This window comes from Mizuhopecten yessoensis, unplaced genomic scaffold, assembly GCF_002113885.1.
Source record: "Mizuhopecten yessoensis strain PY_sf001 unplaced genomic scaffold, ASM211388v2 scaffold855, whole genome shotgun sequence".
Lineage (NCBI taxonomy): Eukaryota > Metazoa > Mollusca > Bivalvia > Pectinida > Pectinidae > Mizuhopecten > Mizuhopecten yessoensis.
In genome coordinates, this window is record NW_018403755.1 from 774,445 (window position 1) to 846,533 (window position 72,089).

A 72,089-nucleotide genomic window follows, 5' to 3' on the forward strand; every position below is an offset into this window, starting at 1 on the left:
TACACATACACGGGAGACATGGTACGTGCCAAATAATATAAATATGTGTGTGGACTTTCTTGTCACGGATTACTGCAAAAGACTATTTTGTATGAACACGAATCAGTAACATGTTTAATTTATTTAACGCAGCACAATTAATAATATCACGAATGGACAGTAGTTCAGTATTATCGGGATGGGGCAGACTACTTAAATACTATCAGGATAGAACTGAAATCGTAAATATTTTCAGGAATGAGCAAAGTAATCAAATAGTATCAGGATTGGAAAGAAATCTTACATATTATCAGGACGGGACAGTAGTTTAATATTATCAGGATTGGAAAGAAGTGTAATACTATTAGGTTATGTTAGGGTAATTTAATAGTATCATGATTGGACAGAAAATCTTAAATATTATCAGGACGGGACAGTAGTTTAATAGTATATTGATTGGTTACATTTGTAAAGAGTATCAGGATGCGAGGAGTATTTTCATAGTATCAGGATAGGAGAGTAGGTTAATAGTATCAGGATTGGTAACTAGTTAAATAGCATCATGATTGGAAACTAGTTAAATAGTATCATGATTGGTAACTAGTTAAACAGTATCATGATTGGAAACTAGTTAAATAGTATCATTATTGTTAACTAGTTAAAAAGTATCATGATTGGAAACTAGTTAAATAGTATCATGATTGGTAACTAGTTAAATAGTATCATGATTGGTTACATTTATAAAAAGTATCAGGATGCACGGAGTATTTTCAAAGTATCAGGATTGGAGAGTAGGTTGATAGTATCGGGATTGCAGAGTAGGTTAATAGTATCAGGATTGGAGAGTAGGTAAATAGTATCAGGATTGCAGAGTAGGTTAATAGTATCAGGATTGGAGAGTAGGTTAATAGTATCAGGATTGGAGAGTGGATTAATAGTATCAGGATTGCAGAGTAGGTTAATAGTATCAGGATTTGAGAGTAGGTTAATAGTATCAGGATTGCGGAGTAGGTGAATGTATCAGGATTTGAGAGTAGGTTAATAGTATCAGGATTGCAGAGTAGGTTAATAGTATCAAGATTGGAGAGTAGGTAAATAGTATCAGGATTGGAGAGTAAGTTAATAGTATCAGGATTGGAGAGTAGGTTAATGGTATCAGGATTGCAGAGTAGGTTAATAGTATCAAGATTGGAGAGTAGGTAAATAGTATCAGGATTGGAGAGTAAGTTAATAGTATCAGGATTGGAGAGTAGGTTAATAGTATCAGGATTGGAAATTAGGTTAATAGTATCAGGATTGGAGAGTAGGTTAATAGTATCAGGATTGCAGAGTATGTTAATAGTATCAGGATTGCAGAGTAGGTTAATTGTATCAGGATTGCAGAGTAGGTTAATAGTATCAGGATTGGAAATTAGGTTAATAGTATCAGGATTGGAGAGTAGGTTAATAGTATCAGGATTGCAGAGTAGGTTAATAGTATCAGGATTGCAGAGTAGGTTAATAGTATCAGGATTGGAGAGTAGGTTAATAGTATCAGGATTGGAGAGTAGGTTAATGGTATCAGGATTGGAGAGTAGGTAAATAGTATCGGGATTGGTATCTAGTTAAATAGTATCATGATTGGAGAGTAGGTTAATGGTATCAGGATTGGAGAGTAGGTTAATAGTATCAGGATTGGAGGGTAGGTTAATGGTATCAGGATTGGAGAGTAGGTTAATGGTATCAGGGTTATAGAGTAGGTTAATGGTATCAGGATAGGAGAGTAGGTTATTAGTGTCAGGACCGGTAACTAGTTAACTAGTATCTTGATTGGAGAGTAGGTTAATAGTATCAGGCTTGCAGAGTATGTTAATAGTATCAGGATTGCAGAGTAGGTTAATAGTATCAGAATTGGAGAGTAGGTTAATAGTATCAGGATTGCAGAGTCGGTTAATAGTATCAGGATTGGATAGTAGGTTAATAGTATCAGGATTGTAGAGTGGGTTAATAGTATCAGGATTGCAGAGTAGGTTAATAGTATCAGGATTGCAGAGTAGGTTAATATTATCAGAATTGGAGAGTAGGTTAATAGTATCATGATTGGAGAGTAGGTTAATGGTATCAGGATTGGAGAGTAATTTAATAGTATCAGGATTGCAGAGTAGGTTAATAGTATCAGGATTGGAGAGTAGGTTAATATTATATGGGTTGGAGAGTTGGTTAGTGGTATCAGGATTGGAGAGTAGGTTAATGGTATCAGGATTGGAGAGTAGGTTAATTGTATCAGGATTGGAAAGTTGGTTAATAGTATCAGGATTGGTAACTAGTTAAATAGTATCATGATTGGAGAGTAGGTTAATAGTATCAGGATTGCAGAGTAGGTTAATAGTATCAGGATTGGAGAGTAAGTTAATGGTATAAGGATTGGAGAGTAGGTTAATGGTATCAGGATTGGAGAGTAGGTTAATGGTATCATGATTGGAGAGTAGGTAAATAGTATCAGGATTGGAGAGTAGGTTAATGGTATCAGGATTGGAGAGTAGGTTAATAGTATCGGGATTGGTAACTAGTTAAATAGTATCATGATTGGAGAGTAGGTTAATAGTATCAGGATTGGAGAGTAGGTTAATGGTATAAGGATTGGAGAGTAGGTTAATGGTATCAGGGTTGGAGAGTAGGTTAATGGTATCAGGATAGGAGAGTAGGTTATTAGTATCAGGACCGGTAACTAGTTAACTAGTATCTTGATTGGAGAGTAGGTTAATAGTATCAGGATTGGAGGGTAGGTTAATAGTATCAGGATTGGAGAGTAGGTGAATAGTATAGGAATTGGTAACTAGTTAGGTAGTATCATGATTGGAAATTAGGTTAATAGTATCAGGATTGGAGAGTAGGTTAATAGTATCAGGATTGCAGAGTAGGTTAATAGTATCAGGATTGCAGAGTAGGTTAATATTATCAGAATTGGAGAGTAGGTTAATAGTATCATGATTGGAGAGTAGGTTAATGGTATCAGGATTGGAGAGTAGGTTAATAGTATCAGGATTGCAGAGTAGGTTAATAGTATCAGGATTGGAGAGTAGGTTAATATTATATGGGTTGGAGAGTTGGTTAGTGGTATCAGGATTGGAGAGTAGGTTAATGGTATCAGGATTGGAGAGTAGGTTAATAGTATCGGGATTGGAGAGTAGGTTAATAGTATCGGGATTGGAGAGTAGGTTAATAGTATCGGGATTGGTAACTAGTTAAATAGTATCATGATTGGAGAGTAGGTTAATAGTATCAGGATTGGAGAGTAGGTTAATGGTATAAGGATTGGAGAGTAGGTTAATGGTATCAGGGTTGGAAAGTAGATTAATGGTATCAGGATAGGAGAGTAGGTTATTAGTATCAGGACCGGTAACTAGTTAAATAGTATCTTGATTGGAGAGTAGGTTAATAGTAGCAGGATTGGAGAGTAGGTGAATAGTATAGGGATTGGTAACTAGTTAGATAGTATCATGATTGGAGAGTAGGTAAATAGTATCAGGATTGGAGAGTAGGTTAATTGTATCAGGATTGGAGAGTAGGTTAATAGTATCAGGATTGGTAACTAGTTAAATAGTATCATGATTGGAGAGTAGGTTAATAGTATCAGGATTGGAGAGTAGGTTAATAGTATCAGGATTGGAGAGTAGGTTAATGGTATCAGGATTGGAGAGTAGGTTAATGGTATCATGATTGGAGAGTAGGTAAATAGTATCAGGATTGGAGAGTAGGTTAATGGTATCAGGATTGGAGAGTAGGTTAATAGTATCGGGATTGGTAACTAGTTAAATAGTATCATGATTGGAGAGTAGGTTAATAGTATCAGGATTGGAGAGTAGGTTAATGGTATCAGGATTGGAGAGTAGGTTAATAGTATCGGGATTGGTAACTAGTTAAATAGTATCATGATTGGAGAGTAGGTTAATAGTATCAGGATTGGAGAGTAGGTTAATGGTATCAGGATTGGAGAGTAGGTTAATAGTATCGGGATTGGTAACTAGTTAAATAGTATCATGATTGGAGAGTAGGTTAATAGTATCAGGATTGGAGAGTAGGTTAATTGTATCAGGATTGGAGAGTAGGTTAATAGTATCAGGATTGGTAACTAGTTAAATAGTATCATGATTGGAGAGTAGGTTAATAGTATCAGGATTGGAGAGTAGGTTAATAGTATCAGGATTGGAGAGTAGGTTAATGGTATCAGGATTGGAGAGTAGGTTAATAGTATCATGATTGGAGAGTAGGTAAATAGTATCAGGATTGGAGAGTAGGTTAATTGTATCAGGATTGGAGAGTAGGTTAATAGTATCAGGATTGGTAACTAGTTAAATAGTATCATGATTGGAGAGTAGGTTAATAGTATCAGGATTGGAGAGTAGGTTAATAGTATCAGGATTGGAGAGTAGGTTAATGGTATCAGGATTGGAGAGTAGGTTAATGGTATCATGATTGGAGAGTAGGTAAATAGTATCAGGATTGGAGAGTAGGTTAATGGTATCAGGATTGGAGAGTAGGTTAATAGTATCGGGATTGGTAACTAGTTAAATAGTATCATGATTGGAGAGTAGGTTAATAGTATCAGGATTGGAGAGTAGGTTAATAGTATCAGGATTGGAGAGTAGGTTAATAGTATCAGGATTGGAGAGTAGGTTAATGGTATCAGGATTGGAGAGTAGGTTAATGGTATCATGATTGGAGAGTAGGTAAATAGTATCAGGATTGGAGAGTAGGTTAATGGTATCAGGATTGGAGAGTAGGTTAATAGTATCGGGATTGGTAACTAGTTAAATAGTATCATGATTGGAGAGTAGGTTAATAGTATCAGGATTGGAGAGTAGGTAAATAGTATCAGGATTGGAGAGTAGGTTAATGGTATCAGGATTGGAGAGTAGGTTAATAGTATCGGGATTGGTAACTAGTTAAATAGTATCATGATTGGAGAGTAGGTTAATAGTATCAGGATTGGAGAGTAGGTTAATAGTATCAGGATTGGAGAGTAGGTTAATGGTATCAGGATTGGAGAGTAGGTTAATAGTATCATGATTGGAGAGTAGGTAAATAGTATCAGGATTGGAGAGTAGGTTAATGGTATCAGGATTGGAGAGTAGGTTAATAGTATCGGGATTGGTAACTAGTTAAATAGTATCATGATTGGAGAGTAGGTTAATAGTATCAGGATTGGAGAGTAGGTTAATGGTATCAGGATTGGAGAGTAGGTTAATAGTATCATGATTGGAGAGTAGGTAAATAGTATCAGGATTGGAGAGTAGGTTAATTGTATCAGGATTGGAGAGTAGGTTAATAGTATCAGGATTGGTAACTAGTTAAATAGTATCATGATTGGAGAGTAGGTTAATAGTATCAGGATTGGAGAGTAGGTTAATAGTATCAGGATTGGAGAGTAGGTTAATGGTATCAGGATTGGAGAGTAGGTTAATGGTATCATGATTGGAGAGTAGGTAAATAGTATCAGGATTGGAGAGTAGGTTAATGGTATCAGGATTGGAGAGTAGGTTAATAGTATCGGGATTGGTAACTAGTTAAATAGTATCATGATTGGAGAGTAGGTTAATAGTATCAGGATTGGAGAGTAGGTTAATTGTATCAGGATTGGAGAGTAGGTTAATAGTATCAGGATTGGTAACTAGTTAAATAGTATCATGATTGGAGAGTAGGTTAATAGTATCAGGATTGGAGAGTAGGTTAATAGTATCAGGATTGGAGAGTAGGTTAATGGTATCAGGATTGGAGAGTAGGTTAATGGTATCATGATTGGAGAGTAGGTAAATAGTATCAGGATTGGAGAGTAGGTTAATGGTATCAGGATTGGAGAGTAGGTTAATAGTATCGGGATTGGTAACTAGTTAAATAGTATCATGATTGGAGAGTAGGTTAATAGTATCAGGATTGGAGAGTAGGTTAATGGTATCAGGATTGGAGAGTAGGTTAATAGTATCAGGATTGGTAACTAGTTAAATAGTATCATGATTGGAGAGTAGGTTAATAGTATCAGGATTGGAGAGTAGGTTAATAGTATCAGGATTGGAGAGTAGGTTAATGGTATCAGGATTGGAGAGTAGGTTAATGGTATCATGATTGGAGAGTAGGTAAATAGTATCAGGATTGGAGAGTAGGTTAATGGTATCAGGATTGGAGAGTAGGTTAATAGTATCGGGATTGGTAACTAGTTAAATAGTATCATGATTGGAGAGTAGGTTAATAGTATCAGGATTGGAGAGTAGGTTAATAGTATCAGGATTGGAGAGTAGGTTAATGGTATCAGGATTGGAGAGTAGGTTAATGGTATCATGATTGGAGAGTAGGTAAATAGTATCAGGATTGGAGAGTAGGTTAATGGTATCAGGATTGGAGAGTAGGTTAATAGTATCGGGATTGGTAACTAGTTAAATAGTATCATGATTGGAGAGTAGGTTAATAGTATCAGGATTGGAGAGTAGGTTAATAGTATCAGGATTGGAGAGTAGGTTAATGGTATCAGGATTGGAGAGTAGGTTAATGGTATCATGATTGGAGAGTAGGTAAATAGTATCAGGATTGGAGAGTAGGTTAATGGTATCAGGATTGGAGAGTAGGTTAATAGTATCGGGATTGGTAACTAGTTAAATAGTATCATGATTGGAGAGTAGGTTAATAGTATCAGGATTGGAGAGTAGGTTAATAGTATCAGGATTGGAGAGTAGGTTAATGGTATCAGGATTGGAGAGTAGGTTAATGGTATCAGGATTGGAGAGTAGGTTAATGGTATCAGGATTGGAGAGTAGGTTAATAGTATCGGGATTGGTAACTAGTTAAATAGTATCATGATTGGAGAGTAGGTTAATAGTATCAGGATTGGAGAGTATGTTAATTGTATCAGGATTGGAGAGTAGGTTAATAGTATCAGGATTGGTAACTAGTTAAATAGTATCATGATTGGAGAGTAGGTTAATAGTATCAGGAGTGGAGAGTAGGTTAATAGTATCAGGATTAGAGAGTAGGTTAATAGTATCGGGATTGGTAACTAGTTAAATAGTATCATGATTGGAGAGTAGGTTAATGGTATCAGGATTGGAGAGTAGGTTAATTGTATCAGGATTGGAGAGTAGGTTAATGGTATCGGGATTGGAGAGTAGGTTAATGGTATCAGGATTGGATAGTAGGTTAATAGTATCGGGATTGGTAACTAGTTAAATAGTATCATGATTGGAGAGTAGGTTAATAGTATCAGGATTGGAGAGTAGGTTAATAGTATAAAGATTGGAGAGTAGGTTAATGGTATCAGGATAGGAGAGTAGGTTATTAGTCTCAGGACCGGTAACTAGTTAAATAGTATCTTGATTGGAGAGTAGGTTAATAGTAGCAGGATTGGAGAGTAGGTTAATAGTATCAGGATTGGAGAGTAGGTGATTAGAATAGGGATTGGTAACTAGTTAGATAGTATCATGATTGGAGAGTAGGTTAATAGTATCAGGATTGGAGAGTAGGTTAATAGTATAGGGATTGGTAACTAGTTAGATAGTATCATGATTGGAGAGTTGGTTAATAGTATCAGGATTGGAGACTTATGTGACTTAACCTATACGGAATAAGTTGACAATTTTTGATAGATTTGTCATCAGAATAAAGTTTAGGTTGATATTTTAAACAGAAGAATACGGAAAATGTATCAAGTGATTAACACTAGTATAGCAAAATGTTAATAAAAGGAAAATTACAGTTTACTAGAGTTAAATGTGTGACAATATTTAATCTTAGATGTACTGGCTCAATGCTAATTCACAGCTAACAACCAGGTGTGCTGAAACTGTAAAATACAGTTTTATGTAGTAGGATCAATAGTGTTCATCTCGTTAAAGTTTTATGTTTAAAACTGCCAGCAGAGTAGGGAGAGAGCTGAAGTGTTCGCTGTTCACTCACACATAACGCTAGCCCACTACCTAGATAATATAAACGGGATAGGGTTGATACGAAACAACAACTATACACTGACATACTGATCATCTGACCTACAGGGATAGGAGCCAATCAGAACACGAGGAAGGCTGTATATGTTTGAGGATGTACAGACAAAACGTAGACAATACATAAACCTCAATGTCTATTATGACATACCTGTCGGGATGAAAACAATGACTTCGTACAATAAAGAGGGCAATGTGAAAGGCAATAATCAACAATTAGTTTGTGTGTGATAGTCTTTATCTAAAAGGGTAACAATGATAGCCTTTATGTAAAATAGTAACAACCAACCATTAATACTTAAACCGCGGTCACCTCTTACGGTCACGCATGAAGTTGACTGTATTGGGGGATGACCGTATACGTACAATTTAGTTGACTGTAGCTATAAAGTACATGTACACCGTACAGTAGGTATAATATTAAACGTGGTTAGACGTAGTTGCCTAACCCTAACTTCTAAATTCAACATCATTTAACACTACTTAACCCTCGTTGACCCTAGATAACCGTACTTAACAATACTGTGAACATATTTTAACCTACTTAACAGACAGTACTATGAACGTTCTGGGTTGGGTTGGGTTGGGTTGGGTTGGGGGGGGGGGGGGGGTGGGGGGGGGGGGGTGTCAAAATCCCATTGGGGTTGCCATGTGGGGGAAAATCGAGGAAAATGGTGAAAATACATGATTTTTTAAAAAAAACTCAGGATCCGCCACTGCGTACTTCAATCGTAGTCCAACCCTAGTAGTTGACCCTCCTTGACCGTAGTTTTAACCGTAGTGCCATGTTACGACGGTCAAGTACGGTAAACACTACAGTCAACTAGGGTCAATTAAGGTCAACTAAGGTTAACTAGGGTCAACTACGTTCAATCTATTGTCACAGTAGGGTCTTGGCATCAACACTCACAGTAGATATATTTTGAACATGTTGACAGTTTTTGGCCAAATCATGGGTTTCTCTTAGTTCAAACTATGTTCATAACTACGTTGAACTACGTCTAGCTACGTGTAATACGTTTACCTAAGGTCACCTACGATCTACTACGGTCAACTAGGGGCATCCCCCACTACGGTCTACTACAGTCAACTAGGGGCATTCCCCACTACGGTCTACTACAGTCAACTAGGGGCATCCCCCACTACGGTCTACTAAAGTCAACTAGGGGCATCCCCCACTACGATCAACTACGTGCGTGACCGCAAGATGTGACCGCGGCTTAACAGTGTTTACGCATCTTTGAATAATAGTTTTATCTCCTCGCTAATAAAAAAACAAAAACTGAACTTGAATTTTGAAATTAAAAAACAATAAACGAAATCCATATGATCGATTACTATCATCAATGAACTTTTAATGTAAATTGGTATGAAAATAACCACATTGTCATTAACATAATATCAATTTATCAGTTATAGCTAATGGTAGCTCGGCTACCTGGAAAGTACAGGTAAGGACGTGACGCATTACACGTCCCAATTAGTGTGTTGTCGATGACATATGCAAATATCTCTATGGGGCCTCTGGGTTATTTAATCAACACTATATATATAATTATTAAATAATATATAGCTCAGTCTAATTTAAACAGACAACTTTGAAGTGTTATATAAAGACTGATCAAAAAGGGAAAATTCTGATCGGTTGAACTAAGTAACTTCTGAGTATCACAGCGAATGCTTTAGTTTGTTACTAGTATTTCCCCTTGGACAAAGTTACCATACTTTGTATACAGGTAAACCCAACAAGAATGCAAATTAAAGGATTCTAAGAAAACTTGTATATCAACAAATCTTATGACGTCAGCCAACGCAGTATAAAAGGATCGCTTGATTGAAACACAAGTATAGTTCTGTCTACTGCAGTTAGACAAAATGCAACTTTACATGACAAGAAGGTAAGTCGTTTACACTGCTAAAAAACATATATCGGGTTTTATTTTGTGATAACAAAAAAATGATTGAATGGCAAGTGTCTTTCCCGGATGTATTTGTTATACATAAAAAAGTGTTTGCTTTGCGAGCCAATTTTCACCGATGAAGGGCATGTCCTGCAGCAAAAATAGAATGTCTTGAGAACTATTTTTGTCCGGTAATATATATGCACATCTTTCGGTGGACCTCAATTACAGTTTAAGAAGTATACATGACTTTGTTAAAGTCGGCAATAATTGAAATGTTGTTATATATATGTCTGTTTTCCGTTTTGATGATGTCATTGTTAACGTATGACGCGGGACGGAATTGGTAGGTTGTAGCAATTTAATCCGTTATTTAAACATTTGGTGATAATTGATGTTTAAACGGAATACAGTGTACCATCAATCGAACGGAAAAATACGAGTTAATATTTGTGTAAATGATTTAGAACTGTTTTGACAAATACAGCATTACCGTTACTGGGTCATGACTCACAAACAGTTTAAAACAGTATTTCGGTCTGTGTTTTATTCACCAGTCGTTGTACCCAACATGAATATTAATATATCTTTATTGTCTTATTAACTATGAAATCAAACGTTTGCCCTGTTTCCTATAAATAACTAACTTTTATATTGTGAATCATAATGAATCTTGAGGGTTCGTTCACGGTTGACATTTGTGGTTTTCCTACAGCCGCCCCTACTCCACTTCCTCCCCCACTGGCCCCCACTGGCCCCTTCAGCCCCCACTAGCCCATACAGCCCCACTAGTTCCTACAGCNGAAGTACCATCAGGTTTTCTGCCACATACTGTTATAGGTGCAATCATACGCGTGCGTCTCGTGCCTCTATCTTAGATATACAATATGGTAGACTCAGCTGATCATTGCCTTTGTTCCCGAGGTATGCTGTAAAATAATAGTCACAAGGACGCATTAATCCCAATAATTGAAATTGTCATCACATCGTACTAATGTATCAATATTTATTAATTTTATAGATAGTATTTGCTTTTGTAAACCTTTGTTGTATTTATTTTGTTTAAGTTCCGTTCTGTATTCTGTATTTACCGCGTCACTTTCAAAGTTAAAAAATAAAAATGTGCACTTTTAATCTCAACACAATTCTCACCTAATCCTTCACAATGCAATCACACATACCTAAACACATTAATAGTATAGTGTGAAAAAATAATATTTTCAATAACCACAGGTCCTTCTTTAGTTAGCAGTTTAATTTTTAGCTGGGGTTTTGTAACTCCTTTCGTATTCTCTAGATTGATCTAAATTCTCCGGCGACATACACACACTACAGCAGTTGTTTTTAAATCAACTTAGATTAACTCATCCTTCGGTATATTCTTGTGATATAAAACGACAGACAATGCCCTGGCTAGACACAAAGTACCTGGCGATCTCAATATAATTATGAATGCAAAGCTATGAGAGCTTTTCAAGAAAGGTCCGAAGGACTACAACTATAAATAGGAAAGTAAGTTTCTAGGGACTCATTGATTCTTTGTTAGACTATGTAAGATAATGGGCAAAGCGAAAGCATGCTGAAATGGATTCACTTTCGGATCTTAGTTCCACTGTCAGAAAAGGTAAAAATGCACTGAAAACTTTTTTCCTCCGTGATATTCCTTTTGATAAAAAAAAAATCATGCTAGGAATTATACCTGACAGAACTTTTATGTTTATCGAAGATGCGTAAAGCACTAAGTTATATGAATTTCGAAAATTAAAGAAGTACCGGTTTATTTCAACAAAGAATATTAAAGCGTGTTATCCATTTAAAAAACACCCACATTTATACTATGTGATGGCGATTATGGGATAATTACGTCATTGTGTGAAGCTCTTCGTTACTAGTTTGTTATCATACCGGTATATTTTTGTCTTGTGTGGCAAAATTCAGATGAAAAGTTTGCTGTTTTTGGATCGATGATGTGGCCTAATGTTCTATTGTTGTTAGGGTTATTATATATATTTTTCGTGTTTTTACCTTTTTGATTTCTATTCTAGAACGCTATACGCACTCCTGTCCTTGCTGCTGGGGTTTTCAGGAGCGAGTGCGGCGTTGGCTTCACTCAATACTAACGCCTTTCTTACCGGGACCATTGATGTTCCGTCTGCAGCAAGAGTGAGTAAACCGGTCATACCCGTGCTAGCCAGAGCGGGTAAACCGGTTCCACCTGTGCTAGCCAGAGGTTTACCAACCATTCAAAAAACCTTTTCAAGCATTGGTTCCGGTGTTTTAAATAACCCAGCAGCTGCATCAGTTATTCAACTGTCAGTGAACCAAGCTCTCGACACACTTGCAACAGCAAAGCGGAGCGAAGTCAAACAACGAGGTAATCTGTTATTATCTTATATTGTTCTGCTTGACCATTAATTAATTAATTTGGTGATACATCTTGAATGGATGAAATATGAATAACCATTTTTTTGGCCCTGAATAAAAAATATAGACGGTGTGTCCTCCTAATAGCACTGAATAGCAAATATAGAGGGTGTGTCCTCCCAACAGCCCTGACTAACAAATATAAAGGGTTTGTCCTCCTAACAGTCATGAATAACAAATATAGAGGGTGTGTCCTCCTAATAGACCTGAATAACAAATAAAGAGGGTGTGTCCTCCTAATAGACCTGAATAACAAATATAAAGGGTTTGTACTCCTAACAGTCATGAATAACAAATATAGTAGAGGATGTGTCCTCCTAATAGTCCTGTATAACAAATATGAACAGTGTATGTATTTATCGTTCTGTATAAAGAAACGTCTGTTTAACACACCACATTCTATATATCTTTATAATGGCGTTAACATTTACCCATTGTAACACCATGCTGTGTTTACAGTATTTGATACGGTGGACAGCGCCACACCTGGGTTCGGTCCACATCTTCAGACCAGTCCGCAGGCCACGGCACTGGCCGAGTTTGCTGACCTCATGTTAGAGACGGCCAAGGACACGACAAGCAGGTGAGTAGAAACGGCCAAAGACACGACAAGCAGGTGATCAGTAGAGACGGCCAAAGACATGACAAGCAGGTGAGTAGAAACGGCCAAGGACACGACAAGCAGGTGAGTAGAGACGGCCAAGGACACGACAAGCAGGTGATCAGTAGAGACGGCCAAAGACACGACAAGCAGGTGAGTAGAAACGGCCAAGGACACGACAAGCAGGGGAGTAGAGACGGCCAAGGACACGACAAGCAGGGGAGTAGAGACGGCCAAGGACACGACAAGCAGGTGAGAAGAGACGGCCAAGGACACGACAAGCAGGTGAGTAGAGACAGCCAAGGCCCCGACAAGCAGGTGAGTAGAGACGGCCAAGGACACGACAAGCAGGGGAGTAGAGACGGCCAAGGACACGACAAGCATGTGAGTAGAGACGGCCAAGGACCCGACAAGCAGGCGAGTAGAGACGGCCAAGGACACGACAAGCATGTGAGTAGAGACGGCCAAGGATACGACAAGCAGGTGAGTAGAGACGGCCAAGGACACGACAAGCAGGTGAGAAGAGACGGCCAAGGACACGACAAGCAGGTGATCAGTAGAGGCGGCCAAAGACACGACAAGCAGGGGAGTAGAGACGGCCAAGGACACGACAAGCAGGTGAGTAGAGACGGCCAAGGACACGACAAGCATGTGAGTAGAGACGTCCAAGGACACGACAAGCAGGTGAGTAGAGACGGTCAAGGACACGGCAAGGTAAGTAGAGATGGTCAAGGACACGACAAGCAGGTGATTCTCTTAAGATACTTATCGTTTTACTTTGGTCAAATAAAACTGGGTATCTCTATAACTGACGAGTGACAATTGCAAACAGAACTAGAAGTTGTTGGCTAACAATTTGACGGGCTTGTTAGGACTGTTTTGGGTTTGGTCACAAACCTTTATATCATGGTCTTTTGCTTCAATCAGTTAATTCATATCTATGAACATGCGTAAGAGCATAGCTGCGACATTGAGGAACAAAATGTGCTGTGTAAATAGTCAATAAAATTCAGTTATACAAAGTATCAGACACGAACTATTCCTTAGTAGTCTACGGAAGCTGATAGCGTAGTGGGGGATTCACAGTGTGCGAAATGACGTCAGAGAAACAGTGAATTAATACACGAAGATAGTCCGTACTTCGCAGAAATCATATAGTTCTTCAGCTATGACTATACTTACTTCAAGATTATGCATTAAACGTTACAGAAAATGTGAAGACATCAAATTCATTAAGATGAACTTTCCTGTCGACGTCGAAATACTTTTTTAAACAACTTGAAATATGAAAAAAATCATTAAAAAAAAAAAAAATGGTAACCTTTGACCCGACAGGAAGGACCTAAATTTGATATTTTTCTAATAATATGTAATAAAACAATAATAGCCACGAATTACATTTTCAAATAATATAATTGCATACATGCTGTATAATGAACGGTTTATGAGTTATGTTCGTTTTAAGATTTTGACATATTACGTCATAGCGGCCATATTAGATTTTTGACCTACTTGAAAATGTTGCAATGACACCTTCCAATCATGACCTATAATATACATGAACGACTTTGAACATACCTGCTACCAATCAAAAGATTAAGAGGCCACAAAATTATGGCAGAACAATATTAGTACCGAGAAAAAGCAGCCAAACAAAAAAATAGCTTTTTTCACTTTGGTGAAAAGCCCTAATAAACACACAATATACTATTACAGTGTAATGTATTACACCAAAATTATGTTTAGCTTATTGATTTAGGTACAGTAAAATATATTATACCATCATTACAATAAGGATATTGATTTATCAGGACATACATGTTCACAAACGATATTCTCTACGTTATCCTGACTTATCTGTTCACTTAACGATATTCTCTACGTTATCATGACTTAACTGTTCACGTAACGATATTCTCTACGTTATCCTGACTTAACTGTTCACTTAACGATATTCTCTACGTTATCCTGACTTAACTGTTCACTTAACGATATTCTCTACGTTATCCTGACTTAACTGTTCACTTAACGATATTCTCTACGTTATCCTGACTTAACTGTTCACTTAACGATATTCTCTACGTTATCCTGACTTAACTGTTCACTTAACGATATTCTCTACGTTATCCTGACTTAACTGTTCACTTAACGATATTCTCTACGTTATCCTGACTTAACTGTTCACTTAACGATATTCTCTACGTTATCCTGACTTAACTGTTCACTTAACGATATTCTCTACGTTATCCTGACTTAACTGTTCACTTAACGATATTCTCTACGTTATCCTGACTTAATTGTTCACTTAATGATATTCTCTACGTTATCATGACTTAAATGATTCCGATATAAGATTGTATAATGTACACCGTAGCCGCGTCATTACTGCACGTAGTCTCACACGTGGGACACATCCGCAAACAAATGTTGCTCATTCGTCATACTTCATCCACTATAATTTGATTTTTTTAGACTGAGCAACCAGGCAAGGCCACAGATTCAGCAGGCTCTCAGTAAAGTCGGCACTACTTTCCTAGTCCCAGCCAGACGGAAGTGTCCCTTCGTTAGGCCGTCATGTAACTCGAGCTATGAGTACCGGTCAATCGACGGGTCGTGCAACAACGTGAATAATCCTCTATGGGGCAGGGCCTTCACAGCGTTTGAACGATTTCTCCCTCCCGCATACGATGACGGTAATATATACTAGAAATGTTACTTCTCTTCGATTAATCTGCATACTTATGCTAAGTTTATTGATTTAGGTACAGTGTAATGGATTAGACCAACATTATGTTAAGTTAGTTGATTAAGGTACAGTGTAATGTATTACACCAGCATTGTGTTTAGTTTATTGATTTAGGTACAGTGTAATGGATTAGACCAACATTATGTTAAGTTAGTTGATTAAGGTACAGTGTAATGTATTACACCAGCATTGTGTTTAGTTTATTGATTTAGGTACAGTGTAATGCATAATACCAACATTGTGTTTAATATATTGATTTAGGTACAGCATAAGTGTATTGTACCATCATCTGTATTTTCAGGAGTCAATTCGCCAAGAACCCGGGGTCTGTTCTCTCCACTTCCCTCCGCACGCAACATAAGTTTGGAGGTACATACTAATCTAAAGGTCAAGGCCAAGCTGCTAAGTCACCTTGCCATGGAATTCGGACAATTCGTCAGTCACGATATTCAGATGAACGCTCTCGCTAAAGGTAAGTATTCTACATTGAACGAACGTTAAATGTAAAGAATATATTATACCGCGCCTACGTTTCATAGAGAGACACTCTCGCTTAATGGGAGTGATGGGACAGCGGTACAATTTGTTTTCCTGAATGCCATCTATGTACATTGTTATCCCCTCGCAACGAAAGTTCGAGGGGTTAAAGGATTCCGCCCGTACGTACGTACATACTAAGTACGTATATGTCACTCTTTGTCATCACTCTAGCGACTTCATTTCTCAACGGAATCTCATAAAACTTCATGCAAGTATTTGGTATGACAATATATGGACACAATTGGCGTTTCGGGTAACTGCGTTGAAGGTCAAGGTCACTATTACCATTTTTAGAAAAAAAATATCGTCATCGCTCTAGTCAATTCATTCTTCAACGGAATGTCATGAAACTTCAAACAATTGTTTGCTATGACAATGCCGTTAAGAGCTGCAGTCGCTACAGCAGTTACTGTTACAACATTGAATTTTCTGTTCATTTCCTCATACATATGGCACACACTGTGTGAATGTGATGCCTTGTTTAAAAAGAGTATTATAGTTTACGGTTGTTTATTTTAGGGTATGGCGGCAGAAACCTCGATTGCTGTCGATTTAAAAAAAGGTATGATATCTAACTGTATATCGACGGTTAAATGGGATTTATGGTGTTATAACAAGTAAATACACATACAATGACCTGTACATTAGTGGTGATAAGTTCTGACGTATGAGCAATTACGTGGGGACGGGCTGTTGTATGAGATGACGTTATGCTAGAGATGGTCTGAGAGTCTGCACTGGTAATTATGTGGTAGGACGCCGTGCTTGTGACCGAAGGGTTACGGGTTCGAGTCACGTCACAGCACTGTTTTGCAATTTTGAACAACATCCGTTACTCCGCTTGTTCCAGTCTACTCAGCTGTAAATGAGTGCGTGGTTGGGCAGAGCTAGAATGGTTGAATGCAAACTGTGAGCGCCGAAATGTCAGCACCGGCTGTTTGCTCCCCATGGGGATGAGAAAGATATCTGTTGGTTGCAAAGGCCCTATAACCACGAATAATAATTTGTGAACCGCTTCGAGACGACCTACGAACTAGGTTGTGATAAAGAGGTTTATAAGAACCTCCAATTGTTGTTATTATTAGTGCATTTTATTCATGTTCTTTCCTGAAGTGTGATATGTGATGACACATCTAAGGTACAAAGGAACCTCCCAAAATGTTGAGGATTCAAAATATTTTACGAGAGTAAATAAAAACTTTGATTTAACATCAAAGTCTTACGAAATCAGATGAATAATATTTTCTAAATACCATATTTATATAGAAAACTATTTTTGATTCGAACATGTTTATTTACAGGAGGAACTGTTTCCATATCCCTGTAGCTGACAATGACGAATTCTTTGATAGAGACTGTTTGAATTTTGTTCGAGCACTTCCAGCGCCACCCCTCGACTGTAGTCTAGGTACGTGTTCAACACAGAATCTGTTAAAAATAAAGATTTTCAACTTTCCAGTCAGTTAAGGGGGGGTGGAGGTAGGGGGGGGGGGATTGGGTAATCAATGCAGAAGTTACACAACACATGTAGTGTAAATACTTCATATATTCGCTTTGTATAATGTTCATATTTTATTTAGACTTTTGTGTTTACTTTCAACTATGATTTATGATTACATTTAGTTGAGCTTGGTCCATGACAGATCAATGTATATATATTCAATTCAATTTCATAAACGAAAAAAACACTTTAATACCCGACACTAATTTTCATACTCATCACAATTGATAGTTAAACATAAAATAAATACGATTTATGAATACAGTTAAATGTAAAAATTGAAAGAATAAATCTGGAGGCTAGTTAATGCCTCCTTTAAGCAAGGGCTTATATTGGTAATTATATTTATTTGAGGGGATAAAAGGTTAAATAAAAAATAAACGTTAAAACAAAAAAAAGTATTCGAACAAGTATTTGATTTTGAAACGTAATTTCCTAATCAGAAATAGCTATATTTAAATATATTGAGTTACCTCCCTGTTTGATAAACAGAACAGTCAGTGATCTTAGTGACAATAATTGAGTTACTTCCCTGTCTGATTAACAGAACAGTTAGTGATCTTAGTGACAATGATTGAGTTACTTCCCTGACTGATAAACAGAACAGTCAGTGATGTTAGTGACTATGATTGAGTTACTTCCCTTGTTTATATACAGATCAGTCAGTGATCTTAGTGACAATGATTGAGTTGCTTCCCTGTTTGATAAACAGAACAGTCAGTTATCTTAGTGACAATGATTGAGTTACTTCCCTTGTTTATATACAGAGCAGTCAGTGATCTTAGTCACAATCATTGAGTTACTTCCCAGTTTGATAGACAGAACAGTCAGTGATCTTGGTGACAATGGTCGAGTTACTTCCCTGTCTGATAAACAGAACAGTCAGTGAACTTAGTCACAATGATTGAGTGACTTCCCTGTCTGATAAACAGAACAGTCAGTGATGTTAGTGACTATGATTGAGTTACTTCCCTTGTTTATATACAGAGCAGTCAGTGATCTTAGTCACAATCATTTAGTTACTTCCCAGTTTGATAGACAGAACAGTCAGTTATCTTAGTGACAATGATTGAGTTACTTCCCTGACTGATAAACAGAACAGTCAGTGATGTTAGTGACTATGATTGAGTTACTTGAAACGTAATTTCCTAATCAGAAATAGCTATATTTAAATATATTAAGTTACCTCCCTGTTTGATAAACAGAACAGTCAGTTATCTTAGTGACAATGGTTGAGTTACTTCCCTGTCTGATTAACAGAACAGACAGTGATCTTAGTGACAATGATTCAGAACAGTCAGTGATCTTAGTCACAATGATTGAGTTACTTCCCTGTTTGAGAAACAGAACAGTCAGTGATCTTAGTGACAATGATTGGGTTACTTCCCTGTTTGATAAACAGAACAGTCAATGATCTTAGTGACAATGATTGAGTTACTTCCCTGTTTGATAAACAGAACAGTCAATGATCTTAGTGACAATGATTGAGTTACTTCCCTTTCTGATAAACAGAACATTCAGTGATCTTAGTGACAATGATTGAGTTACTTCCCTTGTTTATATACAGAACAGTCAGTGATCTTAGTCACAATCATTGAGTTACTTCCCAGTTTGATAGACAGAACAGTCAGTGATCTTAGTGACAATGGTTGAGTTACTTCCCTGTCTGATTAACAGAACAGTCAGTGATCTTAGTGACAATGATTGAGTTACTTCCCTGTTGGATAAACAGAACCGTCAGTGATCTTAGTGACAATGATTGAGTTACTTCCCTTTCTGATAAACAGAACATTCAGTGATCTTAGTGACAATAATTGAGTTACTTCCCTGTCTGATTAACAGAACAGTCAGTGATCTTAGTGACAATGATTGAGTTACTTCCCTGTCTGATAAACAGAACAGTCAGTGATCTTAGTGACAATGATTGAGTTACTTCCCTGTTTGATAAACAGAACAGTCAGTGATCTTAGTGACAATGATTGAGTTACTTCCCTGTCTGATAAACAGAACAGTCAGTGATCTTAGTGACAATGATTGAGTTACTTCCCTTGTTTATATACAGAACAGTCAGTGATCTTAGTGACAATGATTGAGTTACTTCCCTGTTTGATAAACAGAACAGTCAGTGATCTTAGTGACAATGATTGAGTTACTTCCCTGTTTGATAAACAGAACAGTCAGTGATCTTAGTGACAATGATTGAGTTACTTCCCTGTTTGATAAACAGAACAGTCAGTGATCTTAGTGACAATGATTGAGTTACTTCCCTGTTTGATAAACAGAACAGTCAGTGATCTTAGTGACAATGATTGAGTTACTTCCCTGTTTGATAAACAGAACAGTCAGTGATCTTAGTGACAATGATTGAGTTACTTCCCTGTTTGATAAACAGAACAGTCAGTGATCTTAGTGACAATGATTGAGTTACTTCCCTGTTTGATAAACAGAACAGTCAGTGATCTTAGTGACAATGATTGAGTTACTTCCCTGTTTGATAAACAGAACAGTCAGTGATCTTAGTGACAATGATTGAGTTACTTCCCTGTTTGATAAACAGAACAGTCAGTGATCTTAGTGACAATGATTGAGTTACTTCCCTGTTTGATAAACAGAACAGTCAGTGATCTTAGTGACAATGATTGAGTTACTTCCCTGTTTGATAAACAGAACAGTCAGTGATCTTAGTGACAATGATTGAGTTACTTCCCTGTTTGATAAACAGAACAGTCAGTGATCTTAGTGACAATGATTGAGTTACTTCCCTGTTTGATAAACAGAACAGTCAGTGATCTTAGTGACAATGATTGAGTTACTTCCCTGTTTGATAAACAGAACAGTCAGTGATCTTAGTGACAATGATTGAGTTACTTCCCTGTTTGATAAACAGAACAGTCAGTGATCTTAGTGACAATGATTGAGTTACTTCCCTGTTTGATAAACAGAACAGTCAGTGATCTTAGTGACAATGATTGAGTTACTTCCCTGTTTGATAAACAGAACAGTCAGTGATCTTAGTGACAATGATTGAGTTACTTCCCTGTTTGATAAACAGAACAGTCAGTGATCTTAGTGACAATGATTGAGTTACTTCCCTGTTTGATAAACAGAACAGTCAGTGATCTTAGTGACAATGATTGAGTTACTTCCCTGTTTGATAAACAGAACAGTCAGTGATCTTAGTGACAATGATTGAGTTACTTCCCTGTTTGATAAACAGAACAGTCAGTGATCTTAGTGACAATGATTGAGTTACTTCCCTGTTTGATATACAGAACAGTCAGTGATCTTAGTGACAATGATTGAGTTACTTCCCTGTTTGATAAACAGAACAGTCAGTGATCTTAGTGACAATGATTGAGTTACTTCCCTGTTTGATAAACAGAACAGTCAGTGATCTTAGTGACAATGATTGAGTTACTTCCCTGTTTGATAAACAGAACAGTCAGTGATCTTAGTGACAATGATTGAGTTACTTCCCTGTTTGATAAACAGAACAGTCAGTGATCTTAGTGACAATGATTGAGTTACTTCCCTGTTTGATAAACAGAACAGTCAGTGATCTTAGTGACAATGATTGAGTTACTTCCCTGTTTGATAAACAGAACAGTCAGTGATCTTAGTGACAATGATTGAGTTACTTCCCTGTTTGATAAACAGAACAGTCAGTGATCTTAGTGACAATGATTGAGTTACTTCCCTGTTTGATAAACAGAACAGTCAGTGATCTTAGTGACAATGATTGAGTTACTTCCCTGTTTGATAAACAGAACAGTCAGTGATCTTAGTGACAATGATTGAGTTACTTCCCTGTTTGATAAACAGAACAGTCAGTGATCTTAGTGACAATGATTGAGTTACTTCCCTGTTTGATAAACAGAACAGTCAGTGATCTTAGTGACAATGATTGAGTTACTTCCCTGTTTGATAAACAGAACAGTCAGTGATCTTAGTGACAATGATTGAGTTACTTCCCTGTTTGATAAACAGAACAGTCAGTGATCTTAGTGACAATGATTGAGTTACTTCCCTGTTTGATAAACAGAACAGTCAGTGATCTTAGTGACAATGATTGAGTTACTTCCCTGTTTGATAAACAGAACAGTCAGTGATCTTAGTGACAATGATTGAGTTACTTCCCTGTTTGATAAACAGAACAGTCAGTGATCTTAGTGACAATGATTGAGTTACTTCCCTGTTTGATAAACAGAACAGTCAGTGATCTTAGTGACAATGATTGAGTTACTTCCCTGTTTGATAAACAGAACAGTCAGTGATCTTAGTGACAATGATTGAGTTACTTCCCTGTTTGATAAACAGAACAGTCAGTGATCTTAGTGACAATGATTGAGTTACTTCCCTGTTTGATAAACAGAACAGTCAGTGATCTTAGTGACAATGATTGAGTTACTTCCCTGTTTGATAAACAGAACAGTCAGTGATCTTAGTGACAATGATTGAGTTACTTCCCTGTTTGATAAACAGAACAGTCAGTGATCTTAGTGACAATGATTGAGTTACTTCCCTGTCTGATAAACAGAACAGTCAGTGATCTTAGTGACAATGATTGAGTTACTTCCCTGTTTGATAAACAGAACAGTCAGTGATCTTAGTGACAATGATTGAGTTACTTCCCTGTCTGATAAACAGAACAGTCAGTGATCTTAGTGACAATGATTGAGTTACTTCCCTGTTTGATAAACAGAACAGTCAGTGATCTTAGTGACAATGATTGAGTTACTTCCCTGTCTGATAAACAGAACAGTCAGTGATCTTAGTGACAATGATTGAGTTACTTCCCTGTTTGATAAACAGAACAGTCAGTGATCTTAGTGACAATGATTGAGTTACTTCCCTGTCTGATAAACAGAACAGTCAGTGATCTTAGTGACAATGATTGAGTTACTTCCCTGTTTGATAAACAGAACAGTCAGTGATCTTAGTGACAATGATTGAGTTACTTCCCTGTCTGATAAACAGAACAGTCAGTGATCTTAGTGACAATGATTGAGTTACTTCCCTGTTTGATAAACAGAACAGTCAGTGATCTTAGTGACAATGATTGAGTTACTTCCCTGTCTGATAAACAGAACAGTCAGTGATCTTAGTGACAATGATTGAGTTACTTCCCTGTTTGATAAACAGAACAGTCAGTGATCTTAGTGACAATGATTGAGTTACTTCCCTGTCTGATAAACAGAACAGTCAGTGATCTTAGTGACAATGATTGAGTTACTTCCCTGTCTGATAAACAGAACAGTCAGTGATCTTAGTGACAATGATTGAGTTACTTCCCTGTCTGATAAACAGAACAGTCAGTGATCTTAGTGACAATGATTGAGTTACTTCCCTGTCTGATAAACAGAACAGTCAGTGATCTTAGTGACAATGATTGAGTTACTTCCCTGTCTGATAAACAGAACAGTCAGTGATCTTAGTGACAATGATTGAGTTACTTCCCTGTTTGATAAACAGAACAGTCAGTGATCTTAGTGACAATGATTGAGTTACTTCCCTGTCTGATAAACAGAACAGTCAGTGATCTTAGTGACAATGATTGAGTTACTTCCCTGTTTGATAAACAGAACAGTCAGTGATCTTAGTGACAATGATTGAGTTACTTCCCTGTCTGATAAACAGAACAGTCAGTGATCTTAGTGACAATGATTGAGTTACTTCCCTGTCTGATATACAGAACAGTCAGTGATCTTAGTGACAATGATTGAGTTACTTCCCGGTCTGATTAACAGAACAGTCAGTGATCTTAGTGACAATGATTGAGTTACTTCCCTGTCTGATATACAGAACAGTCAGTGATCTTAGTGACAATGATTGAGTTACTTCCCTGCTTGATAAACAGAACAGTCAGTGATCTTAGTATATTAAGATGCACTAGTGAATGCGTCATGTTCATCAGGTCCAAAGTCCTTTCATTATGTTCAAAATCTATATAAGTCTTAGCATAAGTGTTCAACTACCTACTACATATATTGTACCTGGATACATTTATAATTTATAACCTTACATTTTCGTAATACTGTTTTATTGGAAGGTCTTCGTCAACAGTTAAACCAAGTGACCCACTTCTTAGACGGATCGGTAATATACGGCTCCGACCTAGCAACGCAGAAACTACTTCGTGACGGAGGTAAGTGTAACCGCGGATGTACACCAACTTGGACGTAAACAGGTATTCAGTGAGTCAGCAGTAATGAGGTGCCTGGATTATTTTCTCGTTGTTTTATGCAGGCATTTGGATTTTTTGACGTGCTATTGTTATATCGAATGTCAATGTAACGTATTTCTTATTATCAAAATCGAGAACATTAAGAAACAAAAATGCAAAAACAGCCTATTCTTATTATTTGCTTTGCAAACATGTGATACGACATATGATCTTTCGTGATTTGTATGCACTTTGTGGACAACAGAACTGTACCTCTCACTTAGCTGTCATTTAAGGTCTTGGTAAATACAACAGACGCAGACTAAAACCCCCGATTCTACAGTAATCCCAAATCAGTCGCCTTTTACGACATTATTGGCATCTATAAGGCCTATTCTTTCCCCAAGCCTGCAGGGGGCTCTATAAGTTGCAGGAGTTTAGTACAACCACCATTTTTAAGGCTTAGCTTTTTGCAAAAACATTTTAATTATTTGAATTCAACGTTCTTCGCTATCACCGAAACCATTTAAATTCGTTTTTTTTTACCTTTGAACTGTAGTACATGTCCCATTAAATACATACCAAATAGTAGAATTATTTCCTATTGTAAATTGTATTTACATTGCTATTCTTTGTTTTAAGCGTTCCTGCAATCTCAGGGCAACAATGACCTGCTGCCATTAAACCCCAATGCTGTTTGTGCTCAGGCTTCTAGAACTAAGTGTTTCAGAGCAGGTAAGAATTTACACTATTAGATTAAACAGGCGAACGACACGTTGTTGGTATTTAATAAAGTAACTTAAAGCCATACGTATTTAAGGATTCAAAATTACTTCGACCACATAATAAATGTGTTTCATCGCATTAACAAAGTCGACAAGTTGACTTGCTATTTCATTAAACTGTTTAATGGATTCAGTACAACAACGCGTACCATTTATTTAGATCAAGTTACGGTTTCTCCCTTGTAACAATCGCAAATCTCCATACATAACATTCGAGATGTTCGCTATGTTATATTACAAAACATCAAATTGGTTCGGGATTGGGCTATTGTACTCCGATTAGGCGGGGATGTTCAATAATAGGATCGTAAATATTCATTTATATATATATATATATATATATTTGTTAATTAACAGGAGACGTTCGAGTGAACCAACAGCCAGCCTTGATTTCACTCCAGACAGTGTGGATGAGGCACCACAACAACGTAGCTAGAACAATGAAGAACGCCAACCCTGACATGAATGACGACGATGTCTTCCAAAAAACTAAGAAAATCGTTAGCGCCCAACTTCAGCACATCACCTACAATGAATGGCTTCAGGAAATCCTCGGGACCAACGTAATGAACCAGTTTGATCTGAAACCTAAGCCGGCCGGGCAGTACCACACTGGTTACAACGCAGCCGTCAAACCAATGATCAGGAATGCCTTCTCGGCAGCTGCCTTTAGGTTCGGCCACAGTTTGATAGCCGATGATATAACAGAGAAAAAGTCGTCCGGCACCACCCTCAATCACAGACTCCACACTACATTCCTCAAGCCAGAACTCGCCTACAACGGAGGTGTCAACTCCATAATGACAGGAATGTACAACTCGCCATCACTAAAGACAGACAATCATGTCACGCACGAGGTAACCAGACATCTGTTCCAGACGGCTCCGAAAAATGGAATGGATCTGGCAGCTACTAATATTCAGAGAGGACGTGACCACGGTATATTTGATTATAACACGTGGCGAGTGGCGTGTAATCTAGACCTTGCTTCGAACTTTGAAGCATTGGATCTACATTCAGTCACAATGAGAAATCTTCTGAAGAAAGTATACGAGTAAGTTCAACGGAAGATGTCGAGATTGATTTGGTCTGAGCATAGTCCTGCTATCGTCCCTGATATTAGGTCATATCTCACCGATAAAATCGCTTTCAAGCGTCCAGAGGAAATGTATCATTAACATAGAGCATTTTGTTATTTAATGGTATTCGACATCAGAAAATAAGTATTTCAAAATTGAACGTCAAATCACACACAATTATTGTTCTAATCTATTCTCCATTTACCATTGCGTATGACTTTTTCAGATGTTAAACCCGTTCACGATATTAAATATATTGGCTGTCATTTGATATCATTATGCATGAGTCCCACCCTATAAACAGAATAATGTATTTATGTGACAGGTCTTTCTATGCTGAAATCTGTATATTGCGCTACGTGAGTAGGTTTAGGACAAACGTTTTACAACGTACACAAAACCCTCTACCCACAATTCTACGTAATGTTGTGTGAACTCAAAACAGGTTATTAAATATTGCTATTACAGTTATAATTATAAAAAGATAGAAATGAAAAGGTTTTGATTTAAAGACAAGACGTTCAACACTAAACGTATTTTGGGGTTTTGTTTTTGGCCTTTATCCATTGGAAAAATTCGTCATTACGTTCCAAAGTACAAACACTACGGTTTATACTATAGCAGTTGTTTTTGTTTTGCGTTAATCAAACTACATTAATAGACCAAATGACAATGAACGTTGATCATTGTTCTTTCAGACATTCCTACCAATGTGCCGATGCTTCATTCAAGCAAAATATGTGGACTCCTTATTTTTGTTAGTAGTTTTATGTGGAAAATCTGATTCTCTATTAAGTGATTTTGTATTGTCATTTCAGTACTGTGTTTGACATTGACTTGTTCACGGGAGGCGTGTCAGAGGAAGTCGTTCCAGGGGGAAATATTGGCACTACATTTGCGTGTCTTGTGGGCATACAGTTCCAAGCTCTGAAAAAGGGGGATAGATTCTTTTATGAAAGTGATACAAACGTCAAATTCCCGATTGAACTGTTAGATGAAATAAAGAAGACAACTATGGCGAAAATCTTATGTGACACCACAGGAGTGACATCCATTCCCCGAAATGTATTCCGAAAGCAATCATCAAGGTAAGGATATCGAAAGAGTTCTCTTTGTTTTCTCTAGCAAGGCATTCATAGGTTATATATACGACGTTGCTGTTTAGGTCAATGTTTTTCAGGATTTTGTTTCTGGCAAAATGTGGTCAAATATTTATCAGGAAGGCAAACCATTTCGCGCGTTGTTTTTATCGCATAATTCATTTTCATGTCGCGAATATAACAAAAGCAAATCCATCGAGAATATGAGTTCTATTCAATATATAAAGATTTGTTCACAACTATTGCTTATTTTGTTCCAATGCTCGGACATACCAATGTCCGTATTAAAGTAAATGTCGTTCTGTGGATACGTTGAACATTTCACAACATTTTATTAACCCTTTGTCAGTATAATGCGACCAGGCGGAGTTCTACGGTGCGTGTTTTTGGTATGGTATTTCAATAATGTAACGTCAGTGCCTCTCACACACATACTTCCTGTCTCTGACATGTTACTTTACTTCCTTTCTCTGACATGTTACCATGCTTCCTGTCTCTGACATGTTACCCTATTTCCCGTCTTTGACGTGTTACTTTACTTCCTTTCTCCGACATGTTACCCTATTTCCTGTCTCTGACGTGTTTCTTTACTTCCTTTCTCTGACATGTTACCCTATTTCCTGTCTCTGACGTGTTACTTTACTTCCTTTCTCTGACATGTTACCCTGCTTCCTGTCTCTGACATGTTACCCTATTTCCCGTCTCTGACGTGTTACTTTACTTCCTTTCTCCGACATGTTACCCTATTTCCTGTCTCTGACGTGTTTCTTAACTTCCTTTCTTTGACATGTTACCCTATTTCCTGTCTCTGACGTGTTACTTTACTTCCTTTCTCTGACATGTTACCCTGCTTCCTATCTCTGATATGTTAATTTACTTCCTTTTGCTGACTTGCAAGTCTTCTTACTCTGATTTGTTACCTTAATTCCTATCCTTATTATTACCTTGCTTCCTTTTTGCTTCCTTTTAAACCCCTTCATACTCACTTGTTACTATAACTAATTTTTTTTTCAGCAATCCTGCGATAAACTGTGGATCTTTTCCAAACCCGGACCTGGCCTTATGTATACCTATCGATGGTCAATTGAGCTCCTGGTCAGCTTGGTCTGTGGCAAAAGGATGTATCCCTGTGAGCACAAGGACGAGACAATGTAATAATCCAGCCCCGAGTCCATGTGGACAGCCATGCACTGGATCTCAAAGAGATGTGAAGATTGGCGGAACTGGAGGTGGAATATTTGATCTCACCGGTAACAATTGTGGCTCAAGGCAGCCAGGCCCGATCAAACGCTTCCCTATACCAACTTTAACTCCATTTCCAGGTTTTCCACGAATTCCAAAGTTACCAAACATTCCAAGACTGGATTTCCGCCGAAACGCTATGCAATGAAGAAATTATGAAAAGAACTTACCGATATTTCAGTCCCAATAAGAAGAACCCAATGTTTAAAAACATGAGTTATGACATGTCATTATGCATATCAGATGTGGAAAGAGATTACCTGATATCTGGCTTATATCAGTGTAAGAAGTGCTTACTCCACTGAACAAACCTGTTGAACATGACAAATAAGAGCGAAATATTATTGCAATATGACTAGGGGATGTTCGTTTCTTTTTCTCCGCGTAATATTCTAAATGTCCGGATGTCTAAGCTTTATTCACTGGCTCCATATAGTTTCAATAATGTAAACGTGAACAGTTAAAGAAATCCACAATCGATGACAGCACATGTTTGCAGTCGAAATCAATGGCAGAAATCGTAAATACATTGTAGTTACAGAAATTGACAGCCGGTGACAGCATTAGGTTAACATAGATATATATGGCGCTCAAAACGTTAAAGAAAAACATGGTATGCTGATGCGAACTCCGTGACCTTTTTGTTACATAATGGTGATAGGATGATATCTACAAGTGTGTAGTCTGTAGATTCACGCAATGATTACATACAAAGTGACGATTAATAGCCCGATGTCATCGGCCTCTGTGACATCAGCCTCTCCAACTTATGGACGAGACTCAATGGGTTAATGATCGTTGATCTTTCGATTCTGGTACTTTTTTACATTATGTTTCTAGGATTCTATGGATTTTCAGTCGAGGAGGTTAAGAAGATTGAGACTTTTGAACAATTTTATCTCTTTAACATAACCAACATGAGAAGAACACTGTTCACTTCAACGTTTGTCTTTGAATCGTTCATTTTAATGAGTGAGTTTCAAATAAAGTATTCATTTGGGATCATGAGCGGTTTGATTAGATGTGTTTGAACATATTACATTGTTTGTCCCAGTTTGAACATATTACATTGGTTTTCCCGCTTTGAACACATTACATTGGTTGTCCCGAAGTACAATGTATGTGTTATGTGTTTGTCAGGATTACGCCCTTACATGTGTGAACCAAAATTATTTGTTTGATTTAGTGTGTTCGCTTGTTCCATATGGTCATTTGAATGAGTGTACCGGAAGTATCTTTGTAACGTGTGATCATTTGAATGAGTATGCAGTCCTTTAAGTTATCTATGTATTAAAACCAAACACAGGCGTAATAGAATAATGTCTACTCCCTGACGAGCAATGATATGAAAGAGAAATTAATATGTATTAACTGAAAACGAAACACTCATAAACTTTTATTTTAATACAAATGTGTTGTGGGTATTTTTTTCTCTGCAAACAAATAACAAATCAGACTCTGCAGTTACAGTATTTTCTAAACTTCACGTCATATGTACAGCATTACACGTTTTCTTACCCTTTTTCTATTTTCTACTCTTATTGTCTTCCCTGTTTAATGTTCAGCAATAAGGGTAATCACAACAACTGGTTAACTCTTTATCAGTAAAATAAGACTGAGTGGAATATTGTACTTGGTGACTTGGGCATGGTGTATCAGTGAGATAGCACTTTAAAGTCGCACCCAATAATCAGCAAAAGCTGCCGACAGCACACATACACACAAACACACATACACACAAACACACATACGCAAAAACACACAAACACACAAACACACATACACACATACACACAAACACACAAACACACATATACACATACACACATATACACAAACACACAAACACACATACACACATACACACAAACACACATACACACAAACACACATACACACAAACACACAAACACACATACACACATACACACAAACACACATACACACAAACACACATACACACAAACACACATACACACAAACACACATACACACAAACACACATACACACAAACACACATACACACAAACACACATACACACAAACACACATACACACAAACACACATACACACAAACACACATACACACAAACACACATACACACAAACACACATACACACAAACACACATACACACAAACACACAAACACACAAACACACATACACACAAACACACAAACACACAAACACACATACACACAAACACACATACACACAAACACACAAACACATACACACAAACACACATACACACACACTCACACCCACACATACACACATACACACATACACACAAACACACATACACATAAACACACAAACACACATACACACATACACACATACACACAAACACACATCCACATAAACACACAAACACACATACACACATACACACAAACACACATACACACACAAACACACAAACACACATACACACATACACACAAACACATACACACAAACAAACATACACATAAACACACAAACACACATACACACATACACACATACACAGAAACACACATACACACAAACACACACACACATACACACAAACACAGATACACACAAACACACATTGACACAAACACACATACACACAAACACACATACACACAAACACACATACACACAAACACACAAACAAACAAACACACAAATACACATCCACACAAACACACATACACACAAACACAAACACACAAACACACAAACACACATACACACAAACACACATACACACATACACACATACACACAACCACACAAACACACAAACACACATACACACATACACACCTACACACAAACACACATACACACAAACACACGAACACACATACACAGAAACACACAAACACACAAACACACATACACACATACACATATACTCATACACACATACACACATACACACATACACACAAACACACATACACACAAGCACACATACACACAACACATACACACAAGCACACATACACACAAGCACACATACACACAACACATACACACAAGCACACATACACACAAGCACACATACACACAACACATACACACAAGCACACATACACACAAGCACACATACACACAACACATACACACAAGCACACATACACACAAGCACACATACACACATACACACATACACACAAACACACAAACACACATACACACATACACACATATTCACATACACACAAACACACATACACACATACACACATACACACATATACACAAACACACATACACACAACCACACAAACACACAAACACGCATACACACATACACACATACACACAAACACACATACACACAAACACACAAACACACATACACACAAACACACAAACACACATACACACATACACACATATACACATATACTCATACACACATACACACATACACACATATACACATACACACATATACACATATACACATACACACATATACACAAACACACATACACACAAACACACATACACACATACACACATACACACAAACACACAAACACACATACACACCAACACACATACACACAAACACACATAAACACAAACACACAAACAGACATACACACAAACACACAAACACACATACACATAAACACGCTTACACACATACACACAAACACACATAAACGCATACACACTTTCATACCAACACACATACACACATACACACAAACACACATACACACAAACACACATACACGCTTACACACAAACAAACATACACACATACACACAAACACGCATACACACCAACACGCATACACACATACCCACAAACACACATACACACATACACACATACACACATACACACATACAATTAAACACACATACACACATACACACATACACACATACACACAAGCACACATACACACAAACACACATACACACAAGCACACATACACACATACACACAATCACACATACACAAATACACACAAGCACACATACACACAAGCACACATACACACAAACACACATACACACAAGCACACATACACACATACACACATACACACAAGCACACATACACACAAGCACACAAAAACACAAGCACACATACACACAAGCACACATACACACAACACATACAAACAAACACACATACACACAAGCACACATACACACAAACACACATACACACATACACACCTACACACAAGCACACATACACACAACACACATATACACAAACACACAAACACACATACACACATACACACATACACACATACAATTAAACACACATACACACATACACACATACACACAACACATACACACAAGCACACATACACCCAAGCACACATACACACATACACACATACACACATACACACATAAACACAAGCACACATACACACATACACACAACATACACACATACACACATACACACAAACACACATACACACAACACATACACACAAGCACACATACACACAAGCACTCATACACACAACACATACACACATACACACATACACGCATACATTGCAAACTGTCCTAGATGACTTTCGCTGTTCATAGGACGTTAAACACAATAAAACCAGACACAAAGCCAAACCAAATCTACTGTTATGCACATTCAACACTTTGCCGAATAATATGACTACTGTGCTATGCTCAAAAGGCACTCGAAGGTTATTTCACTTTATTGCCTATAATGAGCAAAAATAAAGAAATCCTTATTAGTTACACTTTTTAATTACTGATATATTTGTCGCTGTAAATGAAATCTAGCACGAGTCTGTAATATGCTGTCGCTAATACAAAACATGTAATGGATAGACTGATGCCAAAAACAAATCCTTTGATTGCAGGGGCATGCACATGAGCTGTACTAACATAATTATGTTACGCTACTCTTGCCTTCCTCAGTGTGTTGTCCAACACTAACTGTTAGAGTCCCTGCATTAAAACACCAATACAGACAGGACATGAACTTCTTTTTGCCGTAGCGGGTAAAATATATGATAATGGATCTGTAAACTTTTCCTTTTGAATTTGCTTAGCAACACATGTGGGTCAGTCTGTAAAAAGCCTTCGGAGACGAGTCTCAGAACAACATAGAGACTTATCACCAGTCCGGAGCTCACCTGACACAAAGATCGCACTCTTTTAGGGCTCCCAACATTAGAATTCATTCTGGACCAATACCTCCACTGGTTCCAGAGAGGATTAAAGAGGCAATCTACATCGCAGCAACCAGTGCAGACCTGAACCAAGACCAGCTACCGCCAGCCAATACCAGTCTGATTCAGTTATATGCCTGAATCAGCAAATTCGTCTGAATCCCCTAACTTATCTCAGGGCTGAGGAAGGCAACCATGAGAACGCCGAAAACTACCTTTGAGTAGTATTTAGTTGAGAGACAGTTACATTTTTGTTTAATGAAATGATCGGTGGAGTGAGTAACACTTCGGTCTTCCACGCAGGCGTCCGGAGTTCGATCCCGAATATACAAGTAAAGTTTTTTCTCTCCTGCTCACACAACTCCAACAACCCAGAGGTGGGGTATAAATTGGTCTGGGGTGGATGTTGAGATATCTGTGCTGTAGCTTTCAAGCGAGGTGGCACTATAAATGATACCGTGGGAAGCACTGTCCCACTACAAACAGAACAAAATACATTTCAAGCACACACGCAGGCATAAACACATAGAGAGATATTAGCCAGGTGACATAGGACTAGCAGTTAGCGCCTGGTAAGGCAGTTCCTACGAATTCCTCAAAATTGAGGTAAATTCGAATGCTAATTGTATCGACTATATAAATTGTATATCTATGTACTGTACAGCGATTTAGAGTGGATTATTCTAGCTAATTATAAACTTTATTTATTTTACAACAATTATGAAACAAATTTTTACAACATATACTAATCACTCTTGTTGGCCCGGATGTTAGCGCGCGAGGGGTCTTACTGTGGGAGGAAACCGGAGTACCTGGAGAAAACCCACGTGTTCGGGCAGGTGACTCAATACCTTTTCACGTCCGATCGGGGAATAGAACACCGGCCGCCTTGGTGAAAGGCAAATGCCCTATACCACTGCACCACCCCACCACCATTTGTTTACTTTTAATATTATTATTATTTAAAATGACTGAAATTCCTTTGATTAGCCATATCTAGGAAAGTTATCGCGTAAAAATCGCTCAACGCTGGACAAAGGACGCGGCATCATGTTGACAGGCGTATAATCTCTGACACATAATATAGCGCAAGTATCTTTTCAGTTTTTCTTCGCCGTTTGACGTTGTAATATAACACTTTTCAAACGAGTCCTACTTCGTCTCGAACCTTAACAAATACCAAATTAAGCTTGCATCCTTAGGCGGTATACGATGCTGTTTGCTGATATATTTCACATCTTAAATGTGGGTCAAGGTCAAATATTTAAAAGGTAATTTGATAGCAAACACGCTGACAATACATTCAAACTATCACGAACCTTCGAATAATAATAAATGAAGATAATATACAAGATTTATATAGCGCCCTATATAATTTGCAAAATTACTCTAAGGCGATGTACAACACACGGAAAAGATTACTGAGTGTAAACAAAAGAACATGTAATAGTCTAGTATATTGTGAGCTAGGACGGCCCCTTGTTGTCTGTAGGCTGACTGGTCTATCTAGTATATTGTGAGCTAGGACGGCCCCTTGTTGTCTGTAGGCTGGGTTTGGTTTAGTACTGTTTAACGTCCTATCAACAGCTATGGTCATTTAAATATTGGTTAAAGCTGAAGGCTACAAATGATTTTCTTTTAAAAACATGTTTTGACGAAAGGATAGCATATAATTATAGTTGGATATTGAATATTAGGATTAAACAATTTATGGAATACAGATTGTCATAAGAAAATGGCGTGTGATTAAACAAAGATTTCACAATGTTTATAAACATGAACTATCATCTGACATTCGAAATATTTCTAAAGGTGAAATATATCAGCATATAATTGATAAAGTTTCTTTATTGTACGGACGAAGTATGTTTTGAATAGACACCATCCTTTTAGATATACAGACGATAAGCTGTCTTGAAACAACAAGATATGTATTGACTGTCGATCGGATATACCCTCCTGAGCTAGAAATGAAAGACACTGCTGATTCTTTTACATCAGCCGCTTTCCCCGATCTTAACTTACAACATGGGACGGCTACAATACCACTTTCACGGTCACAAATTTCCTTTGAGTAATCAAAAGTACCAGAATCATGATATTTGAATGGTAGTTCGTGGGATAGAGCCCGACAAAGTGTTCAACTCCTAACAACTTTCGCTGAAGGGTTGTCAAGTTTGTTGAAGTGATCATGAATGATATTGACCCGTTCTCAAAGTCAAATGGGTTTACATATTTAAATGACTTCTTAATTACCAACAGACTCAAGAATCGCATACACACTCGACATCATAGAGTATATTATTGTAAACGTCACTTCAATAACACAGCTTTATCCTTGTACAAGAAGGATATCTCTTACAAATGATCAATGACCGCGAACAATGTGATCTGGTCGAATAAACACGCACAATAATAGTGCGGTCTGGTCATAATCTATGTCCATTTAAGCCTAGTCAACTTAACAACATGTTACCTTGATAATCTAAGAGTATAGAAGTATGAATGACACTTGTTATGACGACACTAATAGTTATGTGGAGTATAAACCTCAATCGTACATTTAAAGAGCTGCGTTCTCTAAGGTTATTGTTCCTGTTCTGATATCTCTGTATGAAAAATTGAAATAGCTAGACAGGATTTCAAGTAAACGATGACATTATACTTGACTAGGAAGGTATTGTTTTAAATAATGTTTCGTGCATCTGATACGCAGTAAAAACAAATACATTCAGTACAACGGGTATGTAACTTGATGTTATGGTGTTTTTTAATACTAGGGTTAACTATATTGGTAGTGTTTTTTCCTTCCTTTTGTCGGTTAGAATGTGGCGCTTTAATTCATATCTCTTAATCAATGGGTATGAGACACGATCACAAACCCAGTGCTTAGGTTTTTTGTAACTAGACATAAATATCGTACACCGTTTGATTTCAGATGGTTTAGGTGAATATAAAATATAAGGTGAGTAAACCGTTCTTTCTGCATTTCCATATTGTGTGAACTGTTTGAACAAATATAGTTTTGTGATACATATGAATTGTGCATTACACATGTACTTAGTCTATGCTCTAACATTCAATTGTTAAATTAACTCTAAATCATAAATTGTTCTCAAACAGTTTTCACAATTAATCAACCCTTTTTAAGAAAATATATTTACTGTTTTAAAAAAAGCTTACCCTGATATAATATCATATTTCTTTATTTCGCGACACTCATAGGGGATAAAACAAGTAAAATTTGCTAAAGGATATTGGTAAGGACTAACCTTCCTGTCTATAAAACCACTTTAGGTCCATCGTAGGTCATTGGATCACCGATTTATATCTTGAAGAAGTACACCATTTTTTACGAACTCATTTAACATGTATACTAAATCTGCGACGATGAAAATGCCGTGTTGAATCAACAAAAGACCTAGTGGCATAATAAACGGCATGACTTGATCTCTAAAACAATGGCACTGACCTCTGAAATAGTAGCCATTAAACAGCCATGTTTAAATGATACAATTATCACGACACCGTACAATACAAAAACAGGATTGTGAGGTGCTCACAAACACATTTAGACGTCAAGGGTACGAACTTGGCCTTATTGATATCACTTTGACAACATAACGTGCAACTTGATTTGTGAATTACGGAGAAAAAGCAATTACTTTCATGTCCAAATATTAACCGCATTAATAATATCTGTTACATAACACAATGAATTATCTTCACGTTGTGACCGCGACAGTAAGGGTAAATACATCGAGTAGGCCCTCTTTCTAAGATCCCACTTAAATTTAACAAATGTCCTTTTTAACATAGTTTTGAATACGACAGCAAATCTACCTGCACAGAGATGATATAGAGTTACAACATCAAGAACATAGTTCTAAAGCACACCAAGTGCTGTACCCGGGCCATCCTAGGCCCATCCCGCCGAGGCCTTCCCTGGCCTCTCTCTCTCCTGAGGCTCACATTCCCGAACCTCGAATCCCGACTCTCAACTCTGGACTACTTCTTAAATTTTCTCCAAGTATTTTTCTGAATCTATACAACGTTAACTTTTCATGAGTAGGTACGTACCATCTATTGTACATAAGTATTGAGGTAAGTGCAACAATTCTAGGCTAACTTTCCCCTACCAAAACAACAATATTAGATACCGTATGGCAATGACAGTTACCCCTGTCTGGTTTTAGGAGTTCATCCATAACTGACCTTGTCACCACTAGATGGATACCCCTTTAGCACTATCTACAATTCAACAGACCCCTGCGCGGTGTTACCAAACTCGTGAGATTTGACCTCAAATGTATTTTTGACCAAAGTGCTGCTCTCTATCGATACCCACTATCTTACATGTTATAAGATGGTTCAATTCTTTCTCATATTTACATACTTTTCAGCCAATTATAGTATTTCAGTGAGATAGCACTATAAAGTCGGCATTAGATTCACACTTTCACAAGGAGGCTAGTACACCAACATACCATGTCTCCAGCACACATACACGCATGCACGCATACACAACACACATTGCGGCACGTCTTCAAATGACCTTAGCTGTTAATAGGACGTTAAACAAAATAAAACCAAACCAAACCAAGTGCCCATGTAGACAACACAGACGAACAGAAAGCGTCAGGAATTGACAAAAGATACAAAGTTTTGGTGTGTCATGGTTTTATTTTGTTTCACGCACTACAGCTTAGGTCATTTAAAGGACGTGCATTAGTGTATGTTGTTGATGCATGCATTTTTTGCGGGGGTGCTCATCCATTTTTCGTTGGATGCATTACAATGTATCATGTGGTGATGATTAATAATGTTCACATAGATGGGCTTTGCCGCTTACTTCGATGTAACTGGGTGGGGAAGGACGGGGGGCAAAAACGAGTTATACTTATACACTGTAAACCCCAGCTATGGCATTAGGGGGTGTAGTAGCTGGATTCAGCTCGGCTATGTCTGTCCGCCTGCCCGTGGATGGGGTCGTGTTCGGACAAACTTCTCCTGACAATATCAACTGAAATAAGCTGACTTCATGAAATCTTTGTATGTGTGTACATCATGTAGTTGTACCGGTAGATTCAACATCATTCCAATATTTTACTTGCTATTTTAAGTCTTCTTTAGACTGTCGACTTTAAACCTCGGAATTCAAGATAGCAACCATGGCCTCTTATTGACTAAGTCAATAACGGTTATCATTTGAGTTCTATAAGTCCAACTTAGTTAATACTTTGTTAAACTTATATAAATGAGTATACTTTAATTAAAGGCTTACTTTCAAATAAATTTATTCAAGGTGGCTGATATGGCCTCTGATTGGTTGAAAAATTTACATGACGACTTCAATGCTATGAGGCCAATTTTGTTAATACTTTGTAAGAGTGATACATAGTGGATATAATTTTAAAATTAACGGCAGAATGTAAATTTTAGGATCAAGGTCACTGTTATGCTCCGATTAGCTGAAACATCAAAAGGAATGGTCGAGCGGAAGATGGCAGCATGGTAAATACTTGTGACTTGCAGGTATACTAGTTTGGAAATTATTGTGATATCCACCCTATAACATATATACCTATTTGTTTAGAATGGAGAGGAGAATACATAAGCAATAAACGTGGAAAGCCTATGGGACTTACAAAATATCCTATCTGGTTTCTGAGTCATTGCATGGATGGAATCACAAATACACTAATGAAAGAATGATTGCCCTATGGCCCCTTGGTCAAAACATGGAAATAGTAGATACCATTTTTTACAATAGAAATACTTGGCATGAAATGTAACATATAATATGCTACCGCATTTATCTAAGGGTTCCTTCCCTTACCCTGGTAGTTTAATGCAGTGTGCTACATGGGTATGTACTTGCTTAGCATGAAGAAACAGACACAATCATGCTACCAGAATTCACCCTCGAGTCTAGCCCAACTTATCACTGTTCTAGTTCGTTTTGATTGTCGTTTCAGAAAAGGAAAATATTATATATATTATGTTTCGTTTAGCTTGTATTTATATAAAACTAATACATGTTTTATAATTTGTAGATGCAAATACTGGTATGTACCTTTTGAAAGAGAGATCGTGAATATACCTCACCTGGTCGGCACCAAACAGAACTATAAAACGAAGAGTTTCACCTGGTCGGCACTAAACAGAAATATAAAACAAAGAGTTTCACCTGGTCGGCACTAAACAGAACTATAAAACGAAGAGTTTCACCTGGTCAGCACTAAACAGAAATATAAAACGAAGAGTTTCATCTGGTTGGCACCAAAAAGAAAACGAAAACGAAGATTTTCACAGTGTCATTTACTCAAAGGTGTTATTTAAAACAAAAAGTGCCAGCGGATGATCAATTAGAACCTCCCATCATAATGGGGAGAAGATTCCGGAAAATAAAATTTGCTGCATATAATGAACTATTTTATATATTCATTGTTCTCGTATTTTGCACAATAATTAGTACGATTTTCTATCACATGATTTTGATAACAAAGACTCAGAGTAAGAAGGCTGTGGGAGGTCGCCGTGTCCTTACCGCTAACGCGAATCCCGTTGAAACAGTGATTGCCACCAAAACCGTCAACACGGAAAACCTTACAACGAGGCCACAGCTATGTGACAAATGCTTCTTGCATAACTTTACCCTTCTCCTTGATAATGAAGATATTTGTAACACTGCAGAAGAATCGGGCTACGAGGCGGATATAGACGTGTTGATATTGGTAACGACTACGCATGCGCATTATAGTCAGCGTGAAGCTATGCGAACGTCATGGCTTACAGACACTAAAAACAACAAAGGGAATGTTCGATATGCCTTTTTATTAGGAATATCGGCAAGTCAGACAGAGAATGTACAAATAAAGCAGGAGAATGGCATCTATCATGACATATTGCAGGAAATTTTTATCGATTCCTACAAAAATCTGACGTACAAAACAATGATGGCGTTGAAATGGGCTAAAACAAGGTGTGCACATGCCTGGCATATCTTGAAAACTGACGATGATGTGTACGTCAACATTCCAGGCCTTTTGAAGTCTTTAAAAACGCATGCAAAAGCTCTACTCTCTGCTGTAGGTGGTACATGCCCAAACATGGCTTTCCCGGTCAGAGACAAGGACTCTAAGTTTTATGTCGACATAGAAACCTACCCTGGCAAGTATTATCCTACTTACTGCTCGGGAACGGCATATATCATGAGCATGACTGTCGCCAAATGTGTTTTAGAAATTTCTGAAAACATCCCGTTTTTTCCTATTGAGGATATTTACATTGCTTTTTGTATACATAAACTTGGCTTCCGTTTTGTAAATATTGGGGGCTTTCATCGATTCTTTATAACTCCAAATATGTGCAATTATAAATCCGATTGGTTTGTGACGTCACATGGCGTGAATCCGCAACTGGTAAAAGACGTGTGGAAGACCATTTGTTAAAAACATGTAAAATTGGAACTAGGAGTAACCCTGCCATGGTGTAAATGAAATACGAGTTTAACATTTAGTATGTGTTGAAATTTGCAACGTCACAAAGAAAATGGTTGACGCATTTTCTATATTTTTTGGAATATTTTGACATAAATATTAATTCCTTTTACCTTTAATATCGTCAAATATGGACAAAATGGACAAGGATTCAGTGAATGTTTACTTCTCTTTTCCTGTTCTGACTTTGCTGAATTTTTGAATAGGTGCTTCATTACTTCTTATTTGTAGTCTACCATAATCAAAGGAGGACCATCGTACCTAAACATTTATCAAAATTAAGACGGGGTAAAATGTAGGTGTTTTTTTACGTTTTTTGCTTTGTAAGGAGATTTTACCAGAAAATAAAAGTGTTGTTTTACCTATATCTTATATTGTTTGGTTTTGGTTTTAATTTTGTTTAAAGTCCTATTAACAGCTTAGGTCATTTAAGGACGTGCCTCCATGTGTGTTGTGTAAGTGTGCATGTGTGTGCTAGAGACAGGGTATTTTGGTGTAATTGCCTCCTTGTGATCGTGCGGATCTGATGTCGGCATAAAAGTGCTATCTCACTGAAATACCATGCCGAAGGCACACATTTCAGCTCTCCGGCTGGTCACATTATACTGACAACGGGTGAACTAGTTGTTGTAATTACCCTAAATGCTGATTTTTATAAAGGATTCGTTATATCCCGCCCAGGGAACAGACAGAACCCATCGCCTTCCTCACCTGGGCAAACGTTTAACGTTAAAGCCAAAAGTGAGGTATTACCAATGAAGGCGCTAGGAAATAAATGTAATTAGAAGTTGAGAGAAATACAAAGATCCTAACTATTGCAACTGATGCAGCAGATTGTTTTGGTCGCTTTTGTGCCCCCAAATAGACGTCTCAAAAGCAAATCTCCAATTCTGCAGGGGGTTCCTGCATTAGTCGCATCTTACAATACATGACGTGGGTAACAGCAGGGGCATTAATTTCTCTTTCCCCCACCTGTAAGGGTAAATATAATATCTATATTGTAATTTGACCAGCTTTCCTCTCTGTCCAATCCTTGGAGTTGGTCAGGACCTTACTTTCTGATTTGATTTCAATTTCATCATATCTATTCCCACCAAAGGGACTATTTCCAGCTATGTTAAAATTACATAGGAGCCTGCCCCCTCATAATTTTTGATTCAGAAGTTCTACGAGATTTATGCTGCTGTTTTAACTTTTTTCAATCCCTTATCCATCTTGAGTTATTACTTTGAATCACACTTCTAATTATTCAGATGATTAATTAACCTAATTACAGCGAGGGCGTCGAAAAATAGAATATCAGCCTGACAGTATTTTTCTGAACAAAAAAATCGTATTTTTTGCATCGTTTTACTTGGGAAAGGATATTTTCTTTCATGTCATGTTTTAATAATATACCTAATATCGAGTGTGAGTTTAATCGAACATTTTGTGAAAGTTTTAATGTAAAACAGAATTTTTCATTTTTATTATTATTGTATAACAAAAATGTTCATAGTATGAAGGAGTGGTTCTATTTAAATGATCTATTGACGTCTACCGTTGCAGAAAAAAATCGTTACACCCTTCTAAACAATAATGATTATAGAGTTCTTCCTTTCAGGCTTTCTCTAACAAATTCATCTTTTATACCTTCAACTCTTCGTAGTTGAAATTCATTGGACCTTTCAGTACGACCATTGACTTCTTTACATTCCTTTAACAACTCGTTAACTTCAAATGTACTATCTCCTCCGCCAATCTACTTAGGTTTCGGTGAACTTAAATTAAACATTTTGCATACAAAACTTAAATATCAGTGTAGTCCACTTAAATATGATCTTTATAGGGTAAATCTTGTTGATAGTGTGGCCATCCCTGTGAAAATGCCTTTCAGTGCTTTTATGAGTGCATCCTGTTCCAAAATTTGAATGCTTTGTATGTCTGGTAAACCCAACTTTCGGTAGAAACCAATACAAAAGTTTTTAAACAAGTGCATCATTACATCAAATCTAGCAATATGTTTTGATAATTATAATTATCATTCCTTATTTATATTTATATGTGTACGTTGTTATATATGTTTATGAAATTGCATTTCATTATTTTGCCTGATTACTTTATTACATTGATTTTGTTCATTATAAAATTACTATACCGGGCTGCATGTCATGAAATTTTGTATAATTTATAATTTATTCAAATGCGGATCCTTTTCACAGTTTACACGATTTCTTTTCTAGGTAACCCCCCATTCCCTACCCCCTCCCTCCCTTCCACCTCCATACCCTTCCTTATCCACCCTATCCTCCTCCCGTTCCCCAAAAACATATACATTGTATTTACCATTTGTATTTAGTTGTAATAGCTTGTTGTCCGATCCATTTGTATATTTGTACAATAAAATATGTTTAAACTTTAAGTGGTGTTATGTCAAATACGTATGCAAAAAATCAGTCCGAAAAAAATGGTGGAAAAGTATTCATTTCGCACAACCAAAGTAACCTGTGTACCCAAACAAAATGATTGCCTAAGGCACCTCCATGGCGTCCACCAAAAAGCAATGCACCTGATTACAGGTAATTGGTGAGGAAATTGGTTGCAAGCCTACAATAAACATTTCAGTGTATGTTAGGTCACAAACAATTCCAAATTCGAATTTATTTCGTCACTTGGCGAGAGTGATAAAAGTTTTGTTGAAAATCAATTTTGAGATCAAATGTAATTTTCTTGTCACTTTTTAGAATTTGTTCTTATACCTCTTGTTACCATTTTGTATACATTTTATCATCTGACTTTCGTTGAAGTACAACTGAGTCTGTGGAAGAAGATTGTTGAAATATTTGTTTTTTCCCCTTTGGGTCCCGCCCTGGACCCCTGGGTTAGTGTACCCTCTTCTACCAAGAAAGATTCTGACCAAATTTAAAAAACAAATCTATCCACTGTTTCTATAAAGATAAAAATGTAAAAAGTTTACGCACGACGACGGACGAAAGATGATCGGAATAGAAAAAGCACTGAACGGATCTTTCTCAAATTGGATATGAAAGGTTTTCTTTGACCATATTTGTACTTGAATTTTTGTGTTCAAGTTTGTTATCGCTACTTCTCAAGAAGTACCTGACCGATCGTTCACAAAATTTCAAGTTCCTCAAGTTCAACACTTGTTGTGAATGATATATTTTGAGAACGGTCGAAACGACAAGATGCTATTATAAATCCGCCATCAGGAAAAGAAAAGATACTGAAATTTTGCAATGTTCCAAATAAAATATAACACATTTTAATTTCATTCAACATAATGTCAACACTTACACATTTAATACATTTTTCAACCGGAACAGATTTTAGGTTAGGGAAAAGATGAGAAACACTTGCTAAATGATTGAACTGTGAGAGCCCTTTAAGGAAACCCTGAAGTCATTAACATAATGCAATACAAATGGGTTTGAAAGCATAGACATTCTCTAGTAAAAATGGTGAAATTTGGTGGAAATAACACTGAGAATGTGCATCGTCTTGTGCATTAGTTTACATGAATCGAGAGACATGACGCAGTCTCAACAACGAAAAACAAAAGTCATAACACTCAACAAAAACACTCAAAGCAGAGGGGGTATATCAGAAAATCTGACAGCACGACACAAAAGTTAAACTAGCTAACAACACTCATACAATTGGAATAATCATACTGACGTACAAACCTGGTACAAAATCCATCATGGCACTAATGAAACACCTGCACCGAATATTCATCAATATGTTTTGAATGTTTTCAGCAATTTTAAACTACAGTCATTTACTGAATGAGGTGTGTAGAGATCCGATGACAGTCCTTGTCTTAATAAACAAAATGTGTTTTTACAGACAAAATATGTTTTTAACAGACAAAATGTGTTTTTACAGACAAAATGTGTTTTTACAGACAAAATATGTTTTTAACAGACAAAATGTGTTTTTAACAGACAAAATGTGTTTTTAACAGACAAAATGTGAAATGTCACCTTCGATATCACGTACTATTTCCTTTTAATGGATTCACGCAACTAAATCATGTTTTCCGTAGCTTTTAAACAGTCAGTTTTTATACTTTAAAATCAACAATAACTGTCTAAATTCATAGATACATAATTTCAATATTGACAGATTTCGATCAAACGGTATGTAGATGTGTTATGCCTTTTTGAACAATACCTTGACTTCTATAAGTATCATTTCCGACTGCAGATGTAGTTTTGAGGACTTTTTATAACGGCCGCCGTTACAATTTATTCTTATTCAACACGGCCTATCAACACAAACGAGGTCATTAGGGCCAAATGATGTAAACATGTTAAATGAAATTACATGAAACAGACGGAAATGTAAAAGACAAATGTCAATATGAATATTAAAAGTGGTAATGTTTATTACATCTTTTTGCAGGCCAGCTGTTTCACAGGTCTAGAATTCTGCAGACATTGAATGTTCCCAACCGAGATTGAAGACTTGTTTTATTTCTACAGAATTAACCTCATATTGGCTGGAGATTAATGCAAACTCATAACAAGTGTTTTACTATAAATAACTCGTAACATGCTATGCATTGTTGCGCGACTTTCGTTTCAATAAATAAGAATGCACAATGTATGAATGACAGGTCCAGAGACGGGCTTGGGGTTTCCTTTGAAATCTTGTGCTTCGGAGACATTAGAGAAACCATAACCGATCAACTGATTTCAACACTTGGGGTCTATATCTTTTCGTTTTTCACTTCCCAGCTGTCTTTTGCGATATCTCCCCCGAGGTCAAGAAATTAATGTGTGAACTAACTTAGGGTCCCCTCAGAATTGGAGATTTTCGCATTTCTTCTGCAATCAGGACGTTGATTGAAGACAAAGTTAAAGTAATAGTTGATTTGCTGTCCAATCATTTTCCCACTCTCCTTCCGTTTGTGGAGGTGACTCCCTTGTCAATATCCTCGAATGACATTTGCTGTTGCAAGAACGTTACATTCAATTACTGTATACTGGGCGCCGCAGTTTGATGTTCACTTTTTTGACATGTCGTTATGACAAAGAATTTATCACGGTACCGAAATATAGTGCATAACGTACTTTATAATGGCAATTATATGTGAAAGGCGTCATTAACATAAAAATATGCCCATGAACACAATTATTACAAAATTATCTTAAACCAAATACATCTTAATTGGTTGTTCTAATTGGTAGGATTGCCCTTGCGAATGTGCTTTCGACACGCTTTGAAGTGTTTCCAGAGATCATTTCGGAGGTAAGTGCGACGTGGTTTCTTTCTCAGGTGCGAAAGCATCTGACGATGTTAACGTTTCAACCATTTTTCCTCTTTGAGATAACAATGGTAGCATTGCTGGCCTCCACCTACGTGTTGTAAGGACATTAGATGTACGATTATTCTGTGGCATTTCACAGATACTCCGTCGCAGTTGTGGTGAAGTAGCAACCGATGAAGAAATCTTCAGAGAAGAAACTCTCAGAAGAGGCAGTGGATAAACGTTACCATTTGAAGAACTCCTTTCTTTCCGAAATGGATTCATAGGGCGTTTCGATGATTCAGTAGGAAAACTATTCTTTTTCACCATCTTCCCAACTGTTTGTCCTATCGCAAGTGACGGATGTTGCTGGGAATGTATAGTTGTATTTCTTGAAGCAAGATGCACGTCAGTACTTTCTTTTTCTCTATGAATAAGCAGTGATTTCAGGTTTTCGTCTGATGTCCTGCGAGGCTTTCCAGAAGGAATATAGGGTCGGGGAATCAGCGGTGCATTTAAGCTGTGTCTTTGACGCCAGATTTTGTTTTTATCTATATTAGATATGTCACATATTGATGATCGAGGTGTCTCTTTATTTAGTTTTCTGTTGTCCAAAATGCCCGTTTGTCTTTTAAATGGACTAGGGGGAATAGATAATGTTGGAACGTCGAGACTGTCTCTTTTGTTTTTGTTTGGAAAACACTCGTTCATAATGTCTTTCTTGTTATATTATCTGCAAAACATAAATAACATAAAAGGTAAAAAATAAATAAACGATAGGTATGTGTTTAGTTCTTCATGACGTCATTCAAAGATGTGGTAACGACGTTTGTGTTTTTAAATAGGTTACATAATTTTTCTTAGTTTATAATTTGTTCGTCTTGTTTGATTTCAAACAGACATACAAATTGACAAGAAGATTCTGCGAACATGTTACCAGGATCTGTCAACTTACATAAAAACAACATTCCTGAGTGAGAAATCGGCCTTTCGAAACACACTGCATGTTATCAAAAGAGGCAAAATATGATTAGGCCACATGGATCATCTGTCTCCTGCTTAGGCTTAGGTTTCATTTCATTTTGTTTACGTCCTTTTAAGAGCCATGATCTTTTCAGGACGTGACTCCATGTGTGTTGTGTATGCGTGCATATTAGTTGGAGGCAAGGTATTTTGGGTGTTTTTGCCTTCTTGTAAAAGCGCAGATCTGACACCGAATTTATAGTGCTATCTCACGGAAATACCATATCGGAGGCACCCAGCACAATATTCCGCCCGGTCAAACAAATTGTTATCATTACCCCCAAATGCTAAACGTTAGAAGGGAATAAAAACTACCATTTGCAAGGAATTTGGTAAGCCCAGCCAGGGGGCATAACACTTTGCCTTCCTCATCTGGGCGAACGTTCAACATTAGAGCGCTGGTAAATATAAGACAGGGCACAAAACCAATCCCAAAATCTGCAGAGGGTTTCCATATTGATCGCCTCTTAAAAAACCTGCAATGAATAACAGCAGGTGCTCGATACCCAGCATGCAGGAGTTTGTTTGTTTAGAGGTTAATGTCCTCGCAACAGCCATCGTCATATGATGGCGGGTTGTATAGAGTTTAACGTCTTATAAACAGCTAAGGTCATTTAAGGATGTGTGTGCCGGAGACAGGGAACTGACATTGGGTGTAAGTCACATGAAATTCAAGAAAGATTCCTCCAGATCTTTCCGAGAAATAGAAATAACAGATTTTAACTGTCAAAATCTAAGATGGCTACCTGTTAACGATTTCGTTTATTGTATCGGTCTAAAAATTAAACATGCAAACTAAAAGACCAAGGAGAACCTCAATACCAAATCCGAGAAAGATCCACCCAGTTCTTTCTGAGTGATAGCAATAACAAACTTAAATAACTATCAAAATCCAAGATGGCCCCTTGTCAGCCATTTCATGTATCCCATCAGTCTCAAACGTAAATCTGCACAACTAGGGACCAACAGGTACTCACAAAGCAACTATGCTCCTTCTAGCAGTTTTTGAGAAATGGCGATATCGAGAACTGTTTAAGGACGGACCGCAAACGATAGATCAGTTGACTAGCCCCCTATTAGCGATGATGGTTTGTTAAAAATGTGTTTAAAGACATCAGGTATATAGACAAAAGAAAACAGTAACAATCCTGATGCGAAACTTACCTTGTGGATCCTTGACAACGAGACTCCTGTTACAACACCAAACTGTACGTATTCCTACTTAGCCGTAATACATGGATTAATACTTAAACACGTGATTTCTCTATTACACTTCTCCGACAAGTTCTCGTTCACATGTGATATGTTTCTTTTCTGTTCGAAGAGCCTCTTCATTACCGTCATGGGATTGCGAAAACGGTTAAACCCATTATAACATTCACGGCTTTGAAAACAGCTAGTTGATATCGAATAACAATTCACAACCTTTGCTGCTACATTTCAACACAAGGTGTATTTTTCACGCACGTTGGCTACGTTTAGCGTTCTATTAACAGTTAGTGCCATTTCAGGAAACGTCCCTCCTTGCGGTGTGACTCGGCCCGCCAGGGGACAGATGGTATTTATGACCTTCGCTACTTAGATGAACGATTAAGCTTAAGTCAATCAGAGGTATTGTCAAGCACTATGAAATAGAAAGTTTGCTATGAAGTTTAAAGGATATGAAGAACCCAAGGTAGCAGAGTACAGTAGCGTACGGTGGCCATGGGTGATATTTTTATACAATGAATAACCCCTGTAATATAACATGTATCAAAATTTAAAAAAAAATCAGCACTAAAATTGGCATATACATGATGAAGGGGTTTATGTGGGCTTCATAATTTTTCAAAAAAAAAAATCGAATTTGGTTTTAGACTACAATTTTGGGCATTTACAAATCTGTGTCTACACAACAAAAGCTAGCTTTTCATGTAGTCTATTTTTGTACTCAGCACATGTGTAAATATTGTGAAAAATCCACCGGAATGACCTATGCTAAAACGTGAGTATTTCTGTTACCGAGTAGGCGATATTTAATTTCAGACAGGTTTTAAGAAAAACAATTCTACTTGCGGGGGTCAAATTCTGGGTTAAAAATAATGATTTTTTGCATATTTTGGTGTTTTTTGATGTGGTAACCATGGTTTTCAGAAGTCCCAAATCTGGGGAAATCACTTTTTGAAAAAACAAATGTTCTTCTAAAAAACACCTATTCAAAATGTAGGTTATAAATATATACATATATGTAGGTGTGTTGTGCAGGATGAATCCGCTATCCATGTTTATCCGAGACATGCCCTTTATTTTTAGGGTCAAGCCATTTCTACTGTACTCTGCCACCCAAGGTGGGTGGCAGCGTCATTGTGTGTCCCTTATTAGAGGGCACAACAGCAAACCAGGTATGTATGCAAGTGGTTCCCGCATTGTTTAATTCGGTCAACCCGATGTTATAAAACCATAACGGTTACCTGAGACCAAGGTTACAAGTAGCTTGTTGTTATTGACGTCATCAAGCTTAAAGCCTATCTTTTACTAGGCTATCCAGTTGACGGCGTGTTGTTATTGACGTCATCAAGCTTAAAGTCTATCTTTTACTAGGCTATCAAGGTGACGGCGTGTTGTTATTGACGTCATCAAGCTTAAAGCCTTTCTTTTACTAGGCTATCAAGATGACGGCGTGTTTTAACACTATTGTTTATACCGTCCACCTGTTACGATAACCAATCTATTAACAATAACACACTCCGAACACTACTACTGTACTACAATCATTTTTTTCGACAAACCTTCGATATAACATTACAGCACTACTATTAAAAAGTTGTATGACCGCACAACGCACCAAAAATAGCGTGCGTACATCATGCGCACAACTGTGCGATTTAACAATCGTTCGCCCCAAATGTGCAATTTGGTAGAATTGGTTGATCAATATAACGAAATGAAAAAAATCTGGAAGGCTTGTATTGAATTTACAATGCGTGTTACACAACATTACAGTGACTGTAAGCCTGTCAAGTTTGGGTTTGGCTCCCAGGTAACAAAATAACATTTTAATGAGTTACCGGAGTTTTACCTGACGCCCTTAATCAAACATGGAGAGCCGATATATGAAACCAGAGATTCAGAGATTTCAGAGATTTTTATTATCACTCAGGCACACTATTGTGCTCAACAAGAGGTCATCATAAAGTACAATATAACAATGACATGGTTGACCGTAAAGCACTCATCTTACTATGCTAGCGTACAATAATATAGTAGAAACTATTACACTCCTCATACAATGATAAACACAATATTACACTGGACTATCATACCTTATTATAATAGACAATATAACGCACTTATCATACAATGACACTCATCATACACTGTGATATACATTATTACACTCATTTTACAATACTATTACGATGGTATAATACATAGCATTACATTCACACATACCGTGCGTTCACACTGTGGTATAGCAGGCACTGTTGCATCCATCTTACAGTACAATCCTACAATAATATTATTACAGTATTACACATATATTACTCGCACTCCATGATACATATATTATAGATAGTATACCACACAATACAGTGCAATCATACTCATCATACCATATAATATTACAAAGGTATAATAGACAGTGTTACAATCCCATCATACAATACTGTAATAGACAGATAACAAACAAACCATGATAAGGTTTAAAAAATGATCAGTAATATCTATATGTATACAAAAGTTTACAGTTTGATGTGTGAAATTCACATACTATTTTTTAACTGTCTTTCTAGTAATTGCATGAACAGCGATAGATTTGATAATATTCTAACATTACATATTGATATTAATCCTTTCATTTTATGAACAGATGGATTAGAGGTGTAATAAAAATGTATATATTTTCTGCGGATTTGACTTACATAGGCATTTGAACATATAAACAAATAATGATACTCGCTTCCAACTCCAGTAAAACAAAGCGGACAGATTCTGCCTTCACGTGGTGTTCTAGTCCATCGCCCAGGCTCTATAGGCGGAGATATATTACTGGTTCTGAACTTACAGATAGTTATTCTATCTTTTTGTTTGAGCATAGTTAAGTATTTTTCAAACTGAAATTGATGTTTAAATATTGCATATGTTTGACCCCGAGAAGAATTTTCAATATCTGTATACCATTGTTGTATAAATTGGACATACAGAATAGTTTTAAAACTAACCCTAAGGTAATTTTTATTCATAGTGCAAGTTTTTTGTTGTAACCATACGTAACTTAGTCCCGTGCAATTGAATAGATTCTTGATATATGAAATCCATTTAAAATCAGCGAAATCATTTTCATGTAAATTCAGCATAAGCTTGTACATTATACTAGACAATTTATTTTCACCTTTAATTAGTTCATACCATAACATTATCATTCTAGATTTAATTTCAATATTCAGAGGGTACCTACCCGTTTCACCATATACCATTATATTTGCTGTGGTCAATTGGTAAAATATTTTTTTTTTTTTTTTTTTTTTATATAATGCATACATTGCTTTTGAGCCTGTTCAACAAGTTTTTTTCTTGCTTTACAGAAACTGCCATTATAATGAAACAGCAGTCCTAGAAACGAGTAACTGTCATGTGTTTGCAACTCTTCACCAAAAAGAGTAAAACGAATATTTTGTGCATTACTTTTCTTTTTTCAAAGATAACAACTTTAGTTTTATTGAGATTAACTTTAAGTTTCCAAATAGTACAGTAAGTTTCAAATTCACGGAAAGCATTCTGTAGACCTTTAGCTGTTTCTGACATAACAACTGTGTCATCTGCATATAGCAGAATAAATAATTTAACAAATACACCCATGCGATCTTGAAATAAATTACCAATATAATGGAGTTGGTCAACATTATTTTGCATTAAAAATTCTTCTAAATCATTTAAATATATTGAAAACAAAAATGGGGAGAGATTTTCACCTTGTTTTACCCCGAGGTGACATGTGAAAAAATCAGTCATACCATTGCTAGTTTTTACGCAAGATTTAGTGTTTGCATACAGATTAATTATAGCATTAAATATCTTTCCTGTGATATTATGTTTTCATAATTTCTTATACCTACCCTCCAAACAGTATCAAACGCTTTTCTGAAATCGATGAATGAACAGAATAGCTTTTTACTTTTTGAAAAGTATATAGAATGAACCGTATAACTGTTATGAAAACACAACTCGACGTAAAGTATATTGATATTTGCATTCGTTTTGGTCTATAGCTCCCCTTCACCTGGTTTTTCACACCTTGACGAGTTACGTAAGTGTCCGGATGGGGAAAACTGCGGTCCACGTACATGTACAAAGTGGCTATGTTTATCTGCATATGTGTTATAATTTTTCATGTTTCTATTTGGGTCGTTAAAAAATACACCGAAACACCATTTCTAAATTTCGGAAAAATATAGAAATATCAGCTAATCTATGTAGCTTGAATATAGAAACATATCTAAAAATCGAGTTAAACACGAAACCGTATATATTGTTAAGCCATTTCTCAATTCATACCAAGCACGATTGTCATTGCACAACGTTTGTCCATCATCCTTACAAATGTGCGCAAGCAACAATCGTCCAGATTTTTTATCGTTCGCCAATCGTTCGCAAATCGCACGCACACTGACCATCGTGTAACCTTGTGCGATCCCACAACTGTACTAAATACACTAGTTCTTATTCTGCAACTAAACTACAAAAACTACCTTAATAAATAATAGTACTACATTACTAACACTTCTATTTATATAACTGTTAACAAACTGAATAACTACTGTTCACGCAACTAACGCTTTACTAACACCGTTTTACTACTAACAGTCACTTGAGCTTGCTACCAAACTGAAACACTGCCTCAAACTTATTTAAAACTTCACTTACAGCATTTGTACTAACAGTCACTCCATCTAACACTACTTCAGTGTACAAAATTGCCCTTTGTACCAGGTGAGCTGTATTGTTGTACATTTTATTTTACTACAATCATGAAACTTGTTCTTACAAATTATATTAATCTGTCTAGTTGGCCCGGTTACTAGCACACCGGGGGACAAAATGAGCTAGTACACAAGTACACAGGGAAAACATTCAAATTTTACGGTATCAACCAACTTCACGCAAATATTCGGAAAATTTTCACAAATTCGTGTGTTAGGTTTTGTAGGTAGAAGGGAAGTATTTTTTTAAATGTTTCACCAGACCATTTCATTTCTCGGTAATTATAAAGGTTTTGAATATTTATATTGATGGATAATTGTTGCGACCCAGCAAATAGTAATATATTTTCCATGGTAAAGGCCCCATGCCTTTATAACTGACTGTAACGTCTGTCTGAGATAATGTACACGTTAGTTTTGTGAGCTCGCCAGGAAGTGCGCCCTGTAAACAAAGATAACACGAACTTCCGGATTTCCCTTTAGGGGACAACTTTATTTTAGTCTTGAGAACGTCATGCTATGAGAATATTTTAACAGTCCACGCACTACAAATATTTAGTTATTATTAGTTATATCAGAAAAACAAAAAACTACTTTTTTGTGTTTTTAATTATATTTTGGTTTTACAATTTTGCAATACCTGTTGTATGAATATCTAATGTATGGTTATTACAAAGTGTCAAAGTATGAAATAATCCATATTTAAAGGTACCGTGCAGCTAACTGGCATTTCTTGTTTTTCTAACATTGCAAAAGTCATTAAATCATTAATATTACAAAATCTAGGATGGGAAATGTGTAACAGATACAAAACAAGAAAAGAAAGCAGAATGATTTTCTCGCATGTCGATGAATTGCATTATGGCAAGCACGAACCGATAAGCCCCTTCAAATTGACGAAAGATTTTTTATTCGGCACGCTTCTTCGTCTATTACGATCGTATTTTAATACTACTACTTCACTAGTGAAATATAAAGTTGTTTAAACCAAGTGATGTAGAGATCGTTATCATTTGAGATGAAAGCACGTTTAACATTACCTCAGATCCTGTCCAAAACGAAGTATTGTGTAAACATTACCTCTGACCCTGTCCAAAACGAAGTATAGTGTAAACATTACCTTTGACCCTGTTGTATACGTAGTATTGTGTAACCATTACCTCTGACCCTGCCAACACGTTCTATTGTGTAAACATTACCTCTCACCCTGTCAAAAACGTAGTATTGTCTTAACATTACCTGTGACCCTGTCCAATACATAGTATAGTGTAAACCTCACATCATATCTAACAGATAGTATAGTTTAAACGTGACCTCTGACCCCGCGAAACACGTAATATAGTGCAAACATTACCTCTGATCCTGTCTAACACGTAGTAATATGGTGTAAACATTACCTCTGACCCTGTCTAACAGGTAGTATAGTGTTAACCTTGCCTCTGGCCCTGTCTAACACGTAGTATAGTGTTAACCTTGTCTCTGACCCTGTCTAACACGTAGTATAGTGTAAACCTTACCTCTGACCCTGTCTAACAGGTAGTATAGGGTTAACCTTGCCTCTGACCCTGTCTAACAAGTAGTATAGTGTTAACCTTGCCTCTGACCCTGTCTTACACGTAGTATAGTGTCAACCTTGCCTCTGACCAAGTCTAACAAGTATTATAGTGTTAACCTGTCTCTAACCCTGTCTAACACGTAGTATAGTGTTAACCTTGTCTCTGACCCTGTCTAACACGTAGTATAGTGTGAACATTACCTCTGCCCCGGTCTAACACGTAGTATAGTGTTAAATGTGTCTATGACCCTGTCTAACACGTAGTATAGTGTTAACCTTGTCTCTGACCCTGTCTAACACGTAGTATAGTGTAAACATTACCTCTGACCCTGTCTAACACGTAGTATAGTGTTAAATTTGTCTATGACCCTGTCTTACACGCAGTATAGTGTTAACCTTGTCTCTGACCCTGTCTAACACGTAGTATAGTGTCAACATTGCCTCTGACCCTGTCTAACAAGTAGTAAAGTGTTAACCTTGCCTCTAACCCTGTCTAACGATATCGTTTTTTTTCATCGGTCTAAAAATTAAAAATGCAAAATAAAAGACCAAGGAGAACCTCAATACCAAATCCGAGAAAGAGACCACCCAGTTCTTTCTGAGTGATAGCAAAAACAACTTAAATAACTATCAAAATCTAAGATGGCCCCTTGTCAGCCATTTCATGTATCCCATCAGTCTCAAACGTAAGTCTGCACAACTAGGGACCAACAGGTACTCACAAAGCAACTATGCTCCTTCTAGCACTTTTTGAGAAATGGCGATATCGAGAACTGTTTAAGGACGGACCGCAAACGATAGAGCATTTGACTAGCCCCCTATTAGCGATGATGGTTTGTTAAAAATGTGTTTAAAGACATCAGGTAAATAAACAAAAGAAAACAGTAACAATCCTGATGCGAAACTTACCTTGTGGATCCTTGACAACGAGACTCCTGTTACAACACCAAAATGAACGTATTCCTACTTAGCCATAATACATGGATTAACACTTAAACACTTGATTTCTCTATTACGCACTTCTCCGACAAGTTCTCGTTCACATGTGATATGCTTCTTTTCTGTTCGAAGAGCCTCTACATTACCGTCATGGGGTTGCGAAAACGGTTAAACCCATTATAACATTCACGGCTTTGAAAACAGCTCCATGATATCGAATAACAATTCACAACCTTTGCTGCTACATTTCAACACAAGGTGGGTTTTTCACGCACGTTGGCTACGTTTAGCGTTCTATTAACAGTTAGTGCCATTTCAGGAAACGTTCCTCCTTGCGGTGTGACTCGGCCCGCCAGGGGACAGATGGTATTTATGACCTTCACTACTTAGATGAACGATTAAGCTTAAGTCAATTAGAGGTATTGTCAAGCACTATGAAATAGAAACTTTGCTATGAAGTTTAAAGGATATGAAGAACCCAAGGGGCGTGGCAGAGTCATTTTGTGTCCCTTATTAGAGGGCACAACAGCAAACCAGGTATGTATGCAAGTTGTTCCCGCATTGTTTAATTCAGTCAACCCAATGTTATAAAACAATAACCTTTACCTGAGACCAAGTTTACAAGTTGACAGCGTGTTGATACTGACGTCATCAAGCTTAAAGCCTATCTTTTACTAGGCTATCCAGGTGACGGCGTGTTGTTATTGACGTCGTCAAGCTTAAAGCCTTTCTTTTACTAGGCTATCAAGATGACGGCGTGTTTTAACACTATTGTTTATACCGTCCACCTGTTACGATAACCAATATATCAACAATAACACACTCCGAACACTACTACTGTACTACAAACATTTATTTCGACAAACCTTCCATATAACATTACAGCACTAATATTAAAAAGTTGTATGACCGCACAACGCACCAAAAATAGCGTGCGTACATCATGCGCACAACTGTGCGATTTAACAATCGTTAGCCCCGTTGTGCGCTTCTCTCCCCACAAATGTGCGATTTGGTAGAATTGGTTGATCAATATAACGAAATGAAAAACATCTGGAAGGCTTGTATGGAATAAGGAACACTGTATACATAAATTTCACATCATATTAATTACATATTATATTCAATTTTACAATGCGTGTTACACAACATTACAGTGAGTGTAAGACTGTCAAGTTTGGGTTTGGCTCCCAGGTAACAAAATAACATTTTAATGAGTTACCGGAGTTTTATATGGCGCCCTTAATCAAACATAGAGAGCCGATATATGATACCGTATGACTGTTATGAAAACACAACTCGACGTAAAGTATTTGATATTTGCATTCGTTTTGATCTATAGCTCCACTTCACCTGGTTTTTCACACCTTGACGAGTTACGTAAGTGTCCGGATGGGGAAAACTACGGTCCACGTACATGTACAAAGTGGCTATGTTTATCTGCATATGTGTTATAATTGTGCATGTTTCTATTTGGGTCGTTAAAAAATACACCGAAACACCATTTCTTAATTTCGGAAAAATATAGAAATATCAGCTAATCTATGTAGCTTGAATATAGAAACATATTTAAAAATCGAGTTAAACACGAAACCGTATATATTGTTAAGCCATTTCTCAATTCATACCAAGCACGATTGTCATTGCACAACGTTTGTCCATCATACTTACAAATGTGCGCAAGCAACAATCGTCCAGATTTTTTATCGTTCGCCCATCGTTCGCAAATCGCACGCACACTGACCATCGTGTAACCTTGTGCGATCCCACAACTGTACTAAATACACTAGTACTTATTCTACAACTAAATTACAAAAACTACCTAAATAAATAATAGTACTACATTACTAACACTTCTATTTATATAACTGTAAACAAACTGAATAACTACTGTTCACGCCACTAACGCTTTACTAACACCGTTTTTACTACTAACAGTCACTTGAGCTTGCTACCAAACTGAAACACTGTCTCAAACTTATTTAAAACTTCACTTACAGCATTTGTACTAACAGTCACTCCATCTAACACTACTGCAGTGTACAAAATTGCCCTTTGTACCAGGTGAGCTGTATTGTTGTACATTTTATTTTACTACAATTATGAAACTTGTTCTTACAAATTATATTAATCTGTCTAGTTGGCCCGGGTACTAGCACACTGGGGGACAAAATGAGCTAGTACACAAGTACACAGGGAAAACATTCAAATTTTACGGTATAAACCAAGTTCACGCAAATATTCGGAAAATTTTCACAAATTCGTGTGTTAGGTTTTGTAGGTAGAAGAGAAGTAATTTTTAAAATGTTTCACCAGACCATTTCATTTCTCGGTAATTATAAAGGTTTCGAATATTTATATTGATGGATAATTGTTGCGACCCAGCAAATAGTAATATATTTTCCATGGTAAAGGCCCCATGCCTTTATAACTGACTGTAACGTCTGTCTGAGATAATGTACACGTTAGTTTTGTGAGCTCGCCAGGAAGTGCGCCCTTTAAACAAAGATAACACGAACTTCCGGATTTCCCTTTAGGGGACAACTTTATTTTAGTCTTGAGAACGTCATGATATGAGAATATTTTAACAGTCCACGCACTACAAATATTTAGTTCTTATTAGTTATATCAGAAAAACAAAAAACTACTTTTTTGTGTTTTTAATTATATTTTGGTTTTACAATTTTGCAATACCTGTTGTATGAATATCTAATGTATGGTTATTACAAAGTGTCAAAGTATGAAATAATCCATATTTAAAGGTACCGTGCAGCTAACTGGCATTTCTTGTTTTTCTAACATTGCAAAAGTCATTAAATCATTAATATTACAAAATCTAGGATGGGAAATGTGTAACAGATACAAAACAAGAAAAGAAAGCAGAATGATTTTCTCGCATGTCGATGAATTGCATTATGGCAAGCACGAACCGATAAGCCCCTTCAAATTGACGAAAGATTTTTTATTCGGCACGCTTCTTCGTCTATTACGATCGTATTTTAATACTACTACTTCACTAGTGAAATATAAAGTTGTTTAAACCAAGTGATGTAGAGATCGTTATCATTTGAGATGAAAGCACGTTTAACATTACCTCAGATCCTGTCCAAAACGAAGTATTGTGTAAACATTACCTCTGACCCTGTCCAAAACGAAGTATAGTGTAAACATTACCTTTGACCCTGTTGTATACGTAGTATTGTGTAACCATTACCTCTGACCCTGCCAACACGTTCTATTGTGTAAACATTACCTCTCACCCTGTCAAAAACGTAGTATTGTCTTAACATTACCTGTGACCCTGTCCAATACATAGTATAGTGTAAACCTCACATCATATCTAACAGATAGTATAGTTTAAACGTGACCTCTGACCCCGCGAAACACGTAATATAGTGCAAACATTACCTCTGATCCTGTCTAACACGTAGTAATATGGTGTAAACATTACCTCTGACCCTGTCTAACAGGTAGTATAGTGTTAACCTTGCCTCTGACCCTGTCTAACACGTAGTATAGTGTAAACATTACCTCTGACCCTGTCTAACAGGTAGTATAGTGTTAACCTTGCCTCTGACCCAGTCTAACACGTAGTATAGTGTCAACCTTGCCTCTGACCCTGTCTAACAAGTAGTATAGTGTTAACCTTGCCTCTGACCCTGTCTTACACGTAGTATAGTGTCAACCTTGCCTCTGACCAAGTCTAACAAGTATTATAGTGTTAACCTGTCTCTAACCCTGTCTAACACGTAGTATAGTGTTAACCTTGTCTCTGACCCTGTCTAACACGTAGTATAGTGTGAACATTACCTCTGCCCCGGTCTAACACGTAGTATAGTGTTAAATGTGTCTATGACCCTGTCTAACACGTAGTATAGTGTTAACCTTGTCTCTGACCCTGTCTAACACGTAGTATAGTGTAAACATTACCTCTGACCCTGTCTAACACGTAGTATAGTGTTAAATTTGTCTATGACCCTGTCTTACACGCAGTATAGTGTTAACCTTGTCTCTGACCCTGTCTAACACGTAGTATAGTGTCAACATTGCCTCTGACCCTGTCTAACAAGTAGTATAGTGTTAACCTTGTCTCTAACCCTGTCTAACGATTTCGTTTATTTTATCGGTCTAAAAATTAAACATGCAAAATAAAAGACCAAGGAGAACCTCAATACCAAATCCGAGAAAGATCCACCCAGTTCTTTCTGAGTGATAGCAATAACAAACTTAAATAACTATCAAAATCCAAGATAGCCCCTTGTCAGCCATTTCATTTATCCCATCAGTCTCAAACGTAAATCTGCACAACTAGGGACCAACAGGTACTCACAAAGCAACTATGCTCCTTCTAGCACTTTTTGAGAAATGGTGATATCGAGAACTGTTTAAGGACGGACCGCAAACGATAGAGTATTTGACTAGCCCCCTATTATCGATGATGGTTTGTTAAAAATGTGTTTAAAGACATCAGGTATATAGACAAAAGAAAACAGTAACAATCCTGATGCGAAACTTACCTTGTGGATCCTTGACAACGAGACTCCTGCTACAACACCAAAATGAACGTATTCCTACTTAGCCATACTACATGGATTAGGGCGCTTCTCAGCTATTAGGAAATAATAATTGCCGTCACTTTTTCAAATTTATTTTTTATTAGAATGCGGGTAAATAAAGAAATTTGACAGTAATGTGTTATTTCTTAATTTCTAAGATAGCAATTACAATATGATGTTTCATTTCTCAAGGGGTCGGGCTTGAAATATGTTTCACTAGTCTGATGTCAAGAATTTTCGTCGCCATTTTGCTCGGGAAATTGATGGACTTGAAACATGATAAGATTTTCACTATTTAATTCTTGTGACATATGTATGGAATGACGTATTTTTGAATATATAAATTAGCACTTCAAACTACACCTAAACAATTGATGGTTCTGGTATGATAATTTGTTGGATTGTGTTAGGTAACAATGGTTCTATTTATCGATTTAAAATAACAAAGCTTTTCATATTGTAATGGATTAGTTATAAATTCATCATTTATTACCGAGACGTCAAGTGTCGGTCAATTCCGTAATCGGCGTTCAGTCGGATCGTTTGTACCACACGTACATATGCGGACTTTTTTAAAGGGTGCTAAAATATCCCTGAGACCAAATTATGTGTACTACGTCAGCGATTCCAGCACATTCACACCGGAGAGGGAAACATGAAGGTAGGTTTGGCGTAGGTCAACTAATTGTGTCAAGTAATTGCCGTCATGAATAAATAACGATGCATGTTGGAGCTATTTATGAAATGCTTACATAGTTTACAAGTTAATGATGGCAATTGGATGCATTCACGGATTCGATTGATAGAAAATACTCGCATTTTCTCGCAAGTTTCATGTGGATTCCAGTGAAATCCGTGTTCGTCAATTACGTTTGACACCAGTTTTTTTTAACGGCGATTATGTATTGACACAAAATAATTTGACAAGTAATTGCCGTGTATGCTTTCTGTGTGTAAATGATATCGGCGTATTCCTAATCGTAGATGAATTAAAGCGATCTGAAGATGGTTTATCTGACATTCTAAGCTGCATAATTGTAATGTGTATAGCACATACGAACGATAATATTTTGTTTATTTTCGTGCGGAGATTATGCCTTGACAGTATACGTTGCGAACCCAGGTGTCGAAGCATGCAGCCAGATATGTCAATAATAATTGCCAAACACCAATATACTTTGAACAAAAATGTATCACTTTAATGAATCATTAAATTAAAATGAAGACGAACCACATACTTGTCATTATTGGATTATCATATCTAGTTGCATGTTTAGGAAATATTTAATCAGATTTTTGGTTTTCAGTTCGGCAGTTATATTGACATTGATTTTCCTGTCAAATATAATCTCCATAAATTAATAATTATGTCAATCGTAATCTCCATTATTCACACAGGCCTTACTTGTTCAGGTTATAACAAAATATCTAGATAAAACATGATTGGATTTCGGTTACAAGATTTGTGAATATAATGTAGAGTAAATACTGTGTGAGAGTACTTAAATTTTATGTTCAGTAAATATTACCAAAAAGTGGTTCGCTATTATTTTGACATTATGGTATCATGTCAAAAGTAATCTCCAATTAATTTTTGGTGGTAATTCAAAAATAATGCACACTTTTCATCATATTTTTTTCCTGCGATTATGTTTGTTGAAATATTGTTGAAAGAACAGGTTGTCAATGGACTAAATTTAATAATTGGCTTATAAATGTTTAATTAAGGTTACAAGATCATTTAAATCAATTTCTTTATATGGTAATTATGTTTGACAAAGTGTGCCAAGAGGGGGTGGGGGTGGCGGGACCCCTCAAAATTTTATAATCTAAATTTCAAAATCTTTAAAAGTTACCAAATTTGGTAAACCAGTAAAACCCCCTGTAGTTTAATTGTAAAAAACTTATGACAGCATATATCTTTCATTTTCCTTCAGATACTGTTGTTTGTGTTTTAAAATTTGCGAAACCAAATAATTGCAGTGTTGTACCTGGAAGTTATTTTCATGAGGTAAAATTTCTCTTTTTTTTTTTTTTGCAGAATTTCCCTGTTCTCCGTGCTCGCATGCCAAAGAAAAAAGACGACGCCACAGTACAGAATAAACTTACTGCAGCTGAAAGAGCTAAACGGTAAAGTAACTAACTGTTATACAATAATGTTAAAAAAATAATAATGGTACTTTGAATTGAAGTATTAATGAAGTTATAATCGCCACAGGTCTGGAGTCTACAATTGGTTTGACTACATATCTTGAATTATAGCTCAAGTGGTGAAATTAATATATATGTGATGACGAGAAGGATTATTAAATATGTGATGACGAGAAGGATTATTAAATTTAAAGGCATACCATTTATATTATATTGAATTTTGTATTTCTCAGATATCGAGAGAAAAGAAAAAATGATACGTCATTCAAGGAAAAGGAGAAGTTGAGGAAAAAGATAGCTTGGCAACAAAGGACATTGGGGCAGAAAGAAAAAAGACACTCTAAGAAACCGCAAAAACCAGCAAAGGTAACAAAATCATTTAAAAAGACTGTGGTGTAAAATATCAATGTCAGAAACCGTGAATTTAAGACCCTGCGAATCATAAATTGTTTCTGGGAATGCCAATGCAAACTAATTAAGTGTCCAGGAAATCAAAATGCACTCTATTGTCCTGTGTCCAAAATTAGGGCTGTCACGTGTACAGAATATTGACCCCATGTTACTGGGTACTCAAACTATTTGACCAATCAGGAATCAGCATGAATGCAAAAAACACTGCAGTGGAGAGTGGTATCAGGGTATTGGGTAGAGATACTAAAATCCACAATCTGTGACCTCTGCTTGGTTGATGATACTAAAGTATTTGGTAAAGCTATAAAGTACACATCTGACATGAATGAAATACACTGTAGGTGAAATGCAGTCAAAATTATGTTGTATGTGAACATGCTATGTCATCCCTAGTGAGTGAAAACATAAAACATACATAAATGTTGAAATATTTTATTCTTTGAATTTGTTGACACACGCAGTGATAGACATTTACCTATTTTGACGGGTACCCAGGTACACATTTTCAAATCCGGTTTCCTATCTAAAATTAACCCGTATTCAGGAACTCAGGTACACGTAACAGCTCTAATCAAAATATTTATATGTCAAATGGCATCAGCATAGTGAATTATTTTGACAGGTTCCGTGAAAGACAAAAAAGTGAGGGCATTGTTTTAAGGAAAGCGTCCAAAGTTCTCACGAGAAAAGAAAGAGAGTTACAAAGGGAATACTGGCGTAAGAAACAACAGGAGTCAAGAAAAAAGAGGCACCCACAGAAAATAAGAAGAAAAAAGGAAAAAGATAGAGTGAGATTGAGGGAATTACGGTTGAAAGTAAAAATCCAAAAACTGAAAAAGAAGTCTCCACGAAAAAAACTACAGCTAAGAGAAACACTTATTGAAACTTTGAAAAGTAATCATGTAGCAAGGCGAATGGCTGCAAAGAAGCTATCAATTTTGAAAAAATTTAGAATGCACAAAACAGCAAGTTCCTATCTAGGTATCAGCCAATCATATCTAAGCAAATTGGCTAACCAAGATGACCACCCAAAGCGAAAGCCCAGGAACGACAAAATTCTGAATGAAACAAAAGAAAAGATTACTAATTTTTTCCGGCGTGGAGATGTATCTACAAATCTGCCAATATCTAAAAGGATAAAGTTGGATCAAACAGAGAGAAGAGTGCTGGATAGACCGCTAAGACAGACATTTTCTGAGTTTAAAGAAGCTAACCCGGAGGAAATCGTCAGTTTTTCAACATTTTCAAAAAACAAACCAGCTGATGTGGAAACAACAAAAAAACAAAAATGGAATGCATGTCTTTGCGAATCATGCACCAATGCCGAGTTAAAATTACGGTCACTGTCACAGTTGGCGATCAAGTGCAAAAGTAATGTGAAACTGAACAACAAAAGTGAGGCACTTGAAAAAACTATGTGCGCGAGAGAACTAGGCCAAAAATGGCACAAGGAACAGTGTATTAAGAGGCAATGTGAAAGCTGTGGAACCGACGGCATTGTAGCATTCTACACCCCACTCATTGCCAGAGCTTCTGACAGAACAATAACCTATACAAAATGGGAAAGGGTTACGATAGTCAGAAAAGGAAAGGAAACTACACAAGTCATGCCCAAGTCACACGAGAAAGGGGCCAATTTGGTTGTGCTCGAGCTCGCCAATGAGTTGGAAAAGTTAGCGGAACACATCTTTGTGGCAAATTGGCAGCAAGTTCAATTCTCGGGACTGGTGAAGACGGTACCTCCTAACTGGGTCGTCTTGAACATGGACTTTTCCGAAAACTATTCATGTTCAAACCAGAATGAAGTACAAAGTGCCCACTGGGGACACAATAGTGTTACAATCCATCCAACAGTCGCCTATTACCAGTGCCCGGGAGAGGAATGTGTTGATGTTGTTCAGGAGGCTATGGTGTTTGTATCGGATGATTTGCAGCACGATGCTCACGCTGTTGCTAAATTTACTTCTCTTGCCAATGAACACCTGCAAAATGTGAGAGGTCTGACAATTGAGAGAGAAATACAACTGACTGATGGTTGCTCGGCCCAATACAAGAGTAAGACGCCCTTTACCGACATTTCTTTTGCCAATCATGACCACGGATTTCCGGTTGAACGTCACTTCTACGGTTCCCGCCATGGTAAAGGGCCATCGGACGGCGCAGGGGCAGTCGTCAAATCATCAGCAAAACGGTCGGTGATGGGAATGAATAGCGTAATCAATAATGCAGAAGATTTATTCAATTTTGGGAAAGAAAAGTTGGAGAAAACTGAAAAAAAAAATGACCACCTTCACCACAAGAGGACATTCTTTCTGGTTAACAACATCAGTCGAGACCGACCTGGAAGAAGTAAAACAAAAACTTTATCAGGAACCCGAAAAGTCCAAAGCATAAAATCTGGGGCAAGACCTTTCACACTTTTCACAAGGAATTTGTCCTGTTTTTGTTGTTCGTGTATAAGCCATCATGACGATGCGGATGGATTGGAGTGTGAAAATAAGTTACATGTCCAGGATTGGGAGAGAAAGGATTTGGTCAGAGAACAGATTGGAGAAAGAGGACAGGTCAGAGGTAGAGGAAGGGCAAGAGGTAGAGGACAGGTTGCAGAAAGAGAACAGGTCAGAGATAGAGGACAGGCCAGAGGTAGAGGACAGGTTAGAGGTAGAGGACAGGCCAGAGGGAGAGGAAGGGCCAGAGGTAGAGGACAGGTTGCAGAAAGAGGACAAGAAAGAAAAAGAGGACAGGCCAGAGGTAGAGGAGCTACAGAACGGGGAGTAGTAAGGACTAGAGGTGGCAGGATATCAATTGCTCGAGGAGGAAGAGGAGTGAGAACTCGGGGTGGACAAGATTCATCTGATGAAGGTGACAATTGTTAGATAATGATATCACTGTAAATATGGTAATCAATGTGTATGATATATTTATGACATCATACTTATTCAAGGGTTAAAGTCAAATTTATAGAATATAGTCTGTAATCTTTAATATCAATGTACTTTCTCCCTCAGATTCTGAAATCTCCAACCAAAGTACAAGTAGCATGCTGGATGACTCTGACCAAGACCCTGACTCTGATTCTGACCAAGACCTTTATGACCATATGGAAGAACCGGGGGGTTGCGTGGTACCGGTAGCACATCCTGATGTGGTGAATGACAGTTCCTCCGACATTAGTGAGGAAGGTTTTACATATAACCTGATGGAGTTATCTGGGTTAAGCGATATCCTGCGGGACCTTGACAAGGTATGCACACAGGATATTTTCTTATCTTCACATTTATGCGAAAAAGGTTTTAATAATCTTATCTGGTAATATGTATATATATAGTAGTAGTAGATGGTATTTGTTTTTTCATGAATAGTGTTAATGATACACAATAGAAATTTAAGCAAATGTATTTGTCGTGGGTAGCGTGAAAATACAATAAATGTGAGAGTCAGTCTGAATTGTTTCCCTATTGAACATTTGTATAATAAGCATGGGATATTTACAGATGCCGGACACTTTACTGGAAGAGATCACCACGGACCTAGAAGACATTGCATACTCTCCTGTCATACCAAATGTAAGTTTGCATCTAGATATAAAAGTAGACCTAAAACATTTATTATAGTCAGGAACATTCTTGCAAGTGTCTACCATACTGATAAAACCTATTTCCTTTAAAGTGCATTTAAAAATAGGGTATTTGCTTTCAATTATGTGTACAATTTATTTTAAATGTATGTGTCTGAAATTAAATTTCCAGACACTGGAGGACCAGCCCGTCACAGTGCACCAGCCCGTAGACCAGAATATCTCAGGGGACCAGCCCATCACAGGGGACCAGCCTGTCACAGCAGACCAGCCCGTAGACCACTCCGTCACAGGGGACCAGCCCATAGACCAATCAGTCACAGAGGACCAGCCCGTCGCAGGGGACCAGCCAATAGACCAATCCGCCACAGCGGACCAGCCCATAGACCAATCAGTCACAGAGGACCAGCCCGTCGCAGGGGACCAGCCAATAGACCAATCCGCCACAGCGGACCAGCCCATAGACCAATCAGTCACAGAGGACCAGCCCGTCGCAGGGGACCAGCCAATAGACCAATCTGTCACAGCAGACCAGCCCGTAGACCACTCCGTCACAGGGGACCAGCCCATAGACCAGTATATCATAGGGGACCAGGCCATCACAGGGGAACAGCCTGTGACAGCAGACCAGCCAATAGACCAATCTGTCACAGCAGATCAGCCTGTAGACCAATCCGTCACTGGGGACCAGCCCATAGACCAGCATATCACAGGGGACCAGCCCATAGACCAATCTGTCACAGAGGACCAGCCCGTCGCAGGGGACCAGCCAATAGACCAATCCGCCACAGCGGACCAGCCCATAGACCAATCCATCACCGGGGACCAGCCTGTAGACCAACCAATTACAGATGACCAGTCCATGATAGAGGACCAGCCCATCACAGAGGATCAGTCTGTTCGCAAAAAAGGTACTAAATTGAATATGTACCCATGTTATTTGGAATATATCTGTTACAGAATGTGCTAGAAACATCTTGTATGATTCTGAGCTGAAATATCGATTAAAAACTTATACTTTCTAAATAAACGTGTAATAAGATTTTGAACATTGCAATATTACAGTTATAACCAAGGGCAGTTTTTAAAAAAATGCCAATGGTTCAAGAATGTTGCCTGCCGTTGTAAGTATATAGTTCAGTTTGTTTAATTTAATAGTTGTGTTTCTCCCAACTTGGCTTTTAAAAATAAAATCTCCAAACGCCTATTTCAGGTACATTTATAAACATATTTTCTGAGTTAGGAGAAACACGGCTGCTGTATTGTGTTTGGTGTAATTGCCTCATTATTTGTTTCTGTTTCAGAAAATATTTGTTTTTGTTTTATTTTTTATTCTTGTTTTGCCTCTTTTGAACTTGTTAAAATATATTTACCAGTCTACACAAATTTATGTTTTTAAAATTCTTCTTAATAAATTTGACGATTTGAGTGATTGTGCATATCTTTAAATTAGAGCAAGAAAATGCATTTATAAATGTGTTACCGAGTGAATAAAAATATCACCAAAACTAGAAAGTAATTCCAATTTCTTGTTAATTTAACAGTTTCACGAGTGGCCATTTGTACGCTTTTTCTCGCTGGTACATAGTGGATGACTGGATGGGGATATCCTACACACCGTGACTGCAGATGATGTTGTTGGGGCTATTGAGCCTCCCGATATTGTGATGCATGGGTCCAGGATATTTTTACAAATTTAACTTACAGTAATAATACTACACGCAACCCACAAATGATGATGGCTGTTCCACGAGACTGAAACTGAAGAAGTGTTGTCTTTCCATTAAACATCAACGTTTTAAAAATACTTTCTTTGAATGTCCCTGTGTTTTACTTGTTGTGTCCATGCCATCTAAAACAAAATTGCAGTAAGTCTTAAATGATATATACTGTTTAAGACTTTTAGTATTACGGCATTACCCAGGTACATCGCCTCTTGTTTTACAATGTGTCACCGTTAAAATGTTAAGTCATTGTATGTGACATTTTTTAGATTTGTATTCGAAGAGATGTTAATTGTAAAATATTCATAAATGTAAACTACAACAAGAGCAGGCCTAATTTTATAATTAACAGGTTCAGGTTTTGACCCCTTCTTAAAATGATTATTGTGATAAGTAATCAATTAATGAAATTAACTATACGTCTAATTCCAGTGACATGTTTCGTGTCTAATTCCAATGGCATGTTTCGTGTCTAATTCCAATGACATGTTTCGTGTCTAACTCCAATGGCATGTTTCGTGTCTAATTCCAATGACATGTTTGACATGTTTCGTGTCTAATTCAATGACATGTTTCGTGTCTAATTCCAATGACATGTTTCGTGTCTAATTCCATTGACATGTTTGACATGTTTTGTGTCTAATTCCAATGACATGTTTAATGTCTAATTCCAATGACATGTTTCGTGTCTAATTTCAATGACATGTTTCGTGTCTAATTCCAATGACATGTTTTGTCATGTGTAACTACCTGTTATGTCCATATATATACAAAATGTAATACTGTATCAAATATGTGACTATGAATAACTAATGCATTAGTAGATAAAGCATGCGACAGCAAGTCATATTAACAGACTGTCTGTAATACTCTCTGTATCAAATTATGTTTGAACTATGAATGTATGTATCATATTTTAAATATTCAGGTAATGTCCAAAACCAGATATATTTTCATCCAAAAGGAACAAATGTATTTTAAAAATCTTAATAAAGTTGCGATACAAATTCTGAAATTTGTTTGTCTTGTGTAATTTCAACCATCTTCTTAAACCCTCACAAATTTAAAGGGGGGACTCTAAATACAGGTAAATACCGGCTAAAAGGGTCAATTGAGCTTATGCCATGGCGCATTGTCCCTTATAAAAACATACTTAAAATGTAGTATATTCAATTATTCATTGCAATCCATTAATAAGGACATCAGGTTGGAGTACCATTGTCAACATAATGGGCGTCACTTTCTTGGGGTTGTCAAAATGTCAACAATAATCTTCATAACTAAAAGTATCTATAAACAATTTATCTTCCACTTTTCTCTGAAATTTAACATCCCATATTATTGAGAAATCTTAATGAGTTGATCACCACACATTTTTCCTGAGAAGGCAGACTGTTCAGCAATGGACAAATCTGAGAACATACATATGTAATCTGGTATACAAGTAATTGGCGTCACTTTTTCTAACTGTACTTAAGAAACATAAAAGAACACTTTTTCTTAAGGAATGGTAATTTAAGGTATAGAATCAATGTAGATGAATTACCAAATCCATCTTTCAAGCAACCTTAATGGAAAATACCACTTCTGATTTGATATTTGTAATGTCAAGGTAATCGGCGTCACTATTGGTGTACCTTGTTAAAAACACCAAAAAACAACAAAATATGCCCCCAGTTATCTTTTCACTAATAATTGAAGAATGTTAGATATATATAGAAGTGTTATAAGTTAAAATTAAATCATTTTACCAACATTTAAAATCTGAGGGAAAATTTCCTAATAGCTGAGAAGCACCCATTAACACTTAAACACTTGATTTCTCTATTACGCACTTCTCCGACAAGTTCTCGTTCACATGTGATATGTTTCTTTTCTGTTCGAAGAGCCTCTACATTACCGTCATGGGGTTAAGAAAACGGTTAAACCCATTATAACATTCACGGCTTTGAAAACAGCTCCATGATATCGAATAACAATTCACAACATTTGCTGCTACATTTCGACGCAAGGTGTGTTTTTTCACGCAAGTTGGCTAAGTTTAGCGTTCTATTAACAGTTAGTGCCATTTCAGGAAACGTTCCTCCTTGCGGTGTGACTCGGCCCGCGAGGGGACAGATTGTATTTATGACCTTCATTTCTTAGATGAACGATTAAGCTTAAGTCAATTAGAGGTATTGTCAAGCACTATGAAATAGAAACTTTGCTATGAAGATTAAAGGATATGAAGAACCCAAGGGGCGTGGCAGAGTCATTTTGTGTCCCTTATTAGAGGGCACAACAGCAAACCAGATATGTATGCAAGTTGTTCCCGCATTGTTTAATTCAGTCAACCCAATGTTATAAAACAATAACCTTTACCTGAGACCAAGTTTACAAGTTGACAGCGTGTTGATACTGGCGTCATCAAGCTTAAAGCCTATCTTTTACTAGGCTATCAAATTGACAGCGTGTTGTTATTGACGTCATCAAACTTAAAGCCTATCTTTTACTAGGCTATCAAATTGACAGCGTGTTGTTATTGACGTTATCAAGCTTAAAGCCTATCTTTTACTAGGCTATCCAGGTGACGCGTGTTGTTATTGACGTCATCAAGCTTAAAGCCTATCTTTTACTAGGCTATCAAGGTGACGGCGTGTTGTTATTGACGTCATCAAGCTTAAGGCCTATCTTTTACTAGGCTATCCAGGTGACGGCGTGTTGTTATTGAAGTCGTCAAGCTTAAAGCCTTTCTTTTACTAGGCTATCAAGATGACGGCGTGTTTTAACACTATTGTTTATACCGTCCACCTGTTACGATAACCAATATATCAACAATAACACACTCCGAACACTACTACTGTACTACAAACATTTATTTCGACAAACCTTCCATATAACATTACAGCACTAATATTAAAAAGTTGTATGACCGCACAACGCACCAAAAATAGCGTGCGTACATCATGCGCACAACTGTGCGATTTAACAATCGTTAGCCCCGTTGTGCGCTTCTCTCCCCACAAATGTGCGATTTGGTAGAATTGGTTGATCAATATAACGAAATGAAAAACATCTGGAAGGCTTGTATGGAATAAGGAACACTGTATACATAAATTTCACATCATATTAATTACATATTATATTCAATTTTACAATGCGTGTTACACAACATTACAGTGAGTGTAAGACTGTCAAGTTTGGGTTTGGCTCCCAGGTAACAAAATAACATTTTAATGAGTTACCGGAGTTTTATATGGCGCCCTTAATCAAACATAGAGAGCCGATATATGATACCGTATGACTGTTATGAAAACACAACTCGACGTAAAGTATTTGATATTTGCATTCGTTTTGATCTATAGCTCCACTTCACCTGGTTTTTCACACCTTGACGAGTTACGTAAGTGTCCGGATGGGGAAAACTACGGTCCACGTACATGTACAAAGTGGCTATGTTTATCTGCATATGTGTTATAATTGTGCATGTTTCTATTTGGGTCGTTAAAAAATACACCGAAACACCATTTCTTAATTTCGGAAAAATATAGAAATATCAGCTAATCTATGTAGCTTGAATATAGAAACATATTTAAAAATCGAGTTAAACACGAAACCGTATATATTGTTAAGCCATTTCTCAATTCATACCAAGCACGATTGTCATTGCACAACGTTTGTCCATCATACTTACAAATGTGCGCAAGCAACAATCGTCCAGATTTTTTATCGTTCGCCCATCGTTCGCAAATCGCACGCACACTGACCATCGTGTAACCTTGTGCGATCCCACAACTGTACTAAATACACTAGTACTTATTCTACAACTAAATTACAAAAACTACCTAAATAAATAATAGTACTACATTACTAACACTTCTATTTATATAACTGTAAACAAACTGAATAACTACTGTTCACGCCACTAACGCTTTACTAACACCGTTTTTACTACTAACAGTCACTTGAGCTTGCTACCAAACTGAAACACTGTCTCAAACTTATTTAAAACTTCACTTACAGCATTTGTACTAACAGTCACTCCATCTAACACTACTGCAGTGTACAAAATTGCCCTTTGTACCAGGTGAGCTGTATTGTTGTACATTTTATTTTACTACAATTATGAAACTTGTTCTTACAAATTATATTAATCTGTCTAGTTGGCCCGGGTACTAGCACACTGGGGGACAAAATGAGCTAGTACACAAGTACACAGGGAAAACATTCAAATTTTACGGTATAAACCAAGTTCACGCAAA

General features: G+C 37.1%; 4 protein-coding genes across 6 annotated transcripts; all 4 read left to right on the plus strand.

Moving 5' to 3' along the window:
• The first annotated feature begins 9,735 nt into the window (after window positions 1–9,735).
• On the plus strand, window positions 9,736–29,435 carry LOC110453503 (chorion peroxidase-like). Of its 2 annotated transcripts, XM_021502462.1 has the most exons (12): window positions 9,736–9,844; window positions 11,893–12,221; window positions 12,731–12,854; window positions 15,345–15,565; window positions 15,920–16,090; window positions 16,678–16,720; window positions 17,460–17,566; window positions 23,709–23,804; window positions 24,465–24,557; window positions 24,965–25,661; window positions 26,505–26,774; window positions 27,801–29,435. In XM_021502462.1, the coding sequence occupies exons 1-12, from the start codon at window positions 9,822–9,824 to the stop codon at window positions 28,174–28,176; spliced, it is 2,550 nt and encodes an 849-aa protein (XP_021358137.1). In that variant the 5' UTR covers window positions 9,736–9,821; the 3' UTR covers window positions 28,177–29,435. The 2 variants fall into 2 exon arrangements, with proteins under 2 accessions (XP_021358137.1, XP_021358145.1); XM_021502470.1 differs by lacking the exons at window positions 9,736–9,844; window positions 11,893–12,221; window positions 12,731–12,854 and adding exons at window positions 13,178–13,388; window positions 13,458–13,619.
• Window positions 29,436–36,136: 6,701 nt separating this feature from the next.
• Window positions 36,137–40,984, plus strand: LOC110453340 (beta-1,3-galactosyltransferase 1-like). 2 transcript variants are annotated; one of them, XM_021502264.1, is made up of 2 exons: window positions 36,137–36,164; window positions 39,256–40,984. In XM_021502264.1, the coding sequence occupies exon 2, from the start codon at window positions 39,586–39,588 to the stop codon at window positions 40,651–40,653; it is 1,068 nt and encodes a 355-aa protein (XP_021357939.1). In that variant the 5' UTR covers window positions 36,137–36,164; window positions 39,256–39,585; the 3' UTR covers window positions 40,654–40,984. The 2 variants fall into 2 exon arrangements, with proteins under 2 accessions (XP_021357939.1, XP_021357931.1); XM_021502256.1 differs by lacking the exon at window positions 36,137–36,164 and adding an exon at window positions 38,615–38,734.
• A 21,527-nt stretch (window positions 40,985–62,511) lies between these two features.
• On the plus strand, window positions 62,512–65,932 carry LOC110453517. Its single transcript, XM_021502484.1, has 2 exons — window positions 62,512–65,409; window positions 65,556–65,932. Exons 1-2 carry the CDS (start codon window positions 63,132–63,134, stop codon window positions 65,858–65,860), a joined length of 2,583 nt encoding a protein of 860 aa, XP_021358159.1. The 5' UTR covers window positions 62,512–63,131; the 3' UTR covers window positions 65,861–65,932.
• A 57-nt stretch (window positions 65,933–65,989) lies between these two features.
• On the plus strand, window positions 65,990–67,712 carry LOC110453314 (cell surface glycoprotein 1-like). The gene is made up of 3 exons (XM_021502216.1): window positions 65,990–66,113; window positions 66,297–67,035; window positions 67,669–67,712. The coding sequence occupies exons 1-3, from the start codon at window positions 66,027–66,029 to the stop codon at window positions 67,710–67,712; spliced, it is 870 nt and encodes a 289-aa protein (XP_021357891.1). The 5' UTR covers window positions 65,990–66,026.
• The last annotated feature ends 4,377 nt before the right edge of the window (window positions 67,713–72,089 follow it).

What these genes read in the sequence shown, in the direction of transcription:
- LOC110453503 (XM_021502462.1), top strand. Translation starts at nt 9,822, where the DNA reads ATGCAACTTTACATGACAAGAAG. An exon ending in CAACTTTACATGACAAGAAG is followed by an intron (nt 9,845 to 11,892) that starts GTAAGTCGTTTA and finishes TTTCTATTCTAG; the next exon opens with AACGCTATACGCACTCCTGT. An exon ending in CTTCTGAAGAAAGTATACGA is followed by an intron (nt 25,662 to 26,504) that starts GTAAGTTCAACG and finishes TTGTCATTTCAG; the next exon opens with TACTGTGTTTGACATTGACT.
- LOC110453314 (XM_021502216.1), top strand. Translation starts at nt 66,027, where the DNA reads ATGGGATATTTACAGATGCCGGACACTTTACTGGAAGAGATCACCACG. An exon ending in ACTCTCCTGTCATACCAAAT is followed by an intron (nt 66,114 to 66,296) that starts GTAAGTTTGCAT and finishes TTAAATTTCCAG; the next exon opens with ACACTGGAGGACCAGCCCGT. An exon ending in TCAGTCTGTTCGCAAAAAAG is followed by an intron (nt 67,036 to 67,668) that starts GTACTAAATTGA and finishes TTAATTTAACAG; the next exon opens with TTTCACGAGTGGCCATTTGT.
- LOC110453340 (XM_021502264.1), top strand. Translation starts at nt 39,586, where the DNA reads ATGGGGAGAAGATTCCGGAAAATAAAATTTGCTGCATATAATGAACTA.
- LOC110453517 (XM_021502484.1), top strand. Translation starts at nt 63,132, where the DNA reads ATGTCAAATGGCATCAGCATAGTGAATTATTTTGACAGGTTCCGTGAA. An exon ending in ACAAGATTCATCTGATGAAG is followed by an intron (nt 65,410 to 65,555) that starts GTGACAATTGTT and finishes TTTCTCCCTCAG; the next exon opens with ATTCTGAAATCTCCAACCAA.